Source organism: Crassostrea angulata, unplaced genomic scaffold (assembly GCF_025612915.1).
Source record: "Crassostrea angulata isolate pt1a10 unplaced genomic scaffold, ASM2561291v2 HiC_scaffold_147, whole genome shotgun sequence".
Classification (NCBI taxonomy): Eukaryota; Metazoa; Mollusca; class Bivalvia; order Ostreida; family Ostreidae; genus Magallana; species Magallana angulata.
The window spans coordinates 110-72,198 of NW_026441702.1; the positions used below are offsets into that span (position 1 = coordinate 110).

At 33.7% G+C, this 72,089-nt stretch overlaps 3 protein-coding genes and 6 pseudogenes across 3 annotated transcripts; 4 read left to right on the plus strand and 5 right to left on the minus strand.

The window, feature by feature from the left end:
• Positions 1-7,776: 7,776 nt before the first annotated feature.
• LOC128169541 (uncharacterized) lies at positions 7,777-14,376 on the plus strand (annotated as a pseudogene).
• A 1,448-nt stretch (positions 14,377-15,824) lies between these two features.
• On the minus strand, positions 15,825-16,958 carry LOC128169539 (ATP-dependent DNA helicase RecQ-like; annotated as a pseudogene).
• Positions 16,959-17,731: 773 nt separating this feature from the next.
• LOC128169555 (ATP-dependent DNA helicase RecQ-like) lies at positions 17,732-19,334 on the plus strand (annotated as a pseudogene).
• A 493-nt stretch (positions 19,335-19,827) lies between these two features.
• Positions 19,828-20,711, minus strand: LOC128169542 (uncharacterized). Its single transcript, XM_052835663.1, has 2 exons — positions 20,673-20,711; positions 19,828-20,472 (listed from the first exon to the last, which is right to left on the minus strand). The coding sequence occupies exons 1-2, from the start codon at positions 20,709-20,711 to the stop codon at positions 19,828-19,830; spliced, it is 684 nt and encodes a 227-aa protein (XP_052691623.1).
• Positions 20,712-20,750: 39 nt separating this feature from the next.
• On the minus strand, positions 20,751-22,658 carry LOC128169543 (uncharacterized). Its single transcript, XM_052835664.1, has 5 exons — positions 22,641-22,658; positions 22,050-22,520; positions 21,582-21,769; positions 21,131-21,425; positions 20,751-20,978 (listed from the first exon to the last, which is right to left on the minus strand). Exons 1-5 carry the CDS (start codon positions 22,656-22,658, stop codon positions 20,805-20,807), a joined length of 1,146 nt encoding a protein of 381 aa, XP_052691624.1. The 3' UTR covers positions 20,751-20,804.
• On the minus strand, positions 22,548-24,365 carry LOC128169556 (uncharacterized). Its single transcript, XM_052835672.1, has 3 exons — positions 23,810-24,365; positions 23,613-23,655; positions 22,548-22,816 (listed from the first exon to the last, which is right to left on the minus strand). Exons 1-3 carry the CDS (start codon positions 24,305-24,307, stop codon positions 22,797-22,799), a joined length of 561 nt encoding a protein of 186 aa, XP_052691632.1. The 5' UTR covers positions 24,308-24,365; the 3' UTR covers positions 22,548-22,796.
• An 821-nt stretch (positions 24,366-25,186) lies between these two features.
• Positions 25,187-26,714, plus strand: LOC128169544 (uncharacterized; annotated as a pseudogene).
• A 17,334-nt stretch (positions 26,715-44,048) lies between these two features.
• LOC128169529 (uncharacterized) lies at positions 44,049-50,194 on the minus strand (annotated as a pseudogene).
• Positions 50,195-71,289: 21,095 nt separating this feature from the next.
• Positions 71,290-72,089, plus strand: part of LOC128169545 (uncharacterized) — an 891-nt pseudogene continuing 91 nt past the window's right edge.

Below are 72,089 nucleotides of genomic sequence, written 5' to 3' on the forward strand. Positions count from 1 at the left end.
ACTATATCTTTCCGCGGTTCTCGGTTATTTCGATGACCCGTGACAGCCCTAGTATGACCTTCCAGGAGATTCCAATGTAATGATCAACAACAGAGGACAGTCCATAACTTTCAACAAGCCCAGGGTCTATACTATCTTACGATTTCAAAAGCACGTTGAAATTCTTCATCTAAATTGCCTGCTCTTTGGTCACTTTTCGAATATTATATCAATAGTGCCTGTTTGGGAGGGTAACAGTTGAAATTGACACCCCGAGAAAACCATTGTCAACCGACGCGAAGATCATTAATTTTAGAGAGATTCTAAAAATAAGCTTCGGAAAGACCACCACCATCATCATCATCATCAAGAAGAAGAAGGCACAGCATATCATACCGTGTCTTCATCACATGATCAAAAAGGAAAGGACGTACGCAATAGAGCTCTTGACAATTTAAACAAAGGTAAATAAAACAGAGAAAATACTGCTTTAACATAGGAATAACGTGAATTCTACGGCGAACCGTACGCGCATAATTTTCGCGCAATTAACAATTTGTAATGTTACCCGTTGCTAAGTGTGTTGCTAACGCTGAGGGTAATAGAACGTATTATGAACTGCGTCTAAACCAATCAGATTTCAGTATTTAACATGAAAGTATAACAATATAAACTGATACACTTTCCAGCCTTTTGTGTAATATCACAAGTTCTAGACCACAAGTAGAATACAATATGTTGTGGTATTTTAAAGCAGGTTGAATATGCGCTTCTATCCGGTCAACCAAAAAATTTGTATGAGCACCAGCATGACACCAAATCTCATCTTGAAAATGATCTTCATATTTATTTCTGATTGTTAACTGTCAGAAACCAAAATGGGTTGTTTTAAGACCTTGAAAATAAGTAGGGTTACTTTCAAATATGCCCAGCTTGTGAAAACTCATGGAAATAATACAGTACAACAAATAATTTATTTAAAAGATAGGTATATGTTTTTATATGTATAATTACGTTATAAACATTATATATACAATTTGTCAATGTATGTCTTTAAAGGTAGCTACACGAACACTAATATTCTTGAAGTTAGAATAGAATTAAGTTTGATAAAGAGATATAACTTTTAAATTGGTATTAGATTAGTAATGAATATTATTATTGTTCTCCCTTTCTTTCTCTCTCTATCTCTGACTCTCTGCTCCTATAAATGTGATTAACTATACACATATTAAAGTACAATGTACAACATTTTAAAGACAATACTCTGTTTGAACTTATTTAACATTTAACTTGATTTGTTATTAGGGCGAAAAAACTACTCTATCAATCTTGCTTTTCGAGAAAGTGAAGATTTTATATTGTTGGGTTGTCTACAGACAAGACAATAGCAGTATGTGCGATATGCATGTCATTAATCAATCTGCATCCTTGTCTTTTTACATAACGCTTAATGTTATTCAGAGAGAAAGAATTATTTAATTTTATTCATGTTTTATAAATGTTATATTAAATTTGATATTTATTGATAAACAATTTTAACTCATCATATTTGAAATTCATTTTTGATTCAAAACTTTCTCGATACCATAAAAGCCACCATAAAAGCTTTTTTTCTTTTTTCTCCCTTTATATTCTTTCCCTGTGGTCTGCTCTCTCCACCTCAAATCTTTCTTTTTCAGCTCTTCGCTCCTTAACTTCAACTCTTCTTTTTTCGTTCTCAATGTTGTCCTTTGTTTGTAAGTATTCCAAAGCATTTGTAAAAGATGTTCTTTTCTTTGGTTTTCTTCTTCATCTAAAATAAAAAATTGAATAAATTATCATACTCGAAGCAACGAAACATAGAAAATGTAAATCAGTTTCAGAACAGTTTTGGCATGAGAAAATTAATTAATTCTATTCCAAGATCTAACTTAGGAGTCATTGTCACTCATTTTCATCAAAATAAAGCTCAAGGTGCGCCCATATTTTCTCTGTTTTATTTACCTTTGTTTAAATTGTCAAGAGCTCTATTGCGTACGTCCTTTCCTTTTTGATCATGTGATGAAGACACAGTATGATATGCTGTGCCTTCTTCTTCTTGATGACGATGATGATGGTGGTGGTCTTTCCGAAGCTTATTTTTAGAATCTCTCTAAAATTAAAATGAAGATAGCGAGAAACGAGGACGCTGTGTTGAAAGAAGCTTTGTTTGGAGCTAATTTTCAAGCCCTTTACCCGATATTTTTGAATAGAAACATCGACTTTAAACTTGCCAAGAATCTCTCCGATGGTCAGCTATCTAGTCCAAATGTAGCGACCATCGGACAGAGGCATATATTAAGAATTGCTTTGATAGACTCTGCGGCAGCAAAACACCAAGGTAAGTAATAAAACACTTGTTATACGTTACAGATAAAATTAATACAACGGTTGCACGTACCCCATTGAGAACATCTTGTACGGTAAGGCCAAACTTAAAAATATCTATGTTCCCCCTAATGCGACCGACCCAATGAAATCCCGCCGACTGAAATATATTTTTTTACCACATTGAAGAGAGCTTTTTTAATTTTTTAAAGCCCAATTTAACCTTAATTCGTTTTTAGGAAATCCACACCTTTTACAGGGTTCGTTCAGGGTGTACCGTTCTTCCAATTGATGTGTCCACGCAGACCAGTTGTGAGGATCTTCCCCCATTTGCCTTCCCCGAAGTTCCCGAGAGCCGAGAAGACATCTATGCGTACATTCAATGGTTAGAGGGATTGTCATTCTCGGTGCAACAGAGGAAGAAGGTGGCGGAGGAGAAGCTTCGTTCTGTGATGTCAAACACTCCGGATCTGCTAGCGGAGAGGGAAAAGCGGCGGAAGTTGGAAGCAGAAAACCTGCGTTTGCGTAAGGAACTTGCAGATCTGAAGGCGGCTCATCTTCTTTTTCCAGAACTGTGAGGTATTCTCTATTCATGTTTTCTTTTTCAATAATCCCTGTGATTTGTGACTGTGTCCTATTAACTGTATGTGGACTTGTGTCTAAATTATTTATATTTCTTGAATATGTAACGATATTGTTTCTCTTGTAAAATTCCTTTTTTATTGTAACGATACATAAATTGTATCTACAACATGTATTGTATTAAATATGTATATATGCATGCGAGTATGTATGTTATATAATTAGCTCTATATAGCATAGATATCAAATAGTATTTGTCAAATATCTTGGAGTTGTATTATGTTTATGAACTGTTTCTTGAGATGTATATCCATTGCAATGTGCGCTTATCTGATTTTTATTTGTTTTTTTATCACCTAATCCGAATTAATTTTAAGATATGTTTCAAGTTTACATTATGTAAATGGTTATTTAAACATAGTGTTTATGTTTTATTTATTCTTAAAGAGACCAGAAGGTTACGATGAATCGCCCGCATTTCCTCTGTCGCATCATGGATGTAAACAAAAAACCGCTGTCTATCAGATTTCTGGGTTAACCGCTTTCGCGGAGTTAATGAATTCATAATATTTTTTAGGAATTTGAGAAAAATATATAAGAGCTAATTGTACACAATTTTTTTAGGGGTTGGGCGTCAAATTGGCTCTGATATTAATATAACTAAATTAGTCTCATTATATCAGAGTATATGTACGTCCCGGATAATATATATTAAAAAATAAGATATTGAGTTTTTTTCACAATGATAAAATGCCAGATGAATGCATGTGCTGCCTTCGCCTAATGATTGCATATTCTATAGCACTGCTTGGGTCTGTAAATATTATATTGGGGAGGGGGTTCAAAGAGAGTGTGTAAATCCTGCGACAAGGGCGATCAAATACATTTTGGTTCACATCCATATATAGAATTTAAATAAGTCTGAATTCTCCTATATCAGAGACTCTCTTTCTCCAACCCATTGACATCCTTAACACATGCAGCATATAGCAATTTAATATATTAACTTAAGTAAATGTCCCCTTTCACTTCTCAAACAAAATTATGAATATAAACCAATTATATTTGGTTCATTAGTTTAATTGATTCAAGAAGATAAAAGAAGGCCTCATTAATGATGCTGATGACCTCGAATACATGAATACATGTATTAAGTTTCAGGTGTTTGTTGTGCACCTGTTATTATCACAAAGATAGAAAAAATGATTAAGTACAACATCTGGTCAGAACTTTTTTGTTAGTTGCCAAGGTCTGCTTACACATTGCTTAAATTGTTCCATAACATGAATACACGTATTAACGAGGCCGAGTACAGAACGAGTACGCACGCTTTCGCGCAGCGTTTGATTTGTATTGTGACGTCATCTTTTTGCTTGGTTGACGCAATGGCATGATAGTTTCAACTGCAGATATTCAGCGGAATTTGTGGAAAATGGCTCGTTTAATGCGTAAAATTAATGTTATATTGTGGAATAAACATAACTGTCTAGAACTATAAGCTATATTTGGGCTCGGGTCGAAAACCTGTAGAGGGTTCAGCAGACCTAACCCTCTGTCACGTTTTCTGAACCCGCCTAAATATAGCTTAATTCATATATTTCAAGACAGTAACCATGTATTTTATATTAATGACCCTTAATATGTGATGTTATATATTTTTTTATTACTTAAATATGTCTGAATGCTTTAATAATACTATAAAGATCACCTTTTCCGCCTTTCTCAAATAAAAAATAGCCATTATCTGACAAATCTGGGAAATTGGGCATACAAAAATCAACTTTGATAAGACCCCTGGAACAAACCAGGAGGTAAAAGGTTTTTTTTATTTGACCATTTGATGCCTTTTAGCAATAACTTTAATATGTAGAACAGAAAAAGAAATCCCTAGGGCAGAAGTTTAAAAAATGTGCAAAATTGATACATTTCAAGCGAAATCCCATAGGGTCCTATGTTAAAGATTAACAAACTTTGAGATGACCCCCTAAACAAACGGTGTGGTAAATGTTTTATTTTTTAATCTTAAAATAATAATTATATAAATAGAAATTCAGGTAAAAAATGTCTTTAAAAAATCTAGGGCAGAACTAATTAGACCCGGCCTCGTTAAGTTTAAGCTGTTTGTTGCAGAACGGTGTTTCAAATTGTTTTGTTCCACAACATGTTCTGAATGACTTCCTTTAGTCATGCAGCAAAGAAAGCCTAATTAATGATGCTGATGACCTCGAAGACTTCATCTTGATAATAAAAAATGTCAAGATAACCCACGGAAATGGCAACGATGCCATCACAAAGATAGAAAACAAAATCAATACAACATCTGGTCAGAGTTTTTGTTAGTTACCAAGGTCTGTTTACACATTTCTTAAATCGTTCCATAACATGAATACATATATTAAGTTTCGGCAGTTTGTTGCACTAATCATATTTTGAATTTGCTCCAAGTGACGGCACTCAGTGCTTGTTTGAAATGTTAAAAAATGATCAGTTTTTTAGTCTTGTTGCATTTTTATTGCACGAGCTATCACAAAGATAGAAAAAAATGATTAAGTACAACATCTGATCAGAACTTCTTTGTTAGTTGCCAAGGTCTGCTTACACATTGCTTAACTTGTTCCATAACACGAATACATGTATTAAGTTTCAGGTGTTTGTTCCAGTAATCATATTTTGGGTTTGCTCCAAATGGGGACACTCGGTGACTATTTCAAATGTGTATTGCTGTAAGAGTTCGATTACATCAGTACAGGTAGAACATTCAGCTTAACACTTTGTTGGATCAGTATGTTTAATGCAATAACTTTTGGTAATTAAAAAAAATGAGAAAAAAATTGCTCTTTAATTTTCTTTTATGGTACTTCTCAAAAAGAAAAGTCAGACATAAGCCAGCCTCTACTAATTCACTTTGTTGTAGGGTCTGAAGAACTCTCGTAAGGGTCATTCTCCGAATGACCTACGAGTTAACCAATCAGCTTATCGCTTAGAATTTCTCTAAGCGCATTAAAAAATTTCGGAACACCTCTTGGTTAATCGAGATTGACAGAAAACTTAAGAGAGACATCGAGAAGAGTAATCATGGCCGCCCCCATGAACCCAGGTTCGATTACGCCAAGAAAAACCTATATTTTTGTAACAATAGCTGTGTGGTATGTGGATTTTCTTTTATTGTGAAAGAACAACAAAGTGACGGAACTGTTAAAATCACTATACATCTCAACAGAAAACTAAGACTTTCTCAGGAAAGATTAAAAATCCTAACATACGTTGTAGGTGATATACAAGTAAGTGATAACAGTTCAGATATGAATGGCGCTTGTGTCAAATGTTTCCAGTCAACTGAGCGAGTTATAAAACTCGAAAAAGAAGCTAAGAAATTAAAAGACGAGCTCCTGTTGGCTAGAAATGTGATGGTTAACGTAAATTCAGATAGGAGAACTAATATGGAGAAGCGTCTATTGAAAAGTCCAGGGACATCCCAACCGTTGAAGATAACAACAGGAATGAAAGAAAACTCGAACTTTCCGGTCTATGTTCGACCGTTATCACTGAGTCACTTAAAGCCATTTTCTGACTTACCAAATAGTGCTAGGACATTTGTAAATATTGTCCCTCGCAGTGAGAAAGAGACCATAGTGCCGAAGCAGAAAGCCATGCGTTCCCTGGAACAAGACTTCTCCACAGACACCTGTATGGAGGGAGTAGTTAAGGTATATTTAATTTCATGCACGTTTTGTTTGTTGTTGTTTTTTGTGTGTTTTTTTTTTTTTTTGTAAACAATTTTTCAAGATCTGAATATGGTGATGCATGTAATCATGGTAATTGAAATGTCACTATAATACCGTTATATATCAAAACTGATAAAGTAAAAAAAATGAATATGGTCGTTTATTTACCAAGAAAACAGATACAATGTAGCTAAGTTTTGGATAAAAAAATGTTACATTCTCAGAAAGTTAGAAGATTTTAAGTTTTCATTAAATCTGCACATGTGTGTATTTTAAAACCAAATTTACATGTAGGTTGGTGATTTGTAAAATGGTAAATTATAACTAAATTTACATTAGATACATGCATTATCACCATTGTTGAGTTTTGTTTTCTTTCTGGTGTAAATTTTGTTTAATTAACCTGCAATTTTAATATCAGTCTTTGTCAAGAGGAAGGTTAATTATTTTAAATGATTCTTACTACTTGGAGGATGATCTTCTCTATTGTAATTGATTGTTAAAAAAAAACTGTAAAAAAAAAAATTCTTATTTCATGATATCTTTATGTAAAAGATTAAATTCAGCCCTTTTGTATTTTAAAAATGAAAATACAAATACTCTGTTTTTCCTCATTCCAAATACTCACAAAAATTATATTTTTTATTTAATATACATTTTAATCGTCCTCTTTATAAATGAATGGATACTTATTGTTTGATTATTACTAATTGTTTTCATAGACTTATTTTTCAGTTTCAGTTGTTTCAGACACCTGTTTCATACATGTACACATACAGGTACATGTACATATGTGGGTTCAAACATTATGGTAAGTCTATAGAATTAGGTTGAAACAATAGCTTACATGTAAAGTTTTAAAAGTGAACATTTTAGTGGAAAAATTTCATATTGGAATTTGGTAAACTATTTTAATTTAGGTATCATAAATAAAACATGTATATTGAGATGCTAATATTTTGATACATCACATGAATTTTTGTTTTTCCTAGATTACTATATACTACAATACTGGCAAGAAGTCCCAGTTAATTACAAATGAGGCACACAAAGGAGCACAGGAGCAGCTTCAGTTGTTGCCAATGAATGCAAAGAACTCTGTTGTAAGAATTCAAACTCAATTTTACAAGCTCGGGCTCATCATGATATTCTGTATTTCACTTGGGACAAACTTCACCAAGAACTCACACTAAGAGCACCAAATACATTGAGGATTGTTTCATCAATGCTGTCAGATGTCCCTCTAAGTCCAGAAGGAAAACCATTTCTAAACTTGATGCACACTATATCAATGGCTCTACACAGCAGATACAATCAGATGTCATTGACCCAGTTTCTTTGTGGATTTGGTCTTATGCATGGAGGATGTACAAGGAGGGTATGCATTTTTGTAACAGGATAAACAGATATTTTTGAATGAGCATTTCAGTTTTACAATTTTTATGAAAATAAAACATAATAATCAAATAATTTCATGTTTACATGTATGTACTTTTTTGTGAAGGATATAGACAGATTGGCCCGAACTGGTCTTACTATGACATCCAAGTCCTTAACCAACAAATAAGCATCATGGGAAGACTGCCTGTACACGAGTGTTGAAAAAATCAGAGAAGGCTGGGTACGTGGAGAAAAGAAAAAATATCAGTTAGTTGGCGACAACTGGGATAGAAATATTTTGCCCTCATATAGAACATCACAGCAGAAGACAATATCGCTCCATTTGTTTCAAGTGGTATGTGTGGTGGACAGAATTAACCCAGTGTGTGTTGAAAGACCAAACCAGAATCCTTATGACTTGAAGTGTATTGACTTCATCCCATCTATGCAGGACCAAAATTTGTTATGCAAGGAGTTGACATTTATAGTTGCCACTGCATTGCTGAACAATATAGATCAACTTAAAAACATTCAAAATATTTACCCAAAGCATCTAGAACACCAATATAGTGCACAGGCAGGACTGAAAACTCATCAGGTAAGTGTACACCAACAGCAAAACACTTCTTAAAATCTATGCAATACATGTATTAGAGGGCTGGATGGTTGTGGTCATTTTTTAGACTGCACCGGCCTCCTTTATTAGAAGAGCTCCGTATAAGCATATAAGAAAGTACATGTAATAAGATTTAAAAGGTAAAATTTATGGAATTTTTCTACATTGAATAAAACCTTAATAAATCGTATCTGAAAATTTGATAAAAAATCTGATTATTAATCTGTTGACATCCCAGCCTCCTTAACTTACTTAGCTTATGCAATAAGTTAAATTCGTTATTCACACTAAATTGATGGAGGAGGATTATTATTTTAGATTCCACTCGGCCTATTTGATTGCAGTGAGCAAAACACACAGGATGTCATCAAGCTGTTAATGGAATTCTCTCAAAAGTATGTTCCTGTCAAAGATGGTGAAATTGTGGAAAAAGTTTTCTTGGGAGGCAAGTACATGTATTTAAAAATAAACCAACAAAGTATTTCAAAATTGGACAGGATCTTGACCCGTAAACCGTATATATATATTTTTTATTTGTTTATATTAATATATTATAATTAGTCTTATTCTACAGTTTTTAGCTCACCTGAACCAAAGGTTCAAGTGAGCTTTTCTGATCACCCGTTGTCCGTCGTCCGTCCGTCCGTCCGTCTGTCTGTCCGTCCGTCTGTAAACTTTTCACATTTTCAACTTCTTCTCAAAAACCACCGGGCCAAATTTAACCAAATTTGGTACAAAGCATCCTTATGGGAAGGGGATTATAAATTGTTAAAATTAAGGGCACAGCCCTTTTCAAAAGGGAGATAATTGCGAAACAGTAAGTATAGTGTGCATGTCTTTAAAAATCTTCTTCTCAAGAACCACTGCACCAGAAATGCCAATATTTACACAAAAGCTTGTATATATAGTGAAGATTCTAAATTGTAAAAATCGTGACCCTCGGACCAAAACTGGGGCCCCAGGCGGGGTTCAAAGTTTAACATAGAACTACATATGGAAAATGTTTAAAAAATCTTCTTCTCAAGAACCACTGCACAAGAAATGCCAATATTTACACAAAAACTTGTATATATAGTGAAGATTCTAAATTGTAAAAATCGGGACCCTCGAACCAAAACTGAGGCCCCAGGCGGGGTTCAAAGTTTAACATAGAAATACATATGGAAAATGTTTAAAAAATCTTCTTCTCAAGAACCACTGCACCAGAAATGCCAATATTTACACAAAAGCTTGTAAACATAGTGAAGATTCTAAATTGTAAAAGTCGTGACCCTCGGACGAAAACTGGGGCACCAGGCGGGGTTCAAATTTTAACATAGAAATACATAGGAAAATGTTTAAAAAATCTTCTTCTCAAAAACCACTGCACCAGAAATGCCAATATTTACACAAAAGCTTGTATATATAGTGAAGATTCTAAATTGTGAATATCGTGACCCTCGGACCAAAACTGGGGCCCCAGGCGGGGTTCAAAGTTTAACATAGAAATACATATGGAAAATGTTTAAAAAATCTTCTTCTCAAGAACCACAGCACCAGAAATGCCAATATTTACACAAAAACTTGTATATATAGTGAAGATTTTAAATTGTAAAAATCGTGACCCTCGAACCAAAACTGAGGCCCCAGGCGGGGTTCAAAGTTTAACAAACAAATACATAGGAAAATGTTTAAAAAATCTTCTTCTCAAGAACCACTGCACCAGAAATGCCAATATTTACACAAAAGCTTGTAAACATAGTGAAGATTCTAAATTGTGAATATCGTGACCCTCGGACCAAAACTGGGGCCCCAGGCGGGGTTCAAAGTTTAACATAGAAATACATATGAAAAATGTTAAAAATTTTTCTTCTCAAGAACCACTTCACCAAAAATGCCAATACATACACAAAAGGTTGTATATATAGTGAAGATTGTTAAAATCGTGACCCCCGAACAAAAAGTTGGGCCCCAGTAGGGGTTTAGATTTTAACATATATAGGAAAATGTTTTAAAATCTTCTTCTCAAGAACTATAGTGCAACTGTTTGGGATATTACTATGCATACATGTACATCCTTAAATAATGTAGATTTAAAAAATTGTAACTCCCGGACAATTGATGGGCACCAAGAGGGGTTCAAAATTTAAACATTTTAAAAAACATAAAGGAAAAGTTTAAAAAATTTTCTTCTCAAGAACTACAATGTTTTAGTTTGTGGAATTTCTATGCATGCATCCTTCGCTTATGTAGATTCCTAATTGGTAAAATCGTGACCCCCGGACCAATACTGGGGCCCCAAGATGGGGTCAAAGTTTATTATAGAAATATAAAGGTAACATGGTAAAAATTTTCTTCTCGAGAACTACAATGCTTCAATTTGTGAGATTACTATCATGCATACAACCTTGGATAATGAAGGTTCTACAGTTTTAAAATAGTGACCCCTTGACTAATACTAGGGACCCAAGATGGGTTTAAAGTTAAATGTAGAAGTACCGGTATATATGGAAAATGTTTAAAAATCTTCTTTTCGAGAACTACAATGCATCAATTTGTCAGATAACTACATAAGCACCCTCAAATAGTGTAGATTCGAAATTATAAAAGCCGTGACCTCAATCTAATACTGGGGCCCCAAGATGTGTTCAAAGTTTAGCATAGAAATAAAGAGGGAAAATGTTGAAAAATCTTTTTCTTGGGAACTATAATGCTTCAGCTTGTGAGATAACTATGCAAGCATCCTTAAATAATGTAGATTCCAAATAATAAAAACTTTAGCACTGGACTAATACTGTGGCCCCAAGAGGGGTTCAAAGTTTAACATAGAAAGATATATTGAAAATGTTTTTAAAAAGTTTTTCTCGAGAACTATAATGCTACAGTTTGTGAGATTACTATGCAAGGATCCTCAAATTGTGTAAACTCTAATGTAGTGGAACCAAGAATTATCTTTCTTGATGTTCTGTACAGTCTGAGAGTTATTCCTCTTGAAGTGGAACTCTTCTACGTTCAGTTTTTCAGGTTGTGTACGTGCGGTCCCACCGCAGTGCTACATATTTTCATTCCTATGTTACTATTTATGTTGTTCAAGCCAACCATAAACCTCGGACCATAACTGGGTCCCCAGAAAGGGATTCAATGTTTAAAATAGAAAAAGCATATGCTACGAAATGTAATGTTACAAGGAACTGCTGTTCAGGTGAGCGATGTGGCCCATGGGCCTCTTGTTTAGGTGATCGCCTTACAGATAAAAGGATCCAGTGTGCTCAGTTATCCATGACAAATGCTGCTACTCCTCTAGAATGTTTAAGAGGATTCATCTCAAAGATCGAAGATTTCCATCGCTTAATGAATTTCCTTGAGGTACCATACTTATGTTTTAAAACTAGCTATTGAGGCTGCTGAAAATTGTTGGCCTTCTCTCACCTCATTATTTCAAAATGGTTTTTATACCCCCGCAAACGAAGTTTAGGGGGGTATATTGGTTTCACCCTGTCCGTCTGTCCGTCTGTCTGTCTGTCCGTCTGTCTGTAGACGCAACTTTGTCCCCCCTATATAATTTTTTATTACTGCATGGAACAGTTTGAAAATTTGTACATATGTTGAACACCATCTGAAGATGTGCACCTTTTTTTTGCAGTTTTTTTTAAGATCAGACAAGATTTAATGATTTTATGACAGTTTTCATTTTCCTTATTCTATATATTGTACACTAATGTTGAAAAGTAAGGGAGGTAATCCTTACAGGTTTTATTAATTAATTAATAGAAAACACTCTAAAATATATTTATATAAATACATCCAGATGAAGTTTTTTGTCTTTATGTCTTAATTAATAAAAAAAAAATATTTTTTATAAGTATTCTATGAACTGACAATGCAAAGTTTTTGTTTGTCAATGATAAATTCTTAGGAGCTAATAAGAACATCAAAGACAGGTGTGGCTGAATTCATTTGTCCCAAGGGAGCCATTATCTGAGCCATGGTTCAGATGGAGCATGTGTTTAGGGGAAATTGATAATCTGTAAAGTGGGTGATGGTTTTGGGGCTATTTTAAAACTGTTTCATGTAAACCAAAAGGTCTATCATTATAAGGAAATAATTAATATAATTATTAATAAAGATGTTAAACTATTTTTAGAGGTTGTTTAAATTTATTTGTCAAGTAAATTGATGAAGTGACCCTATTGGGCATTAATTTAAATGAAATTCAAAATTACTGATATGATTGTAGTGTTTTGGCAATTTTAAAATTGTTTGTAATATTAAATTTTCTTTTTTTTTTACATATTTTTACATAGTATGGTAATTATGGTAATGTTTTGGGAGTTTATTAAATTTAACAAGTTCATCAAAGAAAATCATAGTCCTATGGGATCAATTTTCTGATATGGAGTTCCATTGTGCCATAGGAGAAAGTGAGGAAAATTTGAAACAACTAATTGCATCTGTCAAGACTCTTATTAGTAAGATATTGAAAGTTTTATCAACAGAAGAGCATTGCTTGGCTACCGGTATTTCTATTCACTGCAAAAGGGAGGGGTTATTGTCATTTTGTTGGTTTTTCTTTAAATCAATTAAATTAAGAAAATATATCATCAAATACATACATTTGTAAATGTATTACTCTTATAGATATGTATTTACAGTGAAATTCTGACAATTTTGATTTTATTTTTTCTTTGTTAACTAATTTTTTTATTTTTTTTTACAATTCTAGAAATTTTTTTTTGTATGTGTTCCAAACCTTTATTATTCAATTCAATTATTTGTCCCATTTGAAATTAGCCTAGCGGGGGTATTAGTCCCATTAGGACAGCTCTAGTTAGGTTCGGAGATGGATATTTTGATATAAAAATGTGATTCTCAGATTGTTACATGTAGTAAGAATTTTCTTTGTCATGTAAGGTACATGTACTTCACATCGGATTTAATAACAAACAATTCTTCAAATGTGGCCTGGAGGATTTTTCTAAATAATGAATTATTTAATTATCACCAGTATTTTGAAAACATTTTCTGACATGAAAAAGTTCCTGTAATAAATTCAGTGCAATTGTAAATGTTGCTGAAAGCAAAAACATATTTTAATGCAACACCTTTTATATATCTTTCATTTACAATGTTACCTTAATAGGTAGTATTGAAACATTATGTTGTATTAAGGTTACCTGGTATTTGATTTGTGTCATTACCTTGTAGGCAATTTGCACCTTGACATACAAAAGTACTTCAGCTGGAGATATAGGGACATTTGCATATTTCAGAAATTTTTTAAATGCCAGAAATGTGAAGGGTGAAGTCAAAAATTCCAACAGAGCTTACAAATTCCTACTATATACCATATTTGATGCAATGTGTTGTGTGCTGTTTTTTAAAGAATTTGGACTACGTAGCACAGAGGAGAAAATACCTGTGCCAGAACTGAGTAGCTCTGAAGGAAAAGTTTCGTGGATCAATGAAGTGAGTGAAAGAATAGTGAAAAACTATTTTTTTGAAAATACAGATTTAGTGCAGGAATTGAGAAATGTTTTTGAAGATGAACACCATGTTGAAAACTACTGGATCAACACTGCTGTTGAAAATCGATTTCAGTGCCACCACTGTGACAAAAGTTATGCTTTTATCAAAAGCTTAAAGACCCATGAGTCTCGAATGCATGGGTATGTTGACTCCTCTCCTAAAGGAGATAAAAATGATGAAAACAAAGATGAACTTTTTGATTATGTAGTGCATTTGTTTAAACTAGGTGCACTTCACTAAAATTTAGACACAGCTGTGGATATGGGTGATGGCCATAGATCAGTAAGAAGTGCAAAATATGAATTGCCCATATATAACAAAACCAAATAAACAAAGTATCTGATAGGAAGCATTCACTTGACAGCCTTAGTTTCTGGTACATTACAAGCAGACAAACAGGAACAGTTGATCGCTAACAGGTTTGTAAACTTAAGTGGTTGAGCCAACAACAACATGGCACTAGATGAATATGTCGAACTTTTAAACAGAGACACAAAACAGGCTTGCAGTGGACATCATACCAAAACCAGCATTCTCAAGCATTCCAAAGAATATCCTCATCTCATACAAGCAATTAAGCACATAGACATGATAAAAGAAATAAAAAACAGAAAAGGAATTCATAAATACCCAAGCTACAAGAAAGATGTTTTGAAAACAGCAAATGAATTATTTGAAATTTCTGCCTTCAGTGAAATACCTGGTAGAACTCTGACATGTAGAGCAATTGTTTGTCCAAAAAATCCGTTCATAGATGCATATAAGAAACTACCAACAAAAATATTTAGACATTTACCATCATTGCCTTTTTGTCGTTTAAGAAACAAACATATTTAAGTTTATCACATTACCAGTTTTATAATCATCAAAACTTATAAGTGTTCACCCAGTATATTAATGTATTTACTTGTCTTGCCGTCATGGCGACTGATTTCCACTTAAATTTCAAATTGTTAAGAACAATGCATTGACCTTGACCTCTGGTTGCGACCCGAGATGTTGACCTATTCTCATTATCATTTACATTTCCAGTTTGGTTCAATTTTGCTCATACCTTTTGAATTGAAAATTTTCTGGATCCGCGCATGATTTTGGCCATGTTAAGTGGTTTTCTTTATAAACTATCATCGTACACTAAAATGAATCACAAAATAATGACAATCATGTTAAGCATGCGCAGAAAAATACCAATGTTTTGACGTTTCGTCACGGGTAATTGATTTCAATCATTGTTGTTTTACTTTATCTGTGTTATTGATGAGGAGACATATCAGTTATGAAATGTTGAAAATTTCACATCATTTTATTTCATAATTTCAAAATTATTCTATTTATTGAGGTGAACACTTAGAAGTTTCTTTGATTTTAGGAATCAAGACTAGAATTGAACTTGCCAAAAACATACAAGTTAACATGGTTAATAAAGGAAAATTATAACTGAATTGTAATTGAATTTTTATATATTTCATAATTCTGTGGTTTCAATCAATTATTAGTGGACATCAATTTTGTGAAAATCAGTTTCAATGATATGAACAGTAATGTTGTGGACAGTGATAATATCGATACAATGTAATATAAAAAATCTTTAATGAACATCTAATTTTGTGGATCAACTCGATAAATGAAAATATAAAATGAATATTGATGAAAGTCAAGAAACTAGTAACTCAACGACATGAAAAATTGTCAAAATAAATTTATTGATCTTTATTTTCTGAAAGACATGAAAATTGTTCAGATTCATAAAAGTATGAAATAGTTTCACTGTCGCTACTGCTGTATGTATCTTTGGCTGTATCTTCTGATGTGACACAATTCATAAGTTTTTCAATTGGTAATAAAATACAATGTCCACAAGTACACAATTCTGCACAAATATCACAGCAGTGGTGCTGATTTAAAGACTTCTTTACAGTTTCCATTTCAGCACTGGTATGAAAATTCTCCATAAGCGTTTGTCGTCTGCACACATCTGTTCGTAAAAAGGTCTTAACTTCTGTATCTAATTGTTTACACTGGTATGAATTATACAGTACAACTGCCACAGATGGTAGCCCATCTCGACCTATTCGCCCCGTCTCTTGAATAAGATCAGCAACATTTACAGGAGGTCCGTAAATTATGACGCTGTTGCAGAATTTAACATCAATTCCCATACCAAGGGCACTTGTGGCTATACTATCCTAAGAGAACTGTCATTTCCAAGTTTGTCTATTATTTCTGATTTGCAGTCTGATGGTGTTTCTGAATGATACATTTGAACATAGTTTAAGCTATCAGGGATTTCACTTGTTAAAAAGTTATAAATGGTTGAAACATCCTTGATAGAGTTGCAATAAATTACAGTCCTTGGAAATTTTTCTTTAAGGTTGTTCAAAGTTTCCATAAGCCAAAACATAGCCGCTCCTACAGAATTTGGCACATTTTTTACAACAAATTTAATGTTTTCTTTATTTGGTGACAATCTAAAAAATTTCACATTTTTCTTATCAATTCCCAATACATTAAGCACTCTTTTCTCGATTGTTTTTGTGCAGGTTGTGTAAAGTCACAACACTCAAAATGGTGTTCAAACTCTTTACTGAATATGATCACGTGACAAGATGCTTACATCACAGATAACCATCTGATACAGACTGTCGCTTATGTCAATAAACAAATTATGATGCAATAACATAACAGGTTGCGCTTAAAGTTTATAATACTGCATTCGGAAACATTGACCGCAACTCTCCTAAATGCCGAAACCATTTCCGAAATGCATCGTCTTCATTTCCCATTCCTCCCCTGAAAATAATCCAATTTACTCTTGATCATTTATTTATATAGGCACATTAAAATTGTTATTATGTTGAATAATTTTTTCACATTTTTACTAAAATGTTTTTATTAGAGAGGTTATGCATTTGAACATGACTGTACATGTATGATTGGTTTAATTTGAACATATTTTATTGCATAAACATATACAAATGGTTCGAACACAAGTTCTAAACAACCTACGAGGTTCTTACCAAGGATTACATGTATGAATACGGTATGTGTAACAAGCAGAATTGCATAATTGTATGAGCATTACCTCATACATTCTGCATACCATGCAATTCTACAAGTTGTACAACATGTGTAGATATAAAACTTCATGGCGGTAAACGCTTGTCCCTTTCCTAATCAAATTATAAATTTTATGCGCAAAAATATTTCTGGCCGAAACAGTGATACTTAACTGAAGATTGTGTTACACATACGTGTACACCAGCAGTGTACCTGTAAACATACTTCTAGTTCCTCATAGATGTTCATGTTATAAATATCAACTTGTCTTTACGTTTTACGCATAATCACACTTTAGAAAAGACTTACCATGTGGCAATAGTATGGAATTCATCAAAGACAATAAGACCGACATCTAATTTTTGAAGGATTTCCCTACTTTGACAATCTAATTAAAATTAGATCCTTCACGCTCTCGTATTTGATATGTCGCTGTGAGGATCTAACAACATCCCATACGGGGTCATCTCAGATTGAACTTTGCGAAAAAAATAGTAGCCAATCAAATTTTAGAAAGTAACCAATCATATAATCGGTTTCAAACTACTTCTCGGTTGTATCGTAAAAATGGCGGCGCTCAGTTTGGAAAGTATTGTTTTGGAAATCTTACCAGATTTTGGCGTAAGTGTACTTAAACCTGAACAGAAAGAGATAATAAAACACGCAGCAGAAAAGAAGGATTGTATAGCTGTCCTGCCAACAGGATTTGGAAAGTCTTTGCCTTTTCAACTATACGCAGCCGCTCAGAAGCGAATGAACCAGGGGCCCGGTTCAGTCCACGTTTTAGTGTGCTCTCCTTTGATAGCTTTGATGAAGGACCAGACCAAAAAAATGTCCCGCATCAGCCATTTAAACGTGGGCTACAAAGGTATTGTTACAAAATCATGACTTAAATGTATATCTATAAACGTCAATTGAACGATGGGGGGGGGGGGGGGGGGGGGGGCGCCTGTATATTGTACGGTTGTATTTGTACTTAGTGATATGTAAATGTCATTGATATCAAATTGTCAGGTGAAAGTGTACATATGGATGAAAAAATCAAACGAGGAGACATTGATTTGATTTATGCATCACCAGAGACATTGGTTGGAGAACCAGAATGGAGAACAGCTTTCCAGGGGCTAAATGTTACCCTTATAGTGGTGGATGAATTTCACACAATATATACATGGTATGTTTTATGAACGGTATGAAATGTTTGTTGATATGCAATACAATCTTATCATTAGTTTAAAATTACTGCCACAACATTGTCCATATAAAACTATCAATTCTTCAGGCCATTCAAGGGACATATTTATTATCCTTCAGTTTTAATAATTAAAAAATATCTTTGCATCTCATGCTTTTAAAAGATAATACTTTATTTGGTACAAATATAATAGAAGACAGCATGTTCCTCAAGAGGTTTTTGCAATATCATTGTAAAACTGAACATTCATTCCAATTAAATATCTGTTTAAAAGGTTTAACTTTTCCACAATATGAAGCTTTTCAAAATATTTGGCAGATAATAAATGAAAATGAAATAAAGGCCCCTGGAATATCTCCTTCCTCCTACAGATGCACTGAAAAATAATGTTAGATTTTGTGAAGTTTCAAATTATTTACTACCCGTCCCAATACTACTGTTTACTTGTTACACTTCAATATAAACAGAGCAAACTGATATTTTACCAATAACCTAGTTATATAAAATTTATTGATTTTCTTATCAGGGGTCTACAGTCAGACAAAGGAAAAGAAGCATTTAGGGGCTGGTTTGCCCAATTAGGAGAATTACGTTCATTTTATCCAGATGCCCCACTTTTAGCCCTTAGTGCAACATGCTCTTTAAAAATAAGAAAGAACACATTAACACTTTTGAATCTGAAGGATCCCGCCGAAATTACACTATCACCAAATAAATCAAACATTAAACTTGTTGTTAAAAAAGTGCACAATTCAGTCGAGATGGCATTACTGTGGCTTGTTGATGGACTTGAGTCACTAAAGGAAGAATTCCCAAAGTCTTTAGTGTATTGCAATTCTATAAAGGATGCTTCCATTATTTATCAATATATTTTATCAGAATGTCCAAATTTGATTAGCTGTGTAGCAATGTTTCATTCAGAGTCTGCAGAAAAGACCAAAGACAAAATAATTTCTGATTTGGGAAATCCACAGAGTGACTTACGGATAATTATTGCCACAAGTGCTCTTGGCATGGGAGTGGATATTCAAGGATTTCATTCACTTGTTCTCTATGGACCTCCACTAACAGCAGTAGACCTTATCCAAGGTATCGGTCGTATTGGTAGAGATGGTAATCCATCCTGTGCTGTATTGCTGCACAATTCATACAACGTGCGTAACATTGATACTGATGTGAAATGTGTTATTCGTGATCCCAGTTGCAGAAGAGTATCCATTATGAAATCTTTTCTAAAGGACTCAGAACTGCAGGAAATTCATAGTGACATGGAAAAACACACCTGTTGTGACATATGTGAAGATGAATGTAAATGTGGTGATTGTTCACAGTTACAATTGGAAAGACTTTTGAAAAGTAGTTCTATTGAAACTGATGAAAATGTGTCAGATTCTGAATCTGAGGTGACAGATTTTGAAAGTTCCGGTGATTTTGATGAATTAAATGGGAAGTTCATATTTCGCAGATCTTGTAGAACGTTCTCCGTCTCCCATGTCTACGGCCTCATCCAGGTTTCTGTGAATCAAAATTAATTTGAACAGCATACTGATGTAGTCCTTTAGTTTTCTTTGTTCTTTGCTCTGTGTTTTTTTCTGCACCCTAGCAATATAGTTGTGAACTCTCTCTTCGTGTGCTTTTAGAGATCCTACACAAGCATAATTTCTGTCACAGAAATGACAATGAAATCTCTGATTCTGGCGGCAAGATACCCAGTAGTTTTCTTCATGATTTGGATCTTCCAGTATTTTTCTCAAGGAGGAGAAAATGTCGTCTTCATTATCAAAGAATTCACCTTTCAATATTGTTCTGCAGGTTTCATTCAACCAGTCTATTTTGTCTTCATTGGTCATTTGCATAAAATTGTCTGGGAATGGAATTTCTGAATCCAGATCAGCAAGATGAAAATGATGTAAAAAATGTACAATGCACAAAGCATCAAGGACTGTATAAAAGAGCTGCTTGTAAGGCCTGTAAGAATTCTTCACATGTCCCTTCAGATTTCTTGCATTCAGAAGGTTTCTATAGTAATACATGGTGCAAGGATCACGCCCACTTCCTGTGTCGTAGGTCAGTTTGTGGATAGCCTGAAATACCAAGTAATGTATCCTTAGAATTTGCAAATTAGAATATAGTAATGATGATTATACATGTATATCAAACCCTTAATTGTATCTTTGACATTAGCCCTTCAGAAAATTAATTTTTATACAAGAACCTGAAGTAGGCATTACCATGATACATCATAATAATGACCAACATAAAACGTAACAAAAACCTTGCATACCTCTAAAAAGTTCATAAGGCGGTGCACACTGGGCACCATTTACTCGTTCATCTGTGAGTCTGTCACCTAAAAAATGAACAAAAATAATCATGAACAGTGCGAGGAAAAGCAAAACAAAGAAAACAGACTACATTAAATCCCATCATCAACATCAGACTCAAAAAGATATTGGTGAATACCTCCAAAAAACACTGGTTCAACCATATCTCCATCTTTAATTGGAACAAATAAGTCAGACAATGCTTTCATCAGTTGAATAATTTCTTGTGTTTTGTTCTCATTGCAATCGAACAGTCCTAGAGGGTACTAAAATTTTAAAAATATTCAATATTTATAATTGCATCTAAGTACCAGTGTTGCTGATAAAAAAAATTCTTGCATTTAAATGCTTTAGCCAAGCTTCAGCAGAAAGTTTAAATTGTATCCATACATAGCATAAAAGAAAAGATGAGCAATACCTGAGTTGTTTTAAGTCCGGCAAACTGGCTGTATTTGTGCTTGAGGTGAATTGGGTATATGTGCTGAAAATTTTGTTTCAGTTTTGGATGATGTTCAATTACAGAGGATGCAAACTGAAATGTAAGCTCTTTAAGGAGAATGTCTTGTTCATCAATCGAGGGGATAAAAGTTAGCAGAGATAGGTCAACTTGAGTGTGCACGCCGACATCAGGAGACTTAGATGTGGGAATAACTCTATCCACTACTGCATACACATTGAAAAGGTGCAAAGAAAGTGTTCCTCTTTCCGTTGTCCTATAATTAATTTTAAATTGTTAATTTTTAGTGATTACCAGTACTAGTACTATTAATTATCATTGCATTTGCACATTTGAATTCACAAAAAATATTTCACATCTTTCCTTCATTACATTGTAATGCACTTTTAACAGAAGAATCTGCGACATTTACCTATATGAAGGAAGAATGTTTTTATCCCAGTTATCTCCTACAAGTTGATACTTTGTTTCACCTCCATTTGCCCATGCTTCCTTGATTTGAAGTAGATTTTCACTAAGAGTTGACTCCCAGGTAGCCAGCTTCCTGTGCAGGGTTTGCGGGTGCACAGCAAGACCCAAGGTGGATAGGCACTGTATGTCCTTTTTTTATTATTAAAAAGTATCATACTGTGTAATTTACCACATGTACCATACACACAAGAATTTGAACAAAAAATACATTTCTTTTTTCCCCCTCAAATTTGATCATCTTATATATAAAGGTATTAGGCATTTAACAGAAAAAAATATTTTATAGGTTATCAAAAAGCAATGAAAATGTTAAAAGCTTTCAGGAAAGACAAACAGGTGATAAAAAAAACTGATTTAAGCTTCAGCTTGGGGAACCTAAAAGGTGCACAAAATGCTGTATGTGAAATACCTTTTGCGTACAGCCTCCATGGGTTAAAACCATTCCAATTAAGTACTGTACAACTGATAACTCCTGGCTTCTGCTATGGAGTCCTATGGCTGCTGTTATCATGATATGCATGAAATGCTTGCTTGGAATGGCAGGTGGTATGTCACAGACAATAGCAGACACTGTTGATAATAAGAGAGGACAGGGACTTTGAAGTTCATAGTAGTAATTTTCCCAAGAAAACCTTAAAAAGTCATGATGTTCCTTTTTCTGCAGAATAGACCCAGATCCTCTTTTGCAAATTTTCCTGCATTCTTCTTTAACCAGCTTGTTTGCAGCATTTATCAAAACTACTTTATCTCGCTTTGCAATATTTTCAACAATTATCTGGTCTGTATTAGGACTGTGATCCACAAAGGCCTTGCAGATACTTTTGTACTCCTCAAGTAAAATTGTGGCAGATTTCTTTCCACTTGCATAATAAATGTTAACCTATAAAAAAATACTAACATATTAACAGAAATTCTCTACTATTTGGATGATGATTAAATATTTCATTATAGTGTAACTCAAATTTTAAATTGTCCTTACAGGATCACATCATCAAATGACAGTGCATAAACTAATCATTCTAAATTTAAATGAAAGTTTGGTAAATATACCATTATGACCCAAAATTATAATTTGATAGAATTAAACACTTCTTGTGTTATGTATAAAAGATTAAGCCTTACATCTGATCATCCAGGTATGTTTTTCTTCAGAGTCTCAACAAAATATATGATACCCTAGAGAAAAAAGTTGACATGCAGTAAATTTTTGAATAAACATCTGAATAATGTTAGTCAATTCAACTATACAATAACCAAACTGCATTACTCTATATATGGATTATGTAAAAATGTACATTATTTCTTAGAACATTTAATAATTACTGTAATGTCAATTCTTCAAATGTGTGTTGATTCTTTCAAAAAAATGATTCCAAAATGAGTTTATTTCTGGATCTGGTAATTCTGATTTAATTTATCTCTTTCCTTATTTCTCATAAAATTTCATAGAGTTTGTAAAGATAGAGTAATCAGAGCTTGGATATAATGAAAAAAAAAAGCAAATATAAAAGCACTGAAATCAACAGTTAGTAAAAAAACAAAAGAATTTTACAATTCGAACCATTGTATAAATACTTCAAATTTACAACTTGCATTACAGTTTTTTTAAAGTTTAGCAGAAAAAGTTAGTATCAACAGGGTTAGTATCAACAGTCTTTGTCTACAATTGCACTACTATAAACATCACTAAGATAAGCTGAACTGGAACAGAACTCATCAACTTGAATTGTAAAGGATATAGTTTTAATTTTATCAACCTCAACAGATCCATCTGTCGGCTTCACTGAACTGAAGTTTAGTGATCTCTTTGATGATAGTTTAGGCTTTTCTTCAACATTTGCAGACAGGGCTGTACAATAGCAGCAAATATCTGTTTTAACCTGGTGTTTCTAAATGCATCTATATACTAAATTATAATTTTGTTCCTTGATTTCATTTGTTTGTTTTCAAAATCAAAACATACCGTACATACCAATCATCTCATTTTCATTTTTGATGTTGATGACACTGGATATCTGTGGATGTAAGTAATTCAATGACAAATATAGTATGGATTGTGTAAACTCATCAGTAATGTCAGAGTACTAAGAATTAAATGATACAAGTCTGGAACAACTGTAAATAATACAAGACAGGAACAATTGTATAATATCATTTTTAAAAAGTTACCTCGCACTGTTGTTTGATACTTTTATTCCCCAACTCACGGAATGGAGCTATTTTGACAGGCGATACATAAGATACTGTGGCAAGAGATTTTGCGGGGCGACTGACATTTTCAGGGCTTCGGAGCAATCTTTTGGTGATGATTTTCCGTCTGGGGGATGGCAGGGATAAGATCTGGGTCCTGTATACGCGATCAACGCTGTCCTTAATTTTTTGTTTCGCATCATTGTTTTTTTCGTCCGTTTTTAAGATAGTTTCGATCGTTCTGTAACACTTACGACACACACCTGCATTGGAACAATTGTCGACGTCGATTGATGTTTCAGTTACCTTTTTGATACAACTCACTCTGTCCTTATTCAATCTTAATTTGTTGTTGTAAAATTTGTTAATGTTCTCCTTTCCGTCGGATGTTTTTTCAATTAGAACAAATGAAAACCCACAAACAATGCACATATCGCCAAGAAAAAAATGTTTTCTTGGCGTAATGGACTCCGCCATTTTTGTTTAGGTTTAGTTGCCTGGTTCTCACTCTAACAGGGAACCAGGCAATACTTTCGTTTGTGAGACCTCGGATATTTACGTAAGCCGTGGGTAAGTCTTATACTTCCGAACTTTCAGCCATGAGCACGGAATCGGCAATATCATTGGCTAATAGAAAGTTCAATCTGAGATGACCCCGTATGGGATGTTGTTAGATCCTCACAGCGACATATCAAATACGAGAGCGTGAAGGATCTAATTTTAATTAGATTGCGTCTATTTTGGACCAGGTTTCTCCGTCATTGGCAGCGAATTCTAATATGTGCTTTTGTGTACGTTAATGGACTTGATCCTCTCCTGTTTATGGAATGGGTGACACTGAAAGGTCTTGCAAGGGATGCATCAGCATTTAATCATTTCGATGCTCTCTTCAGGTAATATATATTTTCTCTTGTCTCACAATAGTTATATACATCCAAAAATAATTAATGTACGCTTGTGCATTCTTTTAGACTATTTTCCAACGGCAGGAATTATCATCTGTACGCGTGGAACGTCAGCAACAGACGATACGAATACCTAGACGGTCGGGTAAGGCGATATGTACATCGAGAGAACAGATGTTTTAAGCATTAAAAAATTTGTAAACAATTTTTTTTTATACTTTTGCTGAGTTTGCTATCATTTTAACTAATTCATTTGGTCCTTGTAATGTTATTTCCCCGCCAACACTGTTGTTGTCCTATCCATTGACCCTTCCCATCAAGTTATGCATTTCAATTGGTTATATTGTCTTTGAATCCCCACCCATACTTTCGTACTCGGTTCTATTAGTCCCACCCCTTATTCTATAAAACACCCGTATTTCCAACCGTCTTCTCAGGACGCACGGGAATCATGTCAGACTCTAGAAGAAGTGGCGGTAGCTATCGGGAACGTATAGTGGACAATATTACCGATATAACCCCCGCGGACTTTGCCAACCCATGGAACTTTTTTTATCTATTTACACAGAGTGAAGAAGACGTTTACTTCTGGTGTCGGCAGAATGGCCTCCTGGCAACTTCTTTTCCATGCCATGTGGATAAATGTACCGGCGAGATGGCTCTTGCTGCTCTCTCCCGTGCTCCTGGCGGCGCCATTTTTCGGTGCACTGTAAATAGGCGTCATACTAAGTCATCAAGGTCCCACTCATTCATCGACAAAAGCAATCTTGTTTTACAAGACATAATTTTATTCATCAAATCTTATCTGGAGAAGAACAGTTTGGCGCAATGTGCACGATTTACTGGCATGGCATACAGATCTACCGCCGTAAATTGGGCAAGTTTTATGAGGGAAGTGTTTAAAGAATATTTCAACAATACCCTAAGAAATGTTAAATTGCAGGGTATTGTGGAAATAGACGAGTCCTTATTTGGCCGACGGGTTAAATATCACAAAGGCAACCCAAACAGAGGATTGAAGGCAAGTTAAGATTTTTGAATTTCATTTGCTTAACATGTACATATTTTACTTTAAGTTATTTATTGCAAGCATCCTATATTATTTACATTGAAGTCTAATTAACAAAGGATTTACATTTTCTCCAGATATGGATTTTTGGATTAGTCGAGAGGGAATCGAATAGGCTCCTTTTATATCCTGTGTCCGATCGAACTGAGGGTACACTCCTTCCCATCATAGAGAAACACGTTTAAAAGGGGTCGTGCGTTTACAGTGACGGTTGGTCCGCATACTGCCCTCTAAATGATCTCGGCTATCAACATTTCACCGTTTTGCACAAATACTCCTTCAAGAAACGTATGTCAACAAGGAAACAAAGGAAGAGGTGGAAGTTCACACTAACAGGATTGAGGGTGCGTGGAAACATGCCAAGGATCACTTTAGGAAAATGGCCGGAACAAAATTAACTCAATTTGAGGGTCATTTGGCTGAGATCATGTGGAGGGCAGATGTGAAGACCAACATTTACTCATGTTTCTTTGACCAACTAAGAAGCATATACACACTCACTGGGCCACCTGTGTACCATTACACAACACCCCTTTTCGAAACGTGGACAGGTATACCAGAGGCTTCAGATTCCCAACTTACTTATTGTAAGGTATATTTCTTGCAATGGTTTGCTTCCAAATTCCTTCAAATAATGGGTTTTTCATAACAGGCTGTTTGATTGACACATTTCCTTTTAAATTTTTAGAAAATACAGATGCGGAAACAGAGTCTTCAACATCGGATGTAGATCATGATGACATTCCTGTCATTACAAGTGACACCACATCCTCCTCCATTCCACCAAACAGAGAGTTGTCCTCCATGGAATTGAAAGAAAGGCGGGCCAGGATGTCGGACAGTTTTGATGCATTGATGCATGCCATGTTTTCTGACTCAGATGATTCCAGTGAAGCGGATAACACCCTAACTGGTAATATTTCTAAAATTATGAATAAAAAATATAATTTGTTAAGCACATCATCATATTGATGCAAGGAATCAAAAGTTATTATCAGATGTTGATATGATAAATATTACCTTTTACAACAGATGTACACGCATGCGACATATCGTCATCCCATCAGCATTTGAAACCTAAAGAGAGAGCACAGGTATACAAATTAAGGTAGCTCCATACTCGTAAAATTCTCTGAGGAAAGTTGAAAATCCGAACTGATTTCGACTTAATAGACTTAAATGTCACCAATTGATAGAAAAAATATACATGTCATCACACTTTTTGAGATGCCAGATAAACATAAACTAAAGCATATTTTAGAATTAGAAAAATGTATTTTTTTTTCTGTTAAAAGTAAAATCTTGTAGGCAGAAATTTATCAGAAAACTAAAATTACAAAAATATTTTAAAATTAATCGTTGGAATATCAAAACTATAGCATTTAGACATACAACTGAGAGAAAAGTCGGAAAAAGAGTTATTTCCCCTTTGCATCGATAAAATATATAAAAATTTGGAAATTTAGTATAAAATTAAGTGCGAAAATATCTTTAACCTACCAATAATTCTAATTACATCCATGTGATTATATTCACATAAAATAAATAAAACTATCTTGCACAATTTTTAAAGAATTCAAAGTTTTACAAAAAAGTGTGACGTCACAGAACACTGGATCTACTTTAAATAAAGAAATATTTGTACAGTTATTTTACGGATCTTCCATATAGAAATTTCATATATATGTACTTACCTTTATTCAACTTTTAGAAGTTAGTGAATCAGATTCCAGCTTGAAGGGAGTGGCAGTGCGAAGGTCTGCAAGAAGGAAAGGTAAATGTTAAAGTAATGGCTAACGTAAAAATATTTAATTAATGAATACATGCAAAGTACACATATTTTAATATAATATTATAATTTCAGTTCCAAATAAGAAAACCGCAACTGAAGTGGAAAGCTGCCACTGAACCGCAACCCAAGTCAACTTGTGCAGAATTCCAACGAAAGTCGACAGCTGCCGCAGAACCCCAACCCAAGCCGAAAGCTGAGAGGCACAAAGGTAATATTAAACATTTAAATCATCAATATGTACCTTAAAATACTTTTTATTGTTATGTAAATAAAATTACATATGTATTTACCTTTCAGTGCCTATCGCATCTGGGAAGAGAAGTCACACGATAGTCATCTCAGATGACAGCGACGGTTCTCAATGCCAAACTTCAGCTTGCGGTAATCCTTTACCCTGCACTTCAACGTCTGAAACAATACCATCAGAACATGGTGCTGGAACATCTTCATCATCTGTCAGGAAAGAGAAAAGAGGACATTGTTGCCACATGTATAATTTAATAATGGAGTGTAACTTATTATCATCACATAAACTCTTACATGCAGATACATATCATGTAATAATAAAATATACACCTCAATTTTAAATACAGGCTTATCCAAGATTAGAACCGACAAAGTATGCCATCCTCCCTTGTTCAAGGAGAAGAAGAAGGAAGGCCCACGGAAAAAGCGGCTTTCCAACCCATACTCCAAGTCGGCGTCCGTATGGTCATCCGACTACGACGACTTCCAATGATTAAAATTACATTGAAAACCTATGAAAGTGTTTGTTATTTGTATTAAAAGAGAATGTTATGAACGTATAAGGTCTATAAATTTTATAATAGAAATTTACATAAATTGTCGTCACAGCTAAACACTGATGAAGCATATAAGCCTACCGTGTAAAATGGCGTAATGTCTTAACATTTAATGAAAGAAATGTAAGAAAGAAAATACACCTGAAATATAATGTTAATATACAAAATACGGACATATATGTTATCCATAAATCTTGTGTACTAAGCTTTCATATCATTTAGAATAGATTTACCTTTGGAAAAAAACGGAAGACATTCAGTTGCATCGGCCCGTTATGAATCGCGTCCTTTCCTTGTACACCGTTACACGTCGAAAGACTGGACCAATCAAAATGCAATTACCACATTTTCGTTTACCACATACTCAAATGCCCGTTACGCTGGTTCCTTTCCAAATTGCCTGGTGCGAGCGATAGAAACAGAGGACCAGTATATTTTCCAATTAATATATGCAACAATTAAAAATTAATGTGTTAACACATTGTAGCCTAATAAAATGCATATTTTAATCTCATTCACAATATTTAAACATTATCAGAAAGGGTGAAAATTATTACGACTGTGTAAATGTTGACGCATATAGAGAATAAGATAGTGTCATTAAATAATGGTTAAACATAAAAAAAACAAAGATAAGTATTATAAAAGTATTACAATTGGGCCTACAATTGACGTTAATAACGTCAACAACGTCAACAATTATCAGCATCGCGATGTTAATAACAGGATAATGCCAAATAAAATTATTTACAATTCAACTTTTTTTTCTCACTTAATTTTGTTTTAATGATTTGACATCAATGATAATCATATAATTTGATTTTAATACATTTTACTTCTCAAGCTTGAACATAAAAAAAAAATATATTGGATGATAATAATTATGACTTTAATATTAAAAAATAAAATACTAAATACTGTGTAAACTTTCTCACAAATTTTAAAATAGTGTTAATGTTTTTTTAGTTTTTTTTTCACTTCAGTCCACTACACTGATGCCCACATCCTCCTCCTCCTCCTCCTCCTCCTCTCCTATGGCTTCCCTGGCTGAAGCAGTGCCAGGCCCTCCTCCTCGACCTCCTCCATAATGGAAGTGAGCATGATGTCTTCATCCAAAACTTCTGAATCTCCTTCTGATGAATCTCCTTCATATGAGTCTGATTCTGACTTACATGTAGCAGTGTCTGAAAGTGGTGGAATAAATCTATTTATTTTTTCTTTTTGTTGTCATATTTTTTGAGTAATGATACATTTTATTTACGTGTGTGTATATATATATATATATATATATATATATATATATATATATATATATATATATATATATATATATATATATATATATATATGCACCATTTTGCAGCGGCTTTTAAATATAAGCTTTAAGAATTTCTTATTAGCGGTCAAACAGAAAAAGATAAACTTACATAATCCACAAAAACGGACCCTACGGATAGTCCGGCATTAAAGGGCAAAGACGCTGCCTCTAACAAACTCAGGACGTTCGGTCTATTGAAGTTTGTTAAAAGGAATTCCTCCTCTTCAGAATGATCCCATGATGTTTGCATGAGCTATAATTTTTGGAAATTAAAAACAAAATGTCAGTAGGCAAGAAATAAATGTGTTTAGAGCTTAACTGATTGGGGGATATATTAAACAATTATAGCAACAGTGTATTATTTTAAAGTATTTTAATAAAGAATTGATAACAAAATTATAAACACAAAAGTCATGTAGAAAATAATATTTTTGCAACAAATACTTACATAATATATATAATTCTAATGTTATACAAGTATGTTTTAGATAGATAGATAGATAGATAGTTTTTTTAGTTAATCTTACTAGGGTGTCGTTTTTTATCTCCACTCCAAATTTTTCGGAGACTTGCCCCTTAATGATTTTTAATGGAGTTTCTTTTCTAAGCTTTTTTGCTTTGCTCAAGTATAAACGTACTTACTGTACTAGTTTTTCCGTCCAATATGCTAGGTGCGTAAAACTTTGTAGTTTTACCGCTTGGAGAAACCTTTGGCGATATACACCGTGGCTCGGCATCAGTGGCTCGGCATTCTCCGATACAAAAAGCTTTAGGTTCTAAAAATGATAGATGGATATATAAAATATATGTCTATATCTTTCGGTTCTTACGTTAATATTAGAAGGTAAAGATAGAAGTTTTTGTAAAAAGATGCACAATTTTTAAACCAATAGCAAAAGCTTAAAAAATATAATAATACTTGAGAAAATTTAAACTCTTGGACTGTCGACAAAGCCAACTGACCATCGCTAATATACTGCACCAGCAGCAAATTACTCACATAAACTGCTTTTTCACAAAACGTTTGTATGGCATTCGCCTTTTCCATAAAGAGGGTCACTAAGCAGGTTTTACTCAAATGCACGGGATAAAGAGTCAATAATAGTCAATAGTCAATAATAGTCAATAGTCAATAATAGTCAATAGTCTATAATAGTCAAAAAATCTTTGACAACATTGGTGCACTTATTGCTAGCATTTCATTCTCAAGCGCGTATCTTGCAAGACAATTCTTATCATTGGAGTTAGGAGAGAGCGGTTGTTCCGCAGGGGACACGGAAGAAGTGGTAACTATTGGAACAGGTGAATTGTAAACTTGGTATACTTCAAACGTAGAATGTGCGTCTAAAAGAGGGATGCGAACAATGGTCGTTTTCAACAACAGTTGTTCATTCAAAATATTTATAGAAAACCCATATGTCGCAATTCAGTAATATTGTCTAACTTAGAGGCAAGTACGCTAAAATCCAGTATCAAATGGTTGATTGATTGTCGATTTTCCGAAATTAGTCCCCGATTTTGTTTAAGAACAGTTATGCTTTTCTGAATAACATGAGAAATGCGTTGCTTATTTCTTGTCAAAGTTCCAACTTGATTTGAGAACAAATATACTTTACTAATAATGCTTCAATCATGTATCTAGCTATTCCCACGCTTAGTCAGTTATTATGACCTAAAGACGTAAATATCGTCCGGATTTTAAAATCCACGGGGAGAGGGTATATACGAGTTTACCAAAACTGATAGTGCTTTCAAAAGACCCTTAGCCTTACTGCACCTTGATTTGGGCCTCTTGACCTCCTCAATTGACATGTCCTCGTCCAAATTTGACCGTACGTCACCATGCATAGTCTCATCGGTCTCAATGTCGTCGGGGTCAGGTTTCAACTGATCACAAAGTTCGTTTGGCTTATCAGCTTAACGTTCTTCCCTATGTCTTATTTGTCTCTGTAGTTCGGCCAGTGGTATGTCATCCTCATCGGAGGAGTCCGTCCTTTCGTCTCGGAACTTGTCATTGAGAGCTTCTGGCCCTTCGTCTTCGATTGTGAAGTCCATGATCCTTAGGACGAAGATTAGAAGAATCAAGGACTCCGATTTTGTACATCTTGTCGCTTACATCCGGTCCAGTCTCCGTGCAAATATCATAGTCATCAGTCAGCAGTGAGTGATCTATCCGAGAGAGGAGGTCAGCACAAGAGTTCTCTGTACCTGCAACATACTCTACGGTACAGTCATACACAGCCATACACATTGCCCACAGCTGGATTTTCTTGTTTTGCATGAGGGATTCCAAGACATACTTCAGTGGTTTGTGATCTGTGCGGATGATAAAAGGTGCTCCATGCAAGTACGCGTTCAGTTTTTGCAGTGCATAGTAGATAGCGTAAGCCTTTTATTCAACAACAGACCATCGTGTCTGTGTGTCACTGAGTTTGTGGGACAGGAAGAAGAGAGGTTTCTCATTCCTTACGTTGGGGTTATCAGGGGGATCAGCACAAGGTTGAGTCAGGCATGCCCCAATAGCATTTTTTCTCGCATCCGTATACAGTATGCAACCTTTGTTTGGGTCTGGATACGCAAGGAGCGGCACTGTACTCAAGTATTTCTTCAGTTTCTCAAATGCAGCGGTACACTCTTCTGTCCACTTTAACCTGGCATATTTTCATGTAAAAGCCGTCAGTGGTTCTGCAACCTGTGAGTGCTGGGGAACAAAACATCGATAGTATCCAGTCATGCCAATAAACGACCGTACATCGCGGACACATCGAGGCTGGGGCAAACCTTTGATAACTTTAACTTTCCCTGGGTCGGGCTGAATACCTTGACCGTTGATGATAAAGCCTAGATAATTGGTTCGATTTTGATAAAAGGAGCATTTCTTTAACTTCAATTTAAACCTGTTGTGTCGTAACCTATAAAATACCTGTTGGAAGATGTTGATGTTGCACAGCGTCTGTCGACAAGATGATCACGTCATCAAGATAAGCTGTTGTAAAGTCTTCTAATCCCTGTAGAACCACTGCCATTAAATTTTGAAAAATTGCTGGAGCATTGCATAATCCAAACGGCATGACATTAAATTGGAGAAGTCCACGATGACAGGCAAATGCCGTTTTTTATTTTGATTCCTCGTCCATGGCCACTTGCCGGTAGCCACTTTTTGAGTCCAGCGTAGAAAAGTACTTAGCCTGGCCTAATTGTGCGAGGATATCATCTATCATTGGCAAGGGATATCCCCTCTTCCTGGTGATGTTGTTTTAGGAACTGTAATCTACACAGGGTCGGTTGCTCCCATCTGCTTTCTTTACAATTACCATCGGGAAGGACCATGGGGATACTGATCGTTCTATGACCTTCGCTGCCAGCATCTCATCAACTGCCTGGGAAATTATTCTTCGTTTATTCAAAGGAGCGCGGTATGGTCGCTTCCGGATTCGGTTATGGTCACCAGTGTCTATAGACATCTTGACGGTATGGGTCCGTCCTAAGTCAGCGTCTGACCAAAAGCTGAAATTCGTCAGGTGCCTTAAAATCGAGTCTGTAAAGCGTTTATTTCCGGTATCGGATACGGATCCGAGTTGCGCGGGTCTTCAACACGTTGATCTGTAATCTACTCGCCCCGGGCCACAACGGCACCTCGTCTTAAAACCATACACTTACCTGTGGTGTTAACAACGATCACCATAGAACGATTTCTTTTGTTCCTTGGGGCTTCCGCTTTACATACCAGTAATCCTGGATTTAATGACAAAAATCCGCGATCAAGACCGAAATTTCAAATTCGCGGGAGCGATAATTACAACCAACCTCTACCGGTACTTGTACTGCTGTCTGGGGTTTTATTTTAACTTTACCCGTGGTTCGTAGCGGGGAAGATATGCACAAATCAACATCCAGTGGTACGATAGTATCATTAATTTTCAGTGAGGCCAGTCTGCAATTCGTACCCTTTTCTACGGATGAGATGTGCGTAACCTCCTACAGGGGCACATACGCATTTTTAATTCTTAATGATTTTAAGCCAAAATTCAACCTAACCAATCACGTCCAAGGATAACATTTCCGGACATTGAGCGTTTTACATAAAAATCTTGTACAACACTATTTCCGCCAATAATTAAAGACATTTTAGCCACTCCATCTATGTCTAGTAGTGAACCATCCACACCCATTAAATTAAGTCCTTTTCTTTGTAGTTCGGTTTGTATTTCAGTGAATCGTAAATTTTCTATATAAGGATGTTGTTTACTCAGAGTTTGAGTTCTCAAATGCGGATTGTTAAAAAGTTCAATTTCATGAGTAAAACTTGTTTTAAATACAAAAAGTATTTATGGAATGAATTATTACTTTTATTTACTAAATTATGGAATTAAGCTCTGACAAAGTTTGACTTTTAGCAAATCAGAGGAAATTCGGACTAAATTTGTCATATTTTGTTTTCCACTAAAATATTTTTGGAGGTACTACAATATTTAAAGTTAAGATTTTATTTGTTTTTAAGCATATTTTAAATTAACCTGATAAGCTTTTAGGTGCTTTTCCTGAACCCTTTTTCTGCCAACATGTATCAGTGGACACTCTAAAACTAGATTGTTCTGCAAAATGATCAATATTAAACAGTACACATACGACTTGTGTTCATTTAAAGTCATGTACAAAAAAACTTCTGTTATTTCATAAGTAAATAAGAAGAACTAATATATTTTGCATACGTTACATATTTACAAAACCTACAAAAATTATTAACGTCATACTTCACCATTAAACATTTTTTAATGTCATTCTGGAAGTAATACCGGGTACATAAAACTTTTATATCAGATCAACTAGTTTCTCATATATTTTACCAGTATCAATTGACGATGGCTTTGAAACCTCCTCCTGCAAAAACCTTTCCTCCGATACGGACACTACATCCTCAGTAACTTTTCCGATTTAATTTTCCCTTCTCTTCAGAGTTTTGTGATTTATACAATGTACGTTCATGGCAGAAAAGATATTTTAAATTTGTGTTTCTCCAATTCCAGCATGAACCATTCCTTTAAAGTATACACTATACAGGAAGGAATTACCCATCGTTTTTACGTATTTTTATTTTGATAACTTTCTTATTCATTGTATATGTTAGTATAAAAATTTGATTAATATGTAAAAGTGGTTACAGCACAGTCTTCATTCTAATTTACAAGATTTTAGAAGTTTAAAAAATTGAGATTTTGGTAAAGACAGATGTGAAGAAAGATTTAGGCTCTTTAGGATTGAAAAATTAATTGATTTTAATATTAGCAATTATATAGTTTCATTCACTTTTAATTAGAATGATAAATAATGCAGACTTAATCACATCTTGTTGAAATACAAAAATACAATCAAAATGTCCAAGAGTATTTTGCATTGCCAAGACATGAATGTACCCATTTGATATTTTTGAAAAATGGTACCGGTGTAAGGTGTTCTGAAAAATATTGAATAGGTAATGAGATTCATGAAAGAGTTTTCTTTTTATACATATAAATCCAACTAATAAATGGAAATGCCTTTTATCGATCACTGATATGATTAATGAATTATTAAGAAAATAAACAAAAGATGATGGAAACAGAACTTAGAATGAACTAAAAATTAGATTATCATAAATTAAGACAAAAAGTATACCTGTAGCAACCTTTGTATATATATATATCAAAAGCTCCTCGGCCTCTGATATTTTTTCTAGTGTGATGTGTCTTTCCAAGGTAAACCTTGCTTATAAATCCACAATCTGGACATTGGACATACACGATTCCTGTCACACCTGCTGGCTTAACACCCAATGAATTGGTCAAACGCAGGGGTTCGCTACAAGAGCTACACCTGTGTAATTGTTTTGCTAAAACTCCTAAGTCTACAATGAATCTACAATAATTTTAGTCAACGCACTGCGCAGAAGGCGCGACATTCTAAACCCGCTCCTGACCTTAATCGTTAAGTTTGGTGTTTTTTGGGATTCGCGATCCAATATTAAGATTGACCGCTAATTGTGACGTAACTAACACGAGGATATAATCAAAGTACTGAAAGTACTGTTAGACGGTGGCGTCATTTGAAAGTGGCATATTACACGTAACAATGAGTGATGTATGATAATTATTTTTGTCGAAAACCGCGGTCAGTATCGCATACATGCACTAATACTTAACGCTTACTCGCACAACTGGTCGTGAGTTTCCTACATGGATAATTCTGTGGAAATCGTAGCTGTGATCTCAATCTACACTTTACAAATGCTGTGTCTCTTGGTCGTCATCTTTTGGGGAAAACCCAGAGATTTATCACAGTAGTCTTTGACGTATAGAAGTTTGTATCTATATTTTGTATCAATATGTTTGTATCTATATCAGTTGACATTAAAACCCCGTTTGAATGACTCAATAAATATGTGGGTTGCCACCACATATTGAATGAATATTAAATCAAATCCAAAGAGATTTCATCACAGTTCGCCCAAATATTTGATTTTTAAAGAAGGGGAATTTTGGTTTTTTCTCTTTTGACCTTTGGGTTGACCCCGCAAAGGGGAACAACTTTTGAAAAGTGTGGATTGGAATATTGTGCTTTAAATATACTGTAGATTTCTCAAGTAACGAGAACAAATAAAGCTTTGGCATGATAAAATACTTATTTTTACTAACTATTTGGGCATACGTATAGCATGTTAATTGTCCCTCTCGACAGCATTTTCCCTCAATTTCTTCACGGGGAAAAAGTTGCAGTCTTGTGGACCATCACATTTGATTTTTTCCTCATAGTCAGTTAATACATTTAGGTGTAAAGAAAACGGAATGGGTTTACAAGAACCTGTTTGATAAAATTGCTATTGCTTTAGGAATGCACGTCATCATGAAACAGAAGAGTAAATCAATATTTTATCTTCGATTTTAGTGGATTATTTCCATTTGCTCACAGCGAAAGTGAATGAAAATTTTAAAAAATAGCATACAACATTCAGTCGCGGCAGTTTCATTAATCAACGTTTTAAACATTTGTTCTATTGTATTTAGCAATAGATTTATTCAAATCATTTGAATGAATTCGGGAAAGTCACATGCTATATTTTATCGCTTCTCAGTACACTTTAACACACATAAATTACTTGCTACATTTAACTTTTATAGTAAACTTACAACAAATATTGATTAATTATACAAAATAAGTTTTTAAAAACACCAAACAAACAAAATTCAAGTTAAACGCACGTTTTTCTGACCGTACAGCTGTGTATATAAAGAAGATGGGGAAATAAGATGGTGCAACTGCCCATTTGGTTTAGTCGTAAAATACAATTTCAAATTTAGCATTTTTTCGATGAAATATATTTGATATGGTATTATACAAGTTTACCAAATGGTAATTTCTAACTATATTCAGTTTGAAATATTTCAAAAAGATAAGAAAAAAATAATAAATCTTCAAGTTTTGGTGGTATCGAACCCACAACCTAAAAACCCAAGTTCTAAAAAGTTTCCTTATGGCTGGTGCTCTAACCACTGAGCCATTTCATTCACAACAAAGTGTGTTGTTGAAATGCTATATGAGACTATGACCACGAATTTACGGACTCGTATTATATTTCTAAAACGTTCAATTGTTGAGCTACAAAATGACATTTTTGAACTGTAGTGGGTCATCTCTCCACATTTTAGTTAAGTAAAATCGGTTTAAAATCCATTAAACCACATTTAGACTGTAAAAAAAATATTGAGCTCAGACCCACTTTGTGAAAGAAAATGCATTAAAGTTATAGAAATTACACTATTAGGAGGTTTTGACACTCATACGCCAGTTTAAATCAATATATTGCAAGTATTTAAAATATTTAAAGATCACAACCCGATGTTACCTTAAATATTCATTGTTTTTAATTATTTTTTTTTTTTAAAGTATCAGATTTAATGATATTTTAATTTTGCCGTATCTAATCATTCCTCATATAGGTATTTTACACGCCTTATTCACCCATTCTCTTTAATTTTATTCTTTGCATGTACTATAGACAATAGATCTAGGGTTCGCAAATCCCGGCAATATTTTCGGGAAGCTATAGTTCTGTAGCTCAGCAGAATTCTACAGTCATCTATGAAGCACATTTTTTTGCCTTCATGTTTCATTGTTTATCGCAAATATAGCATGGATGTACATACGCTACGGCTGATGTAGCATTGCGTTCAGTGATGACACTTTCTAACCGGTGTGTATTTCAATTGCGAGTCTCAACAAACTGGCGCATTTATATAGGCCCACCTATTTGTAAATGCATGTTGACAAAATGATGCTAACACTTGAAAACAAATGTCGAAGAAAGTTCATAATAGAGCTGTACTCGCGAGTTATAAAATTTATTTGAGAACAAACGGGGCGATGTTTACGTACAAATGTAAATAATTTTATCTGTTAATGAAAAAATGCCCCCAAACCAAAGAAAAGATTCTCTAATACATTTAGCAGGGACGGGCGCATATGAATTAAAGCCACTATTTGTACTTCGCTCATCGAATTGCGTTATTCAGTTCATTGTAAAAAAAAAGATCGACAGAAACTGTTTAGTTAACAAAATTATTATATCTTACATTACCGTTCACAATGTACCATAAATGTATATGGAATATCGCATGTTTTTTCTCACAAAAAAGCTAGCGTGTGCTGCAAATTAGAGATACACGAGCTGACACGCCGTGAAATCCATAAGACGCATATGTAAAAAAAAAATCTGAACTGAAAATATTTGAAACATCGTAAAATGTAGTTTATATACATTTAAAATGGCGACTCGATTTGCACGTGAATTTTACAATCCGACGTCGATTAGCGTGTTTGAGAGAAAGTCAGCAGCAAGTAAAGCGTCAACATCGGCGGTACTTTAATATTGTCTAATGAATATCGAGGTGCCTGTAATAAAATTAATGTTTCTACAGACTGAGTGAGGTAAAAAATAAGGTACATTGTAAATCACAGGTCAGTCGAAAATTAACATATTTTTGTATCGTAAATTTAAAGTTTTTTGTGTGTTTGAAAAAACATGCAGACTTGTAGAAGAAACTGAGCCATTGATCGGTTGAAGTTCAATAAAATGTAATTTATGTAATATTCATTGTCAGTATCTGTTGTGAATTCTTTGAATAAGCTACAACAACAAAATTATACTGCTCAACTAAAACTAATGCGTTGAAAATGGATGAATTTGTCGATGAAGCATAATTGCTGAAATATGAAATGGCAGTTTAAATAGTGTGTTTCTGACAAATATTTATATCATAAAAATAAACAAGAAGCAATTATTGTGACCATTTGTGACCAATTATCGCAGTGATGTAGTTTATGCAGTCCTGATACAGAGTTGCTGGTGCTTAAATTATTAATACCGCGTAAACAGACAGGGTAAGTAACGGAAAACACAATTTCATACATTATTTAAATGTATGTACAAAATAATTAGCAGCTATAATGCTTAAAATATCTGATAAGATAAAAATTAGTTCTCATACTGAAATCGACACGCAGATAAAACACTGCATACATGTACCTAACAGAGTTATCGTTCGTTATCCGCTAGGGTCCCCGTGAGAAATGCTCTTCCGGTCAGGACCGTAGCAATAGACCGTGGCTATTTATAGCCACCGTCTAAAAAGTATCGAGAGAATTCTTTCAGGAAATGTACAGATTTTCATAAAAAATTGTTTTAAAGTGTTAAATTTTTCTGTCTGACATCGCCATTAACTCTTAAATGTCGTTGTAATCACGATACAATTATGGTCGATGGATTCGGCGGATATTGTGTTCAATCGTTTCTGCGAATTTCAAGGACAATTTCAAATTCAGCAAATTAAAATAATGTTATCAATGACCATATGTGCAAAACCAACAGTCTTCTTTGCAAAAAAAGTATAAAAACCGACTTAAGATATTTAAATACAAATACAAAAAGAAAAACGAACATACATCAACATGAAACAAGAAATCATATTGACGCAAGCGTCAAATGGGCCGCAAAAAATATAATTGTTGTATGAATCATTGGTTGTTTACATAAAAACACACCACAAAGAAGAAAATAAGAGTTGGTTGTACTAATTTTTACGGTAAATTTTAATATACGTTCAGCAACTTGTTTTGAAGTTAAACATTTTACTATTATCTTAAAGAATCGATTTCGTTACTGTAAGCATTTCTAACGGAAATTGTTTGATCATTGCCATAGTATAAAGTAATGGAGAACACATTGATTTGTACATTACTCTAATACAAAGTTCAACTCATCATTTTTCTCTTGGAGATTATGTATTTCAAACCATTTTGGGTTTTTTTTTTGGTTGCATTGTATTGAATGAAATCTTAATGCATTAGCATGATTTCAAGGGACCTCATAATAAGATAAGAATTTATTAGTTCAAATTTTCATTTCTGTCATATTCTTGCGTAAATAATTGATATAATGTCATTTCATGAAATTTTCTACCACATTTTACATAAAAATATAATAAATACACACGCAAAGTCATTTTATTTGACACGGCACATAGAAATTCAAATATATCATTTATATACAATTTAATGACATTCAGGTCTTTAATATTTTAGGTCTTTAGTATGTCCCGCATACCGATCCTGATGCATTGTTTTGAAAAGAATGAAGAACTCCGGAAATTTCCGAATAAATTATAGTCTCGATAAAAACGCGCCAAAAACGACAATTTACTAAGTATGACCTATACTTTTCATTTACGAGTAAAAGAAAAAATATGTGATATTTTCTAAAAGGCATAAAACATATTTCTACATGCAAATTTACTTTTAATTTATAAAAATAACCATAGTATTAATTCTATTAAAAAAGAACTATCCCGCAGAAACGCAGTAACAATATTTAAATGTGTATCAAATAACGGACCGCCTTCCGGCGGCCCGTAACAAGCTGAGGCACAAGTAAACGCCAGATGGCGTTTTATTGGGGGGGGGGGGGGGGAAGCAATATGCGTCATCGATTATTCAGTTCTACGTACGAAAGCGCAAAAGCCTCGGATTAGCCGATAATTTTGTTAAGTATATCACAGATGCATACTAATTTCTAAGGTTGCATGATGAGAATAATTTGGGCCAAGATGATGGACAACATAGGACTACTCGTATATACCCAAACAGAAAAATTAGCCTACGGGATCATAGCAATAACCTGTGTGTAAATCATGGTTTTGAGATGATTTCGGTATAGGAAAATTTCACATGCAAATGAGTTGATGGATCATGATTCTTGTATGATCCATTAATTCTTAAAACAGGTATTAAATTCATGAATTTTGTATGTTCTGTTAAAGCTTATAACAGCTCATTCAAAAAGCATGGTTTTACAATGATTTGGTACAGCACAATTTCAAATAATAGTTCATGATTTTCTGTTGTAGCTATAAACCATTATCCAAATTTGTATTAATTATTTTTTTTTTTTATTTTTCTTCATTTCATTATTATCCTCATGATCAGTCTTCGTTTCTATTTTTTTCTTGTGTTTCTTCTTTTTCTCTTGAGACTGTTCCCCTGTTCCACCTCCCCCCCCCCCTCCCCGATTTTTTTTATCTGTCCTGATGAAATATTGGGCCTTCTGCTTTACTGCCACAGTTTTTTTGAGTGGTTGAATTATTTTTTTGTCATTAAAAAAAATGGTCATGTTAACAAAAATGATCACAGGATGAATGACCATCTTTAAGTTCTCCTTAAAGATAGCTTAAAGCTGCTTAAAGGTTGCTTAAAGACAATCTTTAAGCCACCTTTAAGCTATATGTGTTGCTTAAAGATGGCTTAAATAAAGCGTAAAGATGGCTTTAAGGCAGCTTAAAGACTATCTTTAAGCCACCTTTGATCAAACCTGACTTAAAGGGAACTTAAAGAGAGTTTAAGGACAACTTAAAGGGAGCGTAAATGCCACTTAAAGATGCTTAAAGGTAGCTTAAAGATGGCTTAAAGGTGACTTAAAGAAGTTTGGACATAAAGGACCTATAAGCTCAGCTTAAAGGTGACTTAAAGGTGGCTTAAAGATTGTATCACCTTTACGCCACCTTTAAGGACTTGCTTAAAGATTGTTTTTCGCCCTGTGGATAGTTTTTAACAACTAAATACAATACAAATAAATCGCCACGGCTACTTACATATTTAGGGAGGTTTTTTAATATTCTATATATCAGTGGATAAATCAATGTATTCAATGTGTATTTTTTACTTGTAAAGATTTTGACTTCCATTCAAATTGTAACAATCCATCATATCTAATTTATAAATTACATGCATGAATATATTTAGAATGAAATACGGAACATGGTCTTCAGTGAAAAAAAAATATATTATACCATAATGGAAACCGTTAGGCTTATTTAGTAAATAAATTTAAACCGAGTAGATAAACGTTCATCTAATTCACAGCTAAATGAAATGCAAGGAAGAAGATGAAATCATTTCTTTTATTAAATGCATTGAAACTATTAGGGTATTAGTTCTACGCAATTTTCCCGGTTTTCATGATCACGGCGCCGTTCCAGTATGTTTAAACATTTACTTGTATACATGATTTTTAGACTATCAATTCTATAACAAACAATATTACCAATAATGGGTGACGTATTTACCGCATGTTGCAATTGCAAATGATGTATACATATACTTGTACATACAATTGTATGATGTACCAGGCCGGGTATGTGACATATTTACTCTTATACATATATTAAAACAATTAACCCCTATTTATGATCACCGGTACAGGAATTAACTAGCCTCTAGATTTTACTCTTACATACATGTATCTTTAATTTGTAGACGTAACATTTTAAAACATAGAGGTGGGAAATAATTCTTTGAAAATGAATTACAAATGTAAATAAACTTTTATTCACTAGAATTATCATATACACGTACATACTAAGATTTAACGCCGTTAGAAACACTGACTTGCACCTGGGCACACGACACACCTGTTGTGTATATCTTGTATATTCTGTGTTAGTTCCAGGGGTTTTCTTAAGTTGGACAAACAATAGACTCTAATTAGATATACACAAACATGCATCTGGGCACAAGACACAACTGTTGTGTATATCTTGTGTATTCTGTGTTAGTTTCGGGGGTTTTCTTAAGTTGGACAAACAATAGACTCTAAGTAGATATACACAAACGAACAAAACTATGTCTAGACAAACAAAGCAGTAATATCCTGCCCGATACAACAAAGGCAGTTGAGAGTATTTTCATCTTTGACATGTATCTAGCAGATCTAGAATTAGACCTAGAAATAATTAAAATTGAAAAAAATACATACCTTCAACTGATTATTAAATAAAATCATGCAGTTTTGGTTCATTATCTTTTTTTTTTGTTTAAGAACCGGATGAACTAAGAGAGAGAGAGAGAGAGAGAGATTTCACCGATTAATTTATAATAGGAAACAAACATAATTAAATATAATTTAATACACAAATTTAGATACAGAGACTGCGCTCACCCCTACAATAATTTTGAATAATTTTGAAAAAAAAATTATAAAGAATTTTATAACAGCAATCTGTGTCCATCGGAGCGGTGTTGATGATTGCGATATGTGTTTAATGGCACGAAAAAAAAACCGCCTGGAACATCCCCCCCTTCCTTGGAAATTATATTATCACTCGGATCACCCCTCCCCTCCCTATAAAAGAGCTTTTGCATTTAATACATGTTTTTATTGTTCAGTTTGATCAAACCTGACTTAAAGAGAGTTTAAAGACAGACAACTTAAAGGGAGCGTAAATGCCACTTAAAGATGCTTAAAGGTAGCTTAAAGATGGCTTAAAGGTGACTTAAAGAAGTTTGGACATTAAGGACCTATAAGCTCAGCTTAAAGGTGACTTAAAGGTGGCTTAAAGATTGTATCACCTTTACGCCACCTTTAAGGCACCTTTAAGGACTTGCTTAAAGATTGTTTTTCGCCCTGTGGATAGTTTTTAACAACTAAATACATTTTAATAACTGTACAACTACTTGTCCTGTATTCACAACTTTCTGAATCTCCAAAAAGACCTTCTCCCCCATAGCCTTCTCTTTATCATCTGTAAAATAATTATGAATTATGCTTAACATGCCAGTTTATTATGTAATGCAAATTCCTCTGAAGGAGAAGTAATGTGACAAATTAAATATAGCATAAATATAGTTTTTGTCTTAATTTTTAAAATATTCAACTATTGAGTTTGTAAAATTTTATAATTCTTACCAGTTATGAACAGAATCTTAGAGCTGTAATACTCGTTGTCATCGTATTTTGCAACGCAGAGGTCATTCCATTCTTAGCAAATGTAAAAATTCACTGGCCTCTGTTTTTGCTTTGTCATTACCCTCCTTGATTCCGATTCCTAATTTTGCATTTGCTAATCTACTTAAATCGTAGCCAAGCTTAATGGCAGTGCTGGGATTTTTCAAGTCAGCATCTTCATCTTCTTCACAAGCTTTTACTGCACAAGACACAACTCTATCAAACTGTTTTGGGGCTATAAAATAGTGCATGGAAGCAGTGGGGATTTGCGAATCTTCTCTAAGAAGGGAAAGCAGCTTTGCCGCCAATCTCATTCTGAAACTTGTAAAGTTTTTTCTTCTAAGTTTGTTTCCAGCATTTTTCATAAGCCATATGTTACCTAAAACTATGATAAGATGGTCTCCTTGAGCTATTTCAGTTGTCTTGTCTCTTATCATAGATGGGAAAACTTCTGTTTTTAACTTGGTTGACGCTGAGGAAGAAATTTTACCTGCCATAATTTTGGACTGAATAATAGGCGCGCCCTTTGAATCAATATTCTCTTGGATAGGACATGCGACCATGTGTTTTGTGACGTTTTCCAGGACAATCCTTTCTTGACAATTCGGACATGGTCCGTAATCTTTGACATTGAATTGATTCGACTTTCTGCGTCTGGTCAGCAATATTTCCCCTTCTTCTGCTGCAAGAACTCTTAGATTATGATTGTTGTTTCCTTTGTTTCTAATCAGAGTTTGTAAGTTCTTTAAACGCTTCTTTAAGTTTGACCTATATTCATCATTTTCTTTTACTTTGTCTATCTGTTCTTTTAAGTCCACGATCTCCTTCACCTCCTTTTCATTTCTATGCTTATGTTGAAGATGAGTTTGTATATTCGTCACCAATTTATAACAAAACATGCAAGAATGCACCGTATCATAAAGTCTACCATGTTTTGAATTGCTTGAATTCTGTTCATATTTCTTCGAATAAATCTTTGTATTTGTCTCATCCAAAATACATTTGTTCGGCAATATATTGCGTTTGAATGGAACACTTGATGTTCTTCAGGAGCATGTTTGTCAGGAGCATGTTTGTCTGGAGCATGTTTGTCTGGAGCATGTTTGTCAGGAGCAGGAGTAATTTTTGGAAATTCCCATTCATCCGACACATCACTGTCGTCATCAACGCTTTCACAGTCAAAGTCTGGAATATACACTGATTCTCTATCACTGTCTGTTTCTCCAAATTCCTCCTCATCATCAGAAAAATTCATGTCAGCCAGCAGCAGTTTTTGACCCTTGGGTTTCAAAGATGTACACTGTCTGTACAAGGTTTCCCTGATAGGATTTACAGATTGATCATCAGATGCTGGCAAATCTGCTTCGAATGTAGCACTGAAAATCTGTGGTCGACAGTTAATACTTTGACAATGGTTTATTTCTGTACTTAAGATGCTGTCATCTGACCGAGCCTGATTGTCATGATTTTCAGTGGGTGAGTAAAGCCCTGTATTAATTGTGTTTCTGTAAATCTGTGTGTGGGTATCAAAACATTGATCAAATGCAGGCAGTTTGACTTTAAGGGCCTTGCAAGGTTTAGGTAACAGAGACTTCTGTGGCATTTCACCAATGACCAGTTGTGTATGAAGAGTGTCAGAATTAATTTGACTGTTTTCACTGACTACAGAGGTTAAATAAGCTGACAACTCAGACATTGTGAAAGTTGTACAAGCTCCTGAGGGGATGAAAGTGTCAGATGATCGCTCCGCTGAGCTTCCAATGGTGATTTCACACGACGTACTTTCAACAGGAATAGCTGGACTGCTTGTTCTTTCAGTTGAATCAATTTCTGGAGTTGTCCAAATGGTTGGCGACATCTCCTCTGACAATGTGGCACCACGAATGCTAGAGGAAGTTTCTGTTGACACAGTTGCTGAGCTTATCATTCCAGGAGTCTTTTGTACAGTACTTGAATGCGGCACAGTTGCATCCTTAGACATCACCCCCATTTTTTTCATGCTTGCAACAGAGGACTGGACTGTCATACTTTCTTCACTGACTAAAGAGGTTGAATCTCCTGAGGGGATGAAAGTGTCAGATGATCGCTCCGCTGAGCTTCCAAAGGTGATTTCACACGACGTACTTTCAACCGGAATAGCTGGACTGCTTGTTCTTTCAGTTGAATCAATTTCTGGAGTCGCCCAAATGGTTGGAGACATCTCTTTTGACAATGTGGCACCACGAATGCTAGAGGAAGTTTCTATTGACACAGTTGCTGAGCACATCATTCCAGAAGTTTCTTCTGCAGTACTTGTACAGGGCACAGTTGCAACCATGCTTGCAACAGAGGACTGGACTGTCATACTTTCTTCACTGACTAAAGAGGTTGAATCTCCTGAGGGGATGAAAGTGTCAGATGATAGCTCCTCTGAGCTTCCAAAGGTGATTTCACACGACGTACTTTTAAAAGGAATAGTTGAATTGCTTCTTGTTTCAGTTGAATCAATTTCTGGAGTTGTCCAAATGGTTGGCGACATCTCCTCTGACAATGTGGCACCAAGAATGCTAGAGGAAGTTTCTGTTGACACAGTTGTTGAGCTTATCATTCCAGGAGTCTTTTGTACAGTACTTGAATGCGGCACAGTTGCATCCTTAGACATCACCCCCATTTTTTTCATGCTTGCAACAGAGGACTGGACTGTCATACTTTCTTCACTGACTAAAGAGGTTGAATCTCCTGAGGGGATGAAAGTGTCAGATGATCGCTCCGCTGAGCTTCCAAAGGTGATTTCACACGACGTACTTTCAACCGGAATAGCTGGACTGCTTGTTCTTTCAGTTGAATCAATTTCTGGAGTCGCCCAAATGGTTGGCGACATCTCCTCTGATAATGTGGCACCACGAAATCTAGAGGAATTTTCTGTTGACACAGTTGCTGAGCACACCATTCCAGAAGTTTCTTCTGCAGTTCTTGTACAGGGCACAGTTGCATCCATGCTTGCAACAGAGGACTGGACTGTCATACTTTCTTCACTGACTAAAGAGGTTGAATCTCCTGAGGGGATGGAAGTGTCAGATGATAGCTCCGCTGAGCTTGCAAAGCATAGGTCATCCTTGTATTTTTTAATCAAGCTGTGGCGTTTCTTTTTTTCTAATTTTTCTGAAATTAAAGATTATTCCATTGTTAAGGAACACATTCACTGCATTAATGTTGAATTTATACAAGTTATGAACATTCCGTGTATATTAAAGTTAATAAAAAGAAAATGCCATTGTAATTTTCACTGAAAATATTGCAATAAATATTGCAATACAGTTATAAATATTCAAATATATCGCAATATAAAATCTCTGGCCAATACCCAGCCCTACTAATTTAATTGAAAATACATTCGAAGACATTGCCTACAATGTTCACACACAGTGGATAAAGCAATCCTTTTGATCAGACATGAAAAGTACATCCGTAAATAAATTATCTTTAATTTAAAGAAAATTCGAAAATTACAATTTAAAAAATACCTCCCTCAATATTTTATTGCGAATAAAACGCCTCCTTCCTGCATCAGTTTTGTAGAAAATTGGCCTTATCAGAATCAGAAATTAAATTTAGATTTAGTCTTAAATACAAGTGGCATTTCTACTGTTTCTTAATTCTATTCCTCTCAGACCTTTCCCTCCTTTATCCCTTAATGATGACTTTTGACGCCTAGACCCCAACCCTTAATGATGACTTTTGATGCATATGATTTCATTGTTGATTTGACTTGAAATTACTGCTTGTTTACAAATTATCAGAATACAGGTGGTCATCTGCAGATTAACAATAGATGATAACATCAAACTCCAGTAAGAAATCATGTGATTTACCTGTGTAAACAAACAAAAGAATCTTGGAAAGTCCCACCAAAATTCAAAATGGCAGACTGTTACATACAATGTTTTTTGAGCATGAAATTCAAGCTATAAACTACCTATGTCTTGAAAGGTTTTGCAGTGGCAGGTTTGAAAATTATCATGATCTTTATGTGTAATTAGGGTTATATACTCCAACATAAAGTACAAAACCTTTTTTAAGTTCGGTACAGTGCAGTGCAGATTTCATTACCTTTTTCTGAGAAATTCAGAAGAAATTTGATCTTATCCTTTGGCTTTGCTAATTTTTAGAGTAAACATTATTTTCAGTAGAAATGCCACATCTATTAGTACCAACAAAGCAACACTTAGAATAAAAGAAATACACAGTAAAACATACTTATATAACAAAATGCTAGGAATGCACGAGTTTACTTCACTTTAAGGTCATACACAACATTATAGTTTGAACTTTATTGGGCTCTTCACTATAGTTGAAGAGTTCCACTAAATCAAGGACCTGTGTGCAATACTTTTAATGTCTATATATGGATTTGTACACCTCTTCTAGAACAAATTTTGATGGAAAAAATATAGAATTTTTGTTTCAAAATTTTTGTATTTTTTCTTTGAACATGTTGAATAATGCAAAAAAATTCATGATTTGATATCTTCCCAAAAAAACCTAGTAATGCATGCCAATTTTTTGTGTATGAGTATCTGATCTTGAAAAATTACCAGTAGGTAAGGTAACTTGCATATGTCCTTAAGCATAATTCAATTGATATAACTGTAAAATTTGTAATACATGTATATTTTTGAAATCATGGGGAATGAAACTTTTAAATTTCAAGTGTCAATTCATTAAAAGCATCAAGCATGTTGGCTATAAGTGTGTTTTACTGTAACTTGATAAACATTAACAATATATAATCTTCTAAATATATTACCTATACTTGATATTATCAAGCTTGAATTCTTGTCAAATTTTACAAGTTTTGACAATGATCTTTTCACTCTGTAAAAAATCCAAATAAATCTTGACTGTGAAATATATTCAACTCAGAAGAGTTAATTAATCTGGAAAATTATCAGTGTTACAAGTTAAAATTTCTAACATTTTTGTTGTTTTATGTTCCTTATAAATTTTGTATGCAGACTTCATAGGATTAATTCTATTGCATCTGTCTACAAACTTTTTTGCTAACCCTATATATATAAAATAATACATTCGATTTTTGATTTAATAATCTTTAAACATCTGTCAACCTATCATTTTGAAAATATTTCCTGAAATAGAGTAGGGAGGGCTAATAACCATAATTTGATGACAATTTAAGTAGCACAGTGTATTAGATAGGCAGTGTCTACAGGAAGTTAGTAATGAAGGTGCCACAGTATATTACAGACAAAGATTCTAGACCATGTTTTTACATACATTCTCGTTATATGCATCTACATAATAAAGGATGGTAGCATTCTCCAAATCTGTTATAAAATAAATAAACTTACATAGAATTTTCATTCCAAAATGCCACAGAGACAACACCATTTGCACAAACATCCAACACAAATCCAGGCCACCATACTCCCATATCCATTAGGCAAAATATAGGGTCTCCTGTTAAAAAAAATGATACACATATATACTAGTAGTCAAAAATGACCACTTTCTATTACCAAGTATGCAATAAACAAAATAATACATGTATACCCTTTTCCACATCACATCTTGTATCCATACATGTTAACCTATGGTTATGATAAAAAAAAATTTAAAATGTAAGTATATATATTTTTCTGAAATATCTTTCTTATCATTAAAATTGATTTGCTATAAATGATTTGATATTTAAATTTACCTTCCATAAACAATTTTGGTGATCCTGAAATGAAAAAGAAAGTCACTTTAGAAAATCATGTCCTAACTGACAAGCTAACAATGTCTCTAAATTTATTTCAAATTTTGAAATTTCATGCAAGTGTTTGCTACAATATAATAGATATTTTTGCAATAATCTATCTTTGCTTTCATTTTACACTTTAACAATTTATGGAAAAGAGTCATACAATATTTTCACACTCTATATGTCAATCTGCATGATTTGTGTTATTTTATTCATATTTTATTCATATCTTAAGGTCAATTACTTTAAATTCTAGCTGATTGAAATCATTGAATCCAAAGACTTTGTTAACATTTGAATCTTGAGGAAAGCCATGCAAGCAGCAACAACTAATTTTTTAGGAATTATTTACCTTTTGATTCACTTTGACCATTATTACTTCTACTCAACTTTTTTCTTTTACGACCTGGCATCTTGATTCTTCTATTAAAAAAGGAAATTTGTAATAATACTAATGCAAAAATATACAAAAGTTTTCCTTATTGTATAATGTAAGAAAGCACTGTTGAGTGTATAGCCAACAACAAAACTTCAAGACCTACGTCACCCAAATATGGATGTACAGAAAAAGATACAGTAAATATTGCACATATTTCTCAGAGACCATGAATTTATTTTCTCTAACCAAGCTTTTTAAGCTCATTCTGTGAAGCATTTGCTTGTTGGTAGATACACTTGGTTGCCAAAATGTAGAGGGTTTTATTTAATCTAAAGCAGAACTTCAAGAAAAACTCTATAACAGAAAAAAAAAAACAAATTCAAAAAAACTTTCAGCACTTCTAAAATTATTCTGAACCTTCATTACTTATCACAGCTAGAATACCTTTTTTAAACTCTCATGAATTCTCTATTCCATCTACTAAAATAGTTGCCCCATTTATAAATTGCAACAAAAATGGCAATTGAAACTGCTATGAAAACAATAAGCAACAAACTGAGCAATGTTTCTACAGCAATCATGTGCTTCCAAATAACTTCCATTTTCCAATCCCAGAATTCCTTTTTCTACAGACTAAAGCTCTTAAATTTTGGACATATAAAACATCCTCTCAATTAATGGACAATTTAAGCTCCTTAAGAATGGACTATATGAAACATCCTCTTAATTTATGGACAATTTTAGCTCCTTAAGAATGGACTATATAAAATGTCCTCTTAATTAATGGACAATTTTAGCTCCTCAAGAATGGACTATATAAAATGTCCTCTTAATTTATGGACAATTTTAGCTCCTTAAGAATGGACTATATAAAACGTCCTCTTAATTAATGGACAATTTTAGCTCCTCAAGAATGGACTATATAAAATGTCCTCTTAATTTATGGACAATTTTAGCTCCTTAAGAATGGACTATATAAAACGTCCTCTTAATTAATGGACAATTTAAGCTCCTTAAGAATGGACTATATAAAATGTCCTCTTAATTAATAGACAATTTTAGCTCCTTAAGAATGGCCTATATAAAAAATCCTCTTAATTTATGGACAATTTCAGCTCCTTAAGAATGGACTATATAAAATGTCTTCTTAATTGATGGGCAATTTTAGCTCCTTAAGAATGGACTATATAAAACATCCTCTTAATTTATGGACAATTTAAGCTCTTGAAGTATGGATTCTATCCAACTTCTTCTTAAATGATGGATGGAAATTATAACCCCTTAAGTATAGGTGTGTTATTTAAGGAATCACTGTCTAGTTTTGAGAGTATGCCAGGGCATCAACAATAGAGGGAAACATGGGATAATTTGCATAACGGGCGTTGATGTCCCTGGCATACTCTCAAAACTAGACAGTGATTCCTTATATTTCCATTTCATTGTGATCAAAATAAAATTGTAGATTTTAACTTAAAAAATGTAGACATAGACTATAATCACACGAGGACTTCCATGCCAATTTCAATAGTCCTCGCCCACTGACGTCAAACACATAGGCAGCCGCACGGGATTTACATGCATATTTGGCCTTCTTAGCATCAGACACAGAGACAGATGCACACGGGATTTGCATGCGTATTAGGTCTCCTTAGCTCCTGACCTATCGACCTGCCTAATTTACATTCCGGCAGAATTATCAAGAAATATTTGCATTTCCATTGTTCTTTTCCACTGTAGGCCCATACGGAGGAGCTGCAATTATTTCTCTATAATCGCAATTGCTCTGTCTGTATTCTATGACGTCATAAAGGTGTAACGTTATATGTACTTTTCCATGACGTTATAGATTTAAACTACTATACGATACATCATGTGTTTTTCTCCAACTCCATTAAAATTGACGTATTTTATATTAAAACATGTTTTTGATAACATTTTAAAGGAATTACTGTTATAAATTATCATTGACTCTGTTAACAAATCTATGTGAATTAAAAAGATGCATTACACTCTGAATGTTGACTTTTGATGTAATAGCTAAATGTCAAGGTCTAGGCTAAAACAGGGTATTTGCGAGTGGTAAAATGCAAATATAAGTAATAAACAACGATTATTTAGTGAACATGGCGTTATGAATAGCAACTGCTCTGCTGGCATATTTTCCATGATGCGCTAGCGCGCATCATGAAATATGCCAACAGAGCAATTGCTATTCATAACGCCATGTTCACTAAATAACGTTGTTTATTTCTTAAATAAACTCCGACAACTTTCTCAGAGTTATCACAGAGAAAAAAAAAATTAGAAATGGAAATATTATACATTTATTGCATGATAGTGAGGGAAATATGAAGACTTATTCAGCCAAGAAAAATCATCGCCCGAGGGGAATATGATATTTCTTGGCTGAATAAGTCTTCATGTTTCCCGAACATTCATGCAATAAATTGTTTAATATACCAAAACAAGGAAAACCTTTGGAATAAAGGCAAACTTTAAAATTCTGCACAATATCATTAATTTTGTGACGTAAACCAAGCTATTGTGACATCTACTACTCTCAGGAGTTTTCGTTCAACAAACGAGAACTATATTTCGGGAAAATACACGTACTATGTAATATGATGAAAACCATGCCGACGGCCTGGAAATGTGAAGTTTTACGGCCCGATCACGTGATAACTTAGAACCAATCAGAAAACACATTGTTTAGAATATTTATAATGAGGTATAATAAAAAACATTTTCTGATGCCTGGGCTACCATTTTCTAAGGTCACGCTCATTTCTACACCCAATTAAGGTTTAAATGCCCTTCGTCTCAAAAATCAGTATTAAAGATGTATGATCCATGGCATTGCAACATCCAGTCCTTTATTCTTGTATTTACTACAATCAATCTACCATCATTCAATTACAGTGTAAATTAACATTTCTAAATTGTTACAAATATTACAACTCTAGTTTTAATAATGTTTGTCTATACTGGACGTCCGGTACATCAGATTTTTTACCATCTTGAACAAAGTTTATTTATAACGCCTTTAATAATGTGATACATATCATGATAAGGCCAAGAATAAAACAAGTATCATGACACAGCTGTCTGTAATTAAATAAAGTGAGATGTTCACATATTTTCTTGCTTAATTTTTCAGATTTGTTTAATTTGGGGAATTTCTGTTACTAGACATTCATTTCAAAGGAAAAAGGTACATTTTACAGGTGCAGTAGTAATTTTAAAATCCTTGTACACGCATGTTTTTATTGTGTTTGGAATTTACTAGCAAATAAGGGGGGGGGGGGAACCTGAAGAGCTATATATACAATATATTACATAGGGAATTTTAATTTTTACTGGCCGAAAGGGCAACCTTCATGCAGTATATGTATAGATTCAGTCAGTCACACCTGCTCTTGCATGTTTTAACAACATCATTTGGCAATATTATGGAGTTTTATGGGTTTGTAACTGTAACTTCATATAGAAGATACACACCTCAAAAATAATTTTGAAAATGTCAATAAAATATGTACCCCAAAAGAGGCTATTTTGCATAAATAGCTAAATGCTCACCAGCTTTTCTTCTATATAAAACTCTAAGCCCTCATTAACATGATTAAGGTCACATCCAAACCCATAAGGGAGGTTGTCATGATTTAATAAAAGGTGTATACTGTATACAGTGAAATTCTCACCCCCGTTTTCCCCAAACTCATAGGTGGAAGAAATTAAAATGACAAATTAAAAAAAAATTGGTACAGTTTCTTAACCAGAACTGTGATCATGGTGATTGGGTATATTTAAAATAGGGCTGTGTATTGAGCAAAAAATCGGACAGCAATGCCAAACAAAGTGAATTTTATTTTTGGTCCAATCGTACCTAACCGAGAACTATTACTTTAAACTGGGAGACAATCTTAAGTATGGACAGTTAGCCTCATAATTTATGGACAATCCTAGCTAGCAAAGTACTATTACTTTAAACTGGGGGACAATCTTAGCTCACAAAGTATGGACTTTTAGCATCATAATTTACGGACAATCCTAGCTAGCAAAGTACTATTTCTTTAAACTGGGAGACAATCTTAGCTCACAAAGTATGGACAATTAGCCTCATAATTTACGGACAATCCTAGCTCTGCAAGTACTACACAACTTTTGTATTTCTTTTATCTGGGGGACAATCTTAGCTCCCAAAGTATGGACTATTAGGCTCATAGTTTACGGACAATCCTAGCTAGCAAAGTACTATTTCTTTAAACTTGGAGACAATCTTAGCTCCCAAAGTATGGACTATTAGCCTCATAATTTAAGGACAATCTTGGCTAGCAAATGACTATCACTTTAAACTTGGGGACAATCTTAGCTCCCAAAGTATAGACTATTAGCCTCATAATTTACGGACAATCCTAGCTAGCAATGTACTATTTCTTTAAACTGGGAGACAATCTTAGCTCACAAAGTATGGACTATTAGCCTCATAATGTACGGATAATCCTAGCTAGCAATGTACTATTTCTTTAAACTTGGAAACAATCTTAGCTCCCAAAGTATGGACTATTAGCCTCATAATTTACGGACAATCTTAGCTCCCAAAGTATGGACTATTAGCCTCATAATTTACGGACAATCCTAGCTAGCAATGTACTATTTCTTTAAACTTGGAGACAATCTTAGCTCACAAAGTATGGACTATTAGCCTCATAATGTACGGACAATCCTAGCTAGCAATGTACTATTTCTTTAAACTTGGAAACAATCTTAGCTCCCAAAGTATGGACTATTAGCCTCATAATTTACGGACAATCTTAGCTCCCAAAGTATGGACTATTAGCCTCATAATTTACAGACAATCTTAGCTAGCAAAGTACTATTTCTTTAAACTTGGAGACAATCTTAGCTCCAAAAGTATGGACTATTAGCCTCATAATTTACGGACAATCCTAGCTAGCGAAGTACTATTTCTTTAAACTGGGAGACAATTTTAGCTCACAAAGTATGGACAATTAGCCTCATAATTTATGGACAATCTTAGCTAACCAAGTACTATTGCCTAATTGGCAGATAATTATTTTGCCTTAGCCATGCTTTGACGTGAACCTTCAGTGAAATACTGTTATTTGACACCTGCACGCGCTGTTTGAGTTAGGTCGTACGTACAATAAGTCCGTAAATACCACAATATGCAACTGCTTTTTTAATATGCAATTTTAACATCACCATGTGATTGTATAATCAGTATATTTCCTTATAAAGTACGTAGTGATGCATTTGTAATACAATGAATCATAACTCATAATGGTAACAAAAATCGAAGAAATTTCGAAGTTCATAAATAAATTATCTTCTTTCTGCTTTAAACACTCTGAGAACAAATTTTACGGGTTCATCATTTGTATACGGGGGTAACACATAAACAGTGTTCCCCTAATTATAATAAAACATACTTGTTTTTAAATTTAATTCCCGTTTGAAACAAAATTATCTATGGTATGGTTGTTTGCAAATAAATCCACACCACGTGCGTTGATCTGCCGTATCTATAATGCTCAAACAAACTAGCTGCAATCTTGCAACAAAATCACAAGATAAATTTATTGCTTATATTTATCGTGGAGTGTGTGCCCGATAACAAATAAATTGATATATTAATTTTCATTTTTATCGGGTACGGTATCCAAATAAAATGTAAGCGATGAACTAAAATAATATTTAGTGAATTTTTACACCTTATCATATTCATCCGTCATTTCTTGATTAAACAACCTTATATACCTATGCAGTGAGTTGTCAATAGTCATGGAGACACAGTTGGGTTTTTTGGTGCAAAATTAAGTTGAATAAATGGCACAAAAGTCATGTAAACATTTTTCCTATGTATTTCTATGTTAAACCTTGAACCCCGCCTGGGGCCCAATATTTGGTCCGGGGGTCACGATTTTTACAATTTTGAATCTTCACTATATACGCAAGCTTTTGTGTTATTGGCATTTCTAGTGCAGTGGTTCTTGAAAAGAAGATTTTTAAAACAATTTCCTATGTTATTTCTATGTTAAAATTTAGCCCGGCTTGGGGCCCCAGTTTTAATCCGGAGGTCACGATTTTTACAATTTAGAATCTTCACTATATATACAAGCTATTTTGTAAAAATTGGCATTTCTGGTGCAGTTGTTCTTGAGAAAATTTTTTTTAAAGACACGCACCCTAAACTCACTGTTTCGTAATTATCTCCCTTTTGAAAAGGGCTGTGCCCTTTATTTTAACAATTTATAATCCCCTTTTCATAAGGATGCTTTTTACCAAATTTGGTTAAATTTTGCTAGTGGTTTTTGAGAAGAAGTCGAAAATGTGAAAAGTTTACAGACGGACGGACGACGGACAACGGGTGATCAGAAAAGCTCACTTGAACCTTCGGTTAAGGTGAGCTAAAAATGCATTTCTTGAAATGTTTTTTCTGTTATTTATTTTTATGATGTTTGTTCACTATTCTAGATTTTTCAAACCGGCTACAAGATGTTACCGTCACTGTAGGGCTGATTGAATCGGACGTCAACACTCCCTGTGGTGTCTTTGCTGGCCCCGGTACTGCGTCACAGCTGGTCGTCATCGACTGTCCAACGTCACCACAGGGGAGATTCGTAAAGATATCCAAGATAACCTCGGTTCTCACTCTGTGTGAAGTTGACGTGTTCGGGGTATCCGTATAATTATCATAATTAATGTTTTAAGGTACACACCTTTAATTGTTTTCTTTCTATACATGTAACACTATAGAGGTAAAAAAGTCTTTAAAATCAGTTTGTATTTTCTTGAAAAGATGTTCGTAGGAAATATTATTTGCTACCTATCACATCAGCTGACACCAAACAAGAGGCATACGAAACGGCACTTTCTCAAAATAACTGACTAAAAACCTCAAAACGACTTGTTTTCCGTGTGTTTGTAACAGACGTTACACTCCAAAGAAAGCTGATTTCATGTGTTAAAAGTAGTCCCTATGGAAATGATCATCATTTAATAAAATACAGCAAATATCCTTCTCAGAGGTACAACATATTTTTTTAAAATTGAGTAAAGTAAGATCTAAAAATTCAGTCAATTAAAAAAATAATTCTGAAGTATATACCGGGGGTATGAATTTACTATTGACTAAGTTCATTTTAATTGGTCGACTATCGGTGTGATGCCGTATACTTAATGTTACCGTATATCTCTATAATTTGCGCATCCTGAAGAATATGGCATTGTATCATTAAATGATCTTATCGCGTCAGATTTATTTGTTCTAGTTGTGTCTTAATATTGGCAATTTTTTTTTAAAAGTTGCTCATTGAATTTCCTTTCTTTTGTTTTTGTTTTCATTTGTAATAGTCCATGCAGTATATATTTTAACTGTGTACCTTTATTTTTTATACAGCGTTTGAAAATAAAAACCATTCTAATTATAGTCTGTCCCAAGGTATTGCTTCCATCACTTTTTGATGATTTTAAATAAAAATACACATACCTGTGAAAGAAGTTCAGTTTAAATCGATGAAATGGAAAATATCCAAGATAACTTTATTGACAAATTATCCTTTTTTCACTCATAAAAGTTTACAGGAACGAAAACAAATTTCTTACGGAGATTTATAATGGGAAATGTTTACGTCTTTTCCCCATTCGGAAGTACTCGGGACATCTCGCGCAATTTTTTAACGTTATCATCCGGGCTTGTTAATGGCTGATGCAATGCAAAATCTCCGTAGACTTTCTATTTTGGGATGTTTATTGAAACCTGAATTGGTAGAGGGGGCGTTTCAAAACAGATAATCTGGGCATTTTTAATAATTGTGGATTAACGTAGTTTGAGCATAAAGGTATTTATTATTATCGAAATATCAAGCGAAAAGTGGTGGAAGCAAAAACCCGGGACAGAGTATAGCATGTAGCATATTTGCAATAACATTTTGTTTTATAACTATGCAGTCATTAAGCTGGTATCGGACATCTGTTGATATGAATGTAGATAAAAGTATATCATAATAACAATACTTTTACCGGTTTGGAATTTTCAAAATTTACAATATTTAATCAAAACATAGCTTATAAAAATATAAGAGGCAAATAACAGAGGTAAAAAATCTAAAACCCACAGCGGGATTCGAACTCATGATTTACAGATTCGTATTAAACCCTCTAACCAACTGTGCTACGTTGTTAGGTGACAATATTAGGAAAGACACTACTTATATTATTACACTTCATTTTATTATTAATTTCGATAAACACGACATGGAGGTGTCCCATACCACCTTAATTAAAAAAATAAGCTGTTTTTGTTTATCTTTTAAACAGAACAGTAGAGAGAAATTTCTATATAATTCTTTTTTTTTATTGTGTCGTTAAGATTGCAAAATAAAGACATTTTTAAGCTTAAAGTCTTTTCGTGTGTGTGTTGATGAGCTTACATAAAAATTAGTAATGTACATACATCTGTATTGATAACAAATGTAATCGTACATCACGTAAAAAAAAAACATCAGAACCCCCCCCCCCCCCTCCCCGTTGAAGAATACGTTCCCATAGTGATCAGTCTCTCCGTCTACCAATGGCCAGAACTGGCTTAAATTCACCCAACGTGCCTTTGGGTTAACGGCATAGACCTCTAAGGTGGAAAAACACACCTGGAAAAAGTCATTAAAATTAACAGAATTTTTTTCACTTTAACAAAAAATAAAAGATATAATAAATAAACTGTACAAATGTCTAATAAGCCAAAAATTTGCAATTTGGGATAAAAATGAATATTTAAAATGATTATCCCAGTAAGTAACAACGAAAGCCCCTACGGGATTCGAACTCGGGAGGTACGGATCAAAAGTCCGACACTTTATTCAGTCGGCTATGTAGAAGGTTAAATGTTTTAGTCCATAAAATCGTTTTACTAAAACGAAATGTCGTTTCGATCAGCGGTCAACCATTTTGTAATGATGTGTTATTCCACCTTAACTGTGTTTCTAGCTCTTAGCAGAATTATAAATAAAATCCTTGTCCGAAGCATTTTTTCTCTTACCTTAGTCCAATCTACCTCATACTTCACCCACAGAGTGTTTATGGTCAAAGGGTGCGCAGATACCTTGGATGAAGTTTGTAGGTCATGGTCATATCGGACCATGCAAAAATACTTTTTTCAGAGCATGTATACTTTATTAGCCTTTTTGTTTATATTTCACATACACAGAGCTTATGAATAACGCGTGCGTAGTGCCCTTGAACCAATTTTCAAGGTCAAATGTGAAGGTCGCAGCAGAATTATATGAGAAATCTTTCTCTTGAGCAGATCTTCATTCCCTTTACTCCAAACAGGCTCAAGCTTCATCCACATGGTGCTTTCGGTCAAAGAGTATGCATTGACTTTAAATGAAGTCTGTAGATCATATGTCAAGGTCAAATTAGATCAAGCAAAAATCCTTTCTTAAGAGCATATATATATTCTCCAGTTTGCCCTTTTAGGCTTATACTTTTCTTCAACAGGGCTTGTTGGTAAATGGCGTGCATTGACCTTAAAACAAGTCAATTTAAAGGTTATAGCAGATCTCTTCATAATCAGTTTTAGACCGTAGATTATTTCCCATTTGATTAATTTGCTCAGTTTGAACAAAAATGACATAAAATGAGATTGAATTTGAAGTTCTATGCCAGCTGAAAAATGTCAAAGTCATAGGTCAAGGTCAATGCAAAATTCTCTGAAATTCTTTTCACGTTCGGGTATTCTACACACAAATGCCCCAAAAGTGCCTAGCATATGTATCAAGATTTCGCTAGCAATTGAAATAATTTTAACAATCGCTTTTTTTATCAAACAAAGATTGAAATGTTTTTATTTTTGATATTAGTCATAAAAAAACCCAACAATAATTATTTTTTCCTTAATAAAAGTATCGAAGTTCTTATAAAATACAATGTTCGAGGTCTTGGTTATATGCAGAAAATGTATTAAAAAGCATTAACTAGCTCTCCGTATGGTGAATTTAAAAGCTTTTAGCAACTGACAAACATACTTCTTCAAGCATTTAGTGGAAATCCTAATTTCCACATTTAATTCTTTTAAAAATCTAAAATGTTTCCCATATTTTTATGTCATTACCGTAACATAACTTAAAAAATCGCCGTTCCCGAAAGACAAAGTCGCATTCTTTATAAGCATCACGTGACTGATTATAACCGGGAAAATTGTTGTAGAAGATGCAGGATGGAAATTTGGAAAAATAAGGAAATAGCTAAAACTTGGTCTTAACATTTTACAACTTAAAAGAATGTTTTTGTGTGTCATTACCGTATGCAAAAAAAACCCAAAAACTACAAACACTTAAGCATAAACGAAAATTTGATAAGGTCGTCGATAAACTTGGTTAATTTTATTACCAATTCAGACGCTATCAGCAGCCATGATGACACGATTTGGCCCTGTAGGTCATTAACATAATAATTGTCTTTACCGTGCCCATTTTTCGAAACGTTCTCGTCATGGTAATGACAATGTGTGACGGTTGTGACGATGAAATGATTTTCAGTTAATTAATAAATAATATTAATTATAATATAAATATTCATATAATATACATAGTAATAATTATATATAATAATATATAATATTTTATCATTTTATAAAGTAATTCACATTTTTTTTTAATGTTAAAGCAATTTATATAAAAAGTATCTATTTGAATTATATAACATTTTATGCGTATTTTTATGATACTTCAAATTAAACTTGAAGAAACTATAATTTATAATAATTTGATCAGAACTTAAAAATTAACAGTATTATCAGAGAAAACACTAGTTGACCTTTTACGCAATCGCCCAAGCGATCAACATCAACATATTTTGGCAGGTCTTGTGGCAGATGCGTTTGATAAGCGGGAACATGCAAAGGAGTTTCCAATTTTACAAAACCTTCAGATGGCAAGTGATCCTCAGTTTAAAGTGCTGGATGTCATTGCAAAGTGGCATTCTGAAAAAGAGGTTCTATACCTTCAACTTCGACTTTCGAATTAAGACATACAGAGCGTGCTTGATAATACCGCCTGTGCGATTCTTCACAATATAGAAATACCACAGATGGACAATCTGAGAGAAAAAAAAAACATGATGAATACAAATGATGTGGCAGTTGACGTCCAGGTTAAGGTCCAAGATGATGAGAACTCACCATAAGAGAGACATACTTCTTTCGAGTACGTTTCCCTGAAAAGTCAACATCTGAATTTTTCTAGTAAAATTACGTCTTTCAATTTACTATATTACATAATGTATACATACTAGAATGGTAAGTTGATTATTTACGTGGGTACTGAGCATTTAACTGACTAAAAATAGCATCAATCGAGCGAAAATGATCATATAAAAAAAACATTAACAAAGTTGCAATCAGATTACACAAATTACGTACATATACAGTCATACAGATTTGCCATTTAATAATCATTTAAATGTTATCAGGTAAAAAAGTTTCTTGCAACGATTCAAAAAGTTGATTTCAATAAACAAACATAAGTATGTATCATTTCAATTTCTTTAAACAATATCACTTTGCACACGTTTAAAAAAGGAAAACAAATTTTACATGTATACCTCCGAGTACAACTTACATATAATTCTTGCTTTTTTTAGAAATTACAATCAATAAAAACATACTTAATGAACTTGAATACTTGAATAATGTTTTAAGTACAATGTATCACAATCATGCCATTCATATACGTTAATGAACATTTTGATTGAACATTGATTGAAAATGCACTCATCAAATAAGTACCAAAAAGACTCGACAAAGCTCACCTCGTTCTCGAGACACATGAGATAAACCAGGAAAGAATCTATTATACAGTCTAGGACACGGGCGAAGTAATTTCGAACCCCTAAAGTTACATTTTATGTTTTGTTTCCACAAATTTTGAAGGGGGATGTGCGGGTATCTTGAACATTTCAGAATAAGACTGTAATCATTTCTTTGATGGGTCAAGATGTCCTGTTTTTCAACTGTGTTGCAGCTAGCGCTAAATGAATCAAAGGTGGAATCTGTAAAAAGTACCGATCAAATGTAATGTAAATACAAGATTCAACGTTTACTTTTGTTAATCATTGAACGTTGTATTCCTAATGATTAATTAAAATACGTATAACAAATATATTACATCCATTACATTTCACTCATATCATGGAAATCAAATGCATTCTCACAGCATTAAGGAGACCAAGCCCCAAGATCATGAAGCAATCTAAAACTTGAGTAGTAAATTGTACACTGTATTAATGTCTCTTGATTGAAAACACTGACAAAATTGAAATGCTATTTAAAGTGACTTGATATAACATTGTTCATTACAGATTCAATCAAAATTTTAAGTTAAATATTTTTTGACTGACAGAAATTTTGACATAAGTATGAAATTGCTTAATGAGTCTGAGGCTAGACCAAACATGTAGATTGTTATACATAATAACATTGCGACATTGATTTTAACTCATGTACCTTGTTCAAAATACTCAGTGTTTTCTATGTGGGTCAAGATGTCTTGTTTTTCCATTGTGTTGCGGCTAGATCTAAATGAATCTTGGGTGGAATCTGTAAAAAGTACCGATATATTGTATTGCAATTTCAAGTCTCTTAGTTTACTTCTTTATATCATTGCTAAGTTTATTACTATTGATTAATTAAAATAAATATAACAAATATATTACTTCCATTACATTCCACTCATATCATGGTAATCAAATGCATTATCACAGCATTAGGGAGACCACATCAACATGTAGATTGTTATACACAACTACAATTCAAAGTATATCTGGTTAATATAAATGGTTTTATTTTAGTCTGAATCAAAATGACTGGGCTGGCAGCCTCTTGTTCTTTCGGGTATTTTTTTCGAAGTGGAAATGGACTATTCTTTTAATAATAAAATTACCCAAAACCTCCTAATTTTTTTATTCTTCCTTACAAATGTTGACTGTCGTTTTTCATACTAATTGTTGCGTGGACCCTGAGGTCCACTCAGAAAGTATATAAGCGAGGTTAAACCGGATGCTATGGGGAAAATGCAACCTGCGCATGAACTAGCCTGGTTCCTGTGCGTAATGGGAAGCTCAGGGAACCAGGCTAGCACACATTTATCTGAATCGGGATCGGGATTCCGTGCCATATGCACACTTATATAAGTTCATAGGCGCTGTAATTGTAAAGTTGTCGGTAAACAGTACAGAAACAAAGCATTCCTTTTAAAGAAATGATCGGCATGTGATATAAACTGTCAGTATTATGAAATAAGTTAATGTTACATGTATGCCGAAACTACAACATTTATCAAATAGCATAATTTGCAATGTATTGTTGTTTTCCGAAAACTTTACCTTTATAGTAGGCGAGGCTAGAGTACTTACCGATTAAAAAATTTTAAGCATTTAAATATGATTGAATAAAAATTTCACTGTATAAAAGTTTAAATCTCAAGAAAAATACATTAAAATATGAAATTTTTAATTTACACAAAGCTGTTCCTGCATAGTTAACGAAGTAGTGCGAATCGTAATGTGTGAGCAAATAGTAGAATTCACCGAATGCCTGATACTATACATGCAAACTTCATTAATATATAGATCATGATTATTTAGGAAGTTTGAAGCCTTTTAATTCTGAGATAAAAAGTCAGGGCTATACATACATGTTTACGTAAACAACGTAAAAGCAGGAGGCTAGAGTGGTTGGAATCTCTGATAATCTTATCACGTTTTCGTTGGGAACACGTGCAAATGGTCCACGTATTGTAGTCCTTTTTTAAAGGACAGCAACTTGTTAGACTATAATTATTCACCTAATTGTCTATGGACTCTTCCGATTTTTTCCCTGCGATTACGACAAAGAGCACACAGCGGGTGTGACCGGTTAGCAGAGGATGCTCACTCCTCCTAGGCACCTGATCCTACCTCTATCTATTTAGAGGTCCGTGTTGCTCTTCTTTGACTTATGTTTTATGTTTTTGAGATCGTTCACGGTTTGTATTTATCATTTTTTTTTCTTTCACGTATTAACAATTTCATTAAGCTTAACTCTTAAAAGTTCAGACTAGAAAGTATGTTTAACTGGATTGCCTATATGCTAGTTGCAAATTACTCAGTTGTACACAATTTAAACTAGTCCCTACATTTTCAGAATAAAATGTATGACTGATATGAAATACATATTGATAAATGTTTGATAAAGAGACAAATTGATCATTACCAATTATTTTATTCACTATTCATTCTATAAATAATGTCACTCATGTAAAAACTTGAATCACTTTTATTTAGATTAAGTAAAAATATACTTCCACTTAAATTCAGTGATTCTCTTCCATTTTAAATGCCCACCTTTAAGCAACTTAACAAAAAGTTCCAACCGTATCTTGTAACAAGGTTGACTTTACTATCACTACACAATTTCATATCTACCTCACATTAAAAACCCCCACATAAAACCCATTAGTTCTAAATATAACGAGTAAGTAAATCTATATTTGTATCTTGGTATCCTTCGCTACAGTACCTCAAAGGACACAAAGAGTATACCCAGATCAGAAGTATACCCTGAAAACAGACGCTACATGTTTATTCGGAATATACTAGATCTATTGTTTATTGTATAGTACATGCAAAGAATAAAATGAAATTTATATTCATACATCTGTTAGACAAAACAATATACCCCGTCATTATTTGGTACATAGAATACCATGACTATATTTAATCTGAGGTTTTAATATTATTTGGTTTTAAGCCCAATTTATAGAGATATTACTTTCAACATTTAATTGTTTATTGTTGACATAACACAAATTTTGACCGTGCTCTGTGACCTCATTTTTGCAGTATTATATTCTAAATAATTCTTAGAAATAACGGATTTTATTAACTTTTTTCTTGCAAATTGTTTGAAACTATTGCTAAATTATGTCTACCAAATTTAGTATTGATATGACGTTAAGTAACATAGCTATGACAAAAGTCTTCGTATTTTTTGATTGACCCTCGTAGCTGGAGCGCTCAAAAAACGTGCGTTCAACTTGGATTATGTTTGATTTTTGTTTTTAAAAACTAATTTCCTAACGTATCCTGTTAACACATTAGATTTCATTTTACCGCTACTGTTTTATTCGTGACTTGGAGAGATTGAAAAGATTCATGAAAATATTATTTATTTCATTATTTATATTTACTCCTTTTGCTTAAATCTGGTGCGGAATAGTTTACCCATATTGTCATTTTTTTTTGTATGGGGAGAAGGTCAATGTTCAAACGGTTTTGAAAATCAACATGTTAATGAACAGTTTTATTTTGGGTCCATCTCTTTTGAGTCTTGTATGATAAAGTAGACATACTTTTGTAATGATCTCGAGGTCATGGGTCAAACTTTATTACGAAGACTCCTTTGCTTGTATGCTCTTCTTAAATTTTGGACAAGTCCCATAAACAGTATTATTTTACAGCAAAAAATCAGATTGGATGCAAATTGGAAGACCTCGTAAAAATTAAACATATTAGTGGAAAATTCTTAATACAACGCAGAGTTTTTTAAATGAAAATTTAAAAAAATAAGAGTCTTCAAAATCTCGCAATTTAAATGCAAGATATAAAAAAAATATGTGCTTTCCAACCAAAGGAACTGATTATGACCTTTAGTTATCTAAAGCAAATGTTTTTGTGAATAATTAATAGATAGTTATTGTATGTTTACTAAAAAAGTTTAATGTAGCAAGTAAATTATGCGTTTTAAAATGTACTGAGAAGCGATAAAATATACATATACATATGACTTTCCCGAATTTTTTCAAATGATTTGAATAAATTTACAGCTAAATACAATAGAACAAATGTACTTTAAAACGTTGACCAATAAAACTGCCGTGACTGAATATTGTATGAATTTTATTCTTGAAATTTTCATTCACGTTCTTTATGAGCAAATGGAAATAAACAACCCGAAATTGAAGATAAAATATTGATTGACTCTGCAGTTTCATGATGACGTGTATTCCAAAAGCATTTTCGAGTTTTATCAAACAGGGTCTTGTAAACTCATTCCGTTTTCTATACACCTACATGTACTAACTGGCTCTGAGTGTTAGCCCACGAGACTGCAACTTTTTCACGTGAAGAAATTGAGGGAAAATGTTGTCGAGAGGGGTAATAAACATACTACGTGTATGAATAAATAGTTAGTAAAATCCTGATAGGTATTTTATCATACCAAAGTTTTTTTGTTCTCGTTACTTTCAGAAATCTACAATATCTTTTAAGCACAATAGTCCAATCCAAATTTTTCAAAAGTTGTTCTCCTTTGCGGGGCCAACCCAAACATCAAAAGGAAAAAAAAAATTCCCTTCTTTATACAATCAAATATTTGGGCGTACTGTGATCAAATCGCTTTTGATTTTTATTTTTTTGTTCACTATCTGGTGGCAACCCACATATTTAATGATGCATTCTGGGCAAAACAAAATACACACCGAAAACGGATTTTAATGACAAATAATATTGATACAGACATATAGTTACAAACTTATACACTACAAAGGTCACTTTCCTCCCAAAGATGACGGCCAATAGACGCAGGTTTTGTAATGTGTGGATTGAGATAAGAACTCAAAAAAAATATTCATGTAGGAAACTCAAGACCAGTTGTGCATGTAAGCGTTAAGTATGAGCACATGAATGCGATACTGGCCGCGGGTATTTGACGACAATAATTATCATACATGTAATATGCCACATCCCAACGACGCCACCGTCTAACAGTAGTTTCAGTACTTTGATTACATTTGTTTTTACATAAAGTTTCATTCATGTTAAAGGGACATTGTCACGATATTTGTCCAATTCCATTTTTCTGTTTTTGATATTTACAATGCTTTAGAAATACATTTCTAGCGATCAAATGAAATTTGAGAGTCAGTCGTCAAGATATAAGCAAGATACAGAGCTTACAATTCTTTGATATGTAAACAAGGCTCGTGCCCTGTTTTTGTTTACATTGGTTTTAATATACCAGTAAAACAATCTTTAACAAGCTGATTTGTTTATCTTCTCATTCATTCTAAACATAAATAAACAGTTCCTAACGTTTAACACATTCATTTAAGGTCTAAAATTGCGCGGCTCTGTTAAGGCTGCCCGATTAATTTCACAGCGATGTGTAGAAATTCACTTGTCTGTACTTCATAAGATATGACGTCATAGTTAACTTTGACGTCACGATCTGCATTCCTTTCGATCGTTCTTAGGGAATGTATCGTATCGTAATAAGTGATATTCATTGTTCATAATATAAAACCGCTTCATTCCTTTACATAAATACTGTGATAAATACAGTGGTAGCAACGTTATTGTTGACAAACGACACGCACGATTCTGATACACGAACGATCACGCACGATACACGAACGATCACGCACGATACACTGACGATCACTAACTTACTGAATTTTCACGAAACACGAACAAAAACGATAAAACACGCAAATGAACGATTCTACACCATTAAACACGCAAAATCAAAATTAATTTTTAAGATTAGAATAAAGAAAACGTATTGCTTTAATTTGTATTGCTTTATGTTTGTGTTTTATTGAAAAGCGGCATGTACAGTAGCAATGCACTGTTTTATATTTTACGAGTAAACAATTTACAAATCCATATAAAAAAAATATATGATTCATACACAAATTAATTTTTTGTCACCATAACGAATAATAACTTAAGTTTAAAGTAGTCCGAGTATCGCACTACGTCATAATACGGATTTTACAATATTGGTCCGACTTTTACAAAGCGTTTTAGATACCCGGTATTGATTTTGCTCTACATCGCTGTTGTAAACAATGGCAATAATAAGCAATTAGAACGGTAATATATGTGGGAGATAGAAATGATTAATGTTGAGAAACTCGATTCTGTTAAAGTAAAATGAAAAACGAAGTTTCTAATTAACCAGGATCTCAGGTATGCTTATATCTTCTTTGTTTTGAACCCCCCCCCCCCCCCCGAATTTTTCTTTTTCTTTTACTAAAACCGGTTTAAATTTAGAGACAGAAGCTATTTCGAATTTAATCAATCGTCAATTAATTAATGTTTAAATGATATCTAACATTGTTGACAGATCTAGGCAGAAAACTGTAGCAAAATGTGATTTTTACGGATTTTTTCGTCAGGGTCTACTTGGTGTAGAGCTTATAGCGTGAAAAGTAATCCGTCAACATATAATTTATTTTACCAAATCTTTTTTCTAAGATGTCAATCTATAGAATAAACACCATGAATTTAAGTTTGAGTCCATAAAATAGTAAAAAAATTACCAAACGCGATACTAGCATTGCATTTTTTAAATTCTTTTTTGATAATTCAGGTCTATAAAGCGTACTTACTTACAAAAATTTGCGCAAAATTATTGATGAGATATGGCTTAAATAAGTATTTATACTCTATTTTGTATGTTCAGTTCTAATTTTCCCAAAATTGGTTATTATTTTTAGGAAAAACGGACGTCTGGCAAATTTCATAATTGTCAATAATTTTCGCGAGGGGGTACACCCGTTTGAGAGGTGATAACACACAAACTAGCATGTAAACATACATATTTTCTTTTGTATATGTATTGCTAGAATGTATATTTATCATTTAAAGCTAAGCTTTTAATGATTGAGCCCATTTAGTGCCGAGTATAGGACTACCTTAAATGAATTGTAGATAATGCATTAACTATATGAATTTATTACCTACAAGTTGACTGTTTATGTAATCAAGGTCCCTTACGTACGATTTAATTATGCGGGATAAAGGTAAATTTGTTACCTTGTTCCATAGAATTTCGATTTTACACATAGAATATTTTCATTGTTTACAGTACATAATTTATTTATTGCTATTTATTCTAAATGTTAAAGCGTCTATAAAATTTTTTATTTCAAACAAATGTTTACACAATGAACCAGATAGGAATGCGCATTGTATTCTCATTTGAAAGAAAAACGTTGGAGATAATCGTTTAGTTTAAAACGGGGAGTGGGTAAGCTTGACCGCTTTCATTCAACGTGTCGCTCTTGCTTATATGATTAAAATTATGTGTCAAGACACAATGGATGCTTGATATAGGCTGACTATAACATTATGCAAAACTAACTCGACCGAACAAAGGATTGAATAGCTGTGGAAATACTTGATAAATGTATTTAACCACGAAAGAGAGAATAAATGCTAACAATTGTCAATGTTTTTCTATAAAAAAAAAGTTTAAAATTCAGTTAAATTCACATTGTTTTAAAAAAAAAACTTGTCGTTGTTTTAAGAAATAATCCTGACATTCCGTAAAAAAAGTTACAAAACGAAAAAACCGCACGATCACGCACGAACACGCACGCAAAAAACCGCAAACTATTTTTCCTGATACACGCACGATCCCGCACGTTACACGAACGATCACCCACGTTACACGAACTATTTAACACGATTGGCTTGTCAACAATAACGTTGTTACCACTGTACTAGTGATAATAAATTCAATATCACCGATATGGTGTATTAAAAAATCAACAGTTTTTAAGCTTCGTAATAGGTAAATAACTATTCATAAACTAATAGTTTTGAGACTCCCCCTGCTACGTGTAATCTATGTATATGCATATAAAAAACGGCTTGGCACAAGTGAAAGATAAAAACAATCTTAGTATATTTTAAGTGAAATCGGGAGAGAAAATAAGTACCAATGTGAATCTTGCTCGGGGAAACCTACCGATTGACTTGGTTTTGTGTAAATCGAGCCTAAAAGGTAAAAATGTGCCTAATTTCGATGGCGGTGCGAAATGTTTTGACAATATTTCAAATAAACGAAATATTTATATGAACCCCCAGCATGAACTGCAAAATACATTACTTATTGAAGGATTTTTCATAAAAATATTTTTGATTTAATGACATTATTCACTTGTGCCGATGCGATTTTTATAGATTATTTGGCGTGTTAGAATACACCCGTCACGTGCTTAAGAAAAATATATGACGTCACAAAAATACATCTAATTTAGTGTTGGATGTCACTGTTAATTTATGTAATAAAAGTTTAAAGAAACTCGCTCGGTTAAAGTATTTTTCGATAATTAAAATAGTATCATTTTCGATATATATTTAGCTTCGGACAGCCTTAAAATAGCCGCGTGGGGTTTTCACATCAACATTCAAAATGTAAACAAAAGCTTTATTTATATAGTAAAGGATTGTAAGCTCTGTAACTCGCACATAACTCAACGAATGCCGCCACTCAAATTTTGGCTGCATATTAAAAATGGCTTACTTAAGCATTGTAAACATTAAAATCGGAAAAAATAATTTTTGACCAAAATCGTGACCATGCCTTTTTAACAAAACATGAATTCAAAATACTATTTTTTATGATTAAAGTTTCATCCATTATTTTATACTACGTAGTTTTCTAACATATTACAGAGGCATTCTGCCCATTTCACAATAAATAGCTGCATTAGAGGTTGACCTTTTTACATTCAGTATACATGTTTAACAATAATTTAGATGAATTTCTTTTTTATATCCGAGACAAAATGAATGCCCCGACTTCACAACCGTAGTGAGCAATGCTTCCTACATTAGGCGTAGATAAATTAATAGTGTGTTTCCGGTTCCCCGACCGACCATAAAAATATGCCCCTACCCTAAACATTTTATCGTCGATATATTATTCCGGATATCAACGATTCCGGTTTTATTTTAGAAATTCCAATCTTAGTCTCTTCCGTGTTTGAGAAAACACAAACACAAATTTAAAGATTTATTTAGACAGCGATTTCTTGTGGAAAATGACATCGTGCTTGCCTAGCAAGAGAATTATGTCAGTTTTGAACATTGCATTACAAAATTGTGCTTTAGAGCAAGGAAAATGTGATGAAGAAACAGAGAAAATGTTTTTAAAAAATGTGGGAGTATGGCAAGTATACGAGCTCTTGCTGAGAATAATCCAGAAATCAGAGAGAAGTGGAGAGAAAGTATATAGCCTGTTCAGTCAACAATAAGGAATCGGTTTTTGAGTCTGAAGTTGAAAGATAAAGCAATGCAGACTATATATCCTGTTTCTGATGATGATATTGATAAACTGCAACGGCATCTTAGAGAACACTTCCCAGAACTTAATTTGCAAAAATTACAGAAGGTGCATACCAAAAAAATACAGTCCTACACGCAGTGGATAGAGAGACATTGTCCCCAAAGACATTATACCTTTCAGATAAGAAAGTGTGAAGATGCAGGATGCTGTTTACCTGCTACATTGTCACAGGAAGACCTGATATGGCTACCAGACCAAGTGATAAATGAGAATGATAGTGATCATTTTTTGCCATATCAAGGTGTCAAGTTTCAGGATTCACAGAAAGGAAGACCTTCATTATAAGTGGTGAAAGTGAAGAAAGCAAAAAAGATTCATGAGATGGACCAAGAGACCGTCATGGAGGCACCGGAGAGAGATGATGAAACAGAAGAGTCGAATCAGGAGGTATTAGATGTAGATGAACCCATTAATTTATCCAAACCAGAGCTTCAAGTCATAGAAGAGCCAAAGTTTGCAGACTTCCGCCTTACTACGGCTCAGCATGCAAGTGCAACAATTCTTTGTGTAGAGTGCAGAAAACCAAGAGTATTATACTCCAAGCATGCGTTAACCGAAAGACAGAAGGTTTCTCTAGTAATCATAATCAGCGAATTTGGTTATACTTGTGGTGCCCCCATCACGCCGCCACACCATCAATTGCATGGATTTGTGATGACGAGATCGCAAATGTCATGTGCATCCACTGTTGAAGTAACATACTACAAAGGAGACATTAGTAGAAAAAACACATGTTGCCATTATGG

Coding starts and splice junctions, on each gene's coding strand:
- LOC128169542 (XM_052835663.1), bottom strand. CDS start 20,711: ATGGTGCCCAGTGTGCACCGCCTTATGAACTTTTTAGAG. Junction 20,473..20,672: donor GCCTTATGAACTTTTTAGAG/GTATGCAAGGTT, acceptor TTGGTATTTCAG/GCTATCCACAAACTGACCTA.
- LOC128169543 (XM_052835664.1), bottom strand. Junction 21,770..22,049: donor ATGGAGGCTGTACGCAAAAG/GTATTTCACATA, acceptor TAATAAAAAAAG/GACATACAGTGCCTATCCAC. Junction 20,979..21,130: donor CCGGACTTAAAACAACTCAG/GTATTGCTCATC, acceptor TTAAAATTTTAG/TACCCTCTAGGACTGTTCGA.
- LOC128169556 (XM_052835672.1), bottom strand. CDS start 24,307: ATGGCGGAGTCCATTACGCCAAGAAAACATTTTTTTCTTGGCGATATG. Junction 23,656..23,809: donor GTATCAAACAACAGTGCGAG/GTAACTTTTTAA, acceptor TTACATCCACAG/ATATCCAGTGTCATCAACAT. Junction 22,817..23,612: donor AAATGAAAATGAGATGATTG/GTATGTACGGTA, acceptor TTTTTTCTCTAG/GGTATCATATATTTTGTTGA.